Below are 72089 nucleotides of genomic sequence, written 5' to 3'. Positions count from 1 at the left end.
TGTTGCATGTACATGACCATACCCCTTCCTATGTACTCCTGACCCTTCGAATATATACCACTATAACCCAACTCTATACTCCAGACCCAGTGTGTGTATGACTATATCGTATCACGTGTACTACTGATACGTATTATGTTTGTGTCTAGACCCCATGCTGTGTACTCCTGACCTCTTGTAAGCGCATGACTATAGCCCATACTGTGTACTACTGACATGTATGATGTATGTGTCTAGACCCCACGCTGTGTACTACTGACCTCTTGTAAGCACATGACTATAGCCCATACTGTGTACTACTGACATGTATGATGTATGTGTCTAGACCCCATACTGTGTACTCCTGACCTCTTGCAAGCACATATCTATAGCCCATACTGTGGACTACTGACATGTATTTTTTTGTGTCTAGACCACACGCTGTGTACTCCTGACCTCTTGTAAGTACATGACTATAGCCCATACTGTGTACTGCTGACATATTTTATGTATGTGTCGAGACCCCATGCTGTGTACACATGACCTCATGTAAGTAAGAACATGACTATAACCCATCCTGTGTACTATTGACATGTATTATGTATGTGTCTAGACCCCATGCTGTCTACTCCTGACCTCATGTAAGTAAGTGCATGACTATATCCCCTGCTATGTTCTCCTGACCTGACTGGTGAGTGACATCTCATTTCTTTCCATGCAGGGCCCATACTCCCCTTCTGTATAAGTGTGACTTGACCCCAGCCCCACCTTCCATATACAGCGCTCAATCGCCCCGCTGGGATCCATGTGCACTTTTAAGAATAACCCAAATACACGAAAATAAATCCCCTTTGCAGGCCAGACGGCTCCCTGCTTCCAGCTGCCTGGGAACCTTTGCTGCAGACCTGGAGCTGGGGGGCGGGGGGGGGCAGCCATGAGCAGGCGTGGAATCCCTTTAAAAGTGCCAGACGTGCAGCCAGAGTCATCACTCACCCCAGGGTTTGTGTAAACACTCCTCCTCGTCGCACTTGAGCACTTCATCACGTTTCTCTCTCCTCTGTCTCCTCCGGGGCCCTGCGGGATTCCCAAACCCTGCGGCCTCTGTTTGCCTGGGGCAGGAGGGGCCTGGAGTGGGGGGACCTCTCTCCATCCGGAGGCACCGGAGAGCCTCAAATGATTGCTTCTATTTCAGTTCTCCGGGTCCCAGGGCTCCTCTCTCAAGGGTCAGGGGGTCACTTAGGAACTTCTGAAAGCAGCGGGGCGCCATAGATGGAGTTGACGATGAACATCTGGGATATGGCGAGTGTTTGCAACTCGAGGGCCCGAACACCTCGGGACGTTGCCAGGAGCGATTCGTTTTCTCTGCGCGTGAAGCATGTGCAGAGTTGTTCTGTGCACATCGAAGATGCACGCACGGCTGCCAGGAGCGAGTCATTTTCTCTGCACGTGAAGCATGTGCAGAGTTGTTCTGTGCACATCGAAGATGCACGCACGGCTGCCAGGAGCGAGTCGTTTTCTCTGCACGTGAAGTATGTGCAGAGTTGTTCTGTGCACATCGAAGATGCACGCGCGGCTGCCAGGAGCGAGTCTTTTTCTCTGCACGTGAAGCATGTGCAGAGTTGTTCTGTGCACATCGAAGATGCATGCACACGTTTCTCTGCAAGTTTACCTTTTACGAAGTTTTTTCTACTCACTGCATACAGGCGTAGAACTTCTCATTTTGAGATGGTCTGGATTCCTGGCTGGCAGTTTCAGACTTTGCCCCTTTCCAGTGTTTTCCACATACAATTTTCGCCGTTCCCCAAGTGCAATTTGCGCCCAACTCTTGGTCTAAAATTGGTGCAAACACAATTCATGATATTCACAATGAGCCTGCAACTGTTCTATGGAAAGTGCACATGAAGAAGAATTATTTTGTAAGAGTCAAACAAAGATATGTGCAATATACACCATGAGCCAGATAAAGATATGCACAGCATGAATCGCGAGCCAAATAAAGGTATGTGCAGCATGAATCGCGAGCCAGATAAAGATATGTGCAGCATGAATCACGAGCCAGATAAAGATATGCACAGCATGAATCGCGAGCCAGATAAAGGTATGTGCAGCATGAATCGCGAGCCAGATAAAGGTATGTGCAGCATGAATCGCGAGCCAGATAAAGATATGTGCAGCATGAATCGTGAGCCAGATAATGTGCAGCATGAATCGCGAGCTAGATAATGTGCAGCATGAATCGCGAGCCAGATAAAGATATGCGCAGCATGAATCACGATCCAGACAAAGATATGCGCAGCATGAATCGCGAGCCAGATGAAGGTATGCGCAGCATGAATCGCGAGCCAGATAAAGATATGCGCAGCATGAATCACGAACCAGACAAAGATATGCGCAGCATGAATCGCGAGCCAGATAAAGGTATGCACAGCATGAATCGCGAGCCAGGCAAAGATATGTGCAGCATGAATCGCGAGCCAGATAAAGATATGCGCAGCATGAATCGCGAATCAAACAAAGATATGTGCAATATACACTATGAGCCAGATAAAGATATGCACAGCATGAAACGCGAGCCAAATAAAGGTATGTGCAGCATGAATCGCGAGCCAGATAAAGATATGTGCAGCATGAATCGCGAGCCAGATAAAGATATGCACAGCATGAATCGCGAGCCAGATAAAGGTATGTGCAGCATGAATCGCGAGCCAGATAAAGGTATGTGCAGCATGAATCGCGAGCCAGATAAAGATATGTGCAGCATGAATCACGAGCCAGATAATGTGCAGCATGAATCGCGAGCCAGATAAAGATATGTGCAGCATGAATCACGATCCAGACAAAGATATGCGCAGCATGAATCGCGAGCCAGATAAAGGTATGCGCAGCATGAATCGCGAGCCAGAAAAAGATATGCGCAGCATGAATCGCGAGCCAGATCAAGATATGCGCAGCATGAATCACGAACCAGACAAAGATATGCGCAGCATGAATCGCGAGCCAGATAAAGGTATGCGCAGCATGAATCGCGAGCCAGGCAAAGATATGTGCAGCATGAATCGCGAGCAAGATAAAGATATGCGCAGCATGAATCGCGAGCCAGAAAAAGATATGCGCAGCATGAATCGCGAGCCAGATAAAGATATGCGCAGCATGAAACACGAGCCAGATAAAGATATGTGCAGCAAGAATCGCAAGCCAGATAAAGATATGTGCAGCATGAATCGCAAGCCAGATAAAGATATGTGCAGCATGAATCGCGAGCCAGATAATGATATGTGCAGCATGAATCGCGAGCCAGATAAAGATAGGTGCAGCATGAATCACGAGCCAGATAAAGATATGCGCAGCATGAATTGCGAGCCAGCTAAAGATATGCACAGCATGAATCGCGAGCCACATAAAGATATGTGCAGCATGAATCACGAGCCAGATAAAGATATGCGCAGCATGAATCGCCAACCAAATAAAGATATGCGCAGCATGAAACATGAGCCAGATAAAGATATGCGTAGCATGAATTGAGAGCCAGATAAAGATATGCGCAGCATGAATCGCGAGCCAGATAAAGATATGTGCAGCATGAATCATGAGCCAGATAAAGATATGTTTAGAATGCATTGCAAGCCAGATAAAGATATGTGCAACATGCATCACAAGCCAGATAAAGATATGCGTAGCATGAATCGCGAGCCAGATAAAGATATGCACAGCATGAATCACGAGCCAAATAAAGATATGCATAGCATGAATCGCGAGCCACTTAAAGATATGTGCAGCATTAATCACGAGCCAGATAAAGATATGCGCATCATGAATTGCGAGCCAGATAAAGATATGCACAGTATGAATCGCGAGCCACATAAAGATATGTGCAGCATGAATCACGAGCCAGATAAAGATATGCGCAGCATGAATCGCTAACCAAATAAAGATATGCGCAGCATGAAACATGAGCCAGATAAAGATATGCATAGCATGAATTGAGAGCAAGATAAAGATATACGCAGCATGAATCGCGAGCCAGATGAAGATATGTGCAGCATGAATCATGAGCCAGATAAAGATATGTGCAGAATGCATTGCAAGTCAGATAAAGATATGCGCAACATGCATCACAAGCTAGATAAAGATATGCGTAGCATGAATCGCGAGCCACATAAAGATATGTGCAGCATGAATCACGAGCCAGATAAAGATGTGCGTAGGATGAATCACAAGCCAGATAAAGATATGCGCAAATGAATCGCGAGCCAGATAAAGATATGCACAGCATGAATCACGAGCCAGATAAAGATATGCGCAGCATGAATCACAAGCCAAATAAAGATATGCATAGCATGAATTGCAAGCCACATAAAGCTCTGTGCAGCATGAATCACGAGCCAGATAAAGATGTGCGCAGGATGAATCACGAGCTGGATAAAGATATGCGTAGCATGAATCGGCATCCACATAAAGATATGTGCAGCATGAATCACGAGCCAGATAAAGATATGCACAGCATGAATCACGAGCCAGATAAATATATGCACAGCATGAAACGCGAGCCAGATGAAATATGCGCAGCACGAATCGCTAGCCAGATAAAGATATGCGGAGCATGAATCGCAAGCCAGATAAAGATATGCATGGCATGAATCGCGAACCAGATAAAGATGTGCGCAGGATGAATCATGAGCCAGAAAGAGATATGTGCAGCATGAATCGTGAGCCAGATAAAGATATGCGTCGCATGAATTGCGAGCCAGATAAAGACATGTGCGGCGTGAATCACGAGAGAGATATGCGTTACATGAATCGCGAGCCAGATAAAGATATGTGCAGCATGCATTGCGAGCCAGGCTGTGAGCCAGGTAAACATATGCACAGCACGCATGGTGAGCAAGGTAAAGATATGGGCAACGTGCATCGCACGCCGGATACATATACATGTAGCATGCATAGACAGCCAGATAAAGATGTGTACAGGATGAATCACGATCCAGATAAAGATGTGCGCAGGATGAATCACGAGCTGGATAAAGATATGCGTAGCATGTATCGCGAGCCGCATAAAGATATGTGCAGCATGAATCACGAGCCAGATAAGTGTAGCGTGAATCGTGAGCCTGATAAATGTATGCGCAGCATGAAACACGAGCCAGATAAAGATATGCGTAGCTTGAATTGAGATCCAGATAAAGATATGTGCAAAATGTATTGCGAGCCAGATAAAGATATGTGCAACATGCATCACAAGCCAGATAAAGATATGCGTAGCATGAATCGCGAGCCACATAAAGATATGTGCAGCATTAATCACGAGCCAGATAAGTGTAGCGTGAATCGAGAGCCTGATAAATATATGTGCAGCATGAATCACGAGCCAGATAAAGATGTGCGCAGGATGAATCACAAGCTGGATAAAGATATGCGCAGCATGAATCGCGAGCCACATAAAGATATGTGCAGCATTAATTACGAGCCAGATTAAGATATGCGCAGCATGAATCACGAGCCAGATAAAGATATGTACAGCATGAATCATGAGCCAGATAAAGATATGCGGAGCATGAATCGCAAACCAGATAAAGATGTGCGCAGGATGAATCATGAGCCATAAAAAGATATGTTCAGCATGAATCGTGAGCCATATAAAGATATGCACAATGTGCATCACGGGCCAGATAAAGATAGGTGCAGCATGAATCACGATCCAGATAAAGATGTGCGCAGGATGAATCACGAGCTGGATAAAAATATGCGTAGCATGTATCGCGAGCCACATAAAGATATGTGCAGCATGAATCACGAGCCAGATAAGTGTAGCGTGAATCGTGAGCCTGATAAATGTATGCGCAGCATGAAACACGAGCCAGATAAAGATATGCGTAGCTTGAATTGAGATCCAGATAAAGATATGTGCAACATGCATCACAAGCCAGATAAAGATATGCGTAGCATGAATCGCGAGCCACATAAAGATATGTGCAGCATTAATCACGAGCCAGATAAGTGTAGCGTGACTCGTGAGCCTGATAAATATATGTGCAGCATGAATCACGAGCCAGATAAAGATGTGCGCAGGATGAATCACAAGCTGGATAAAGATATGCGCAGCATGAATCGCGAGCCACATAAAGATATGTGCAGCATGAATCACGAGCCTGATAAAGATATGCGCAGTTTGAATCGTGAGCCAGAAAAAGATATGCGCAGCATGAAACACGAGCCAGATAAAGATATGCGTAGCATTAATTGAGAGCCAGATAAAGATATGCGCAGCATGAATCGCGAGCCAGATAAAGATATGTGCAGCATGAATCACGACCCAGATAAAGATATGTGCAGAATGCATTGCGAGCCAGATAAAGATATGCGCAACATGTATCACAAGCCAGATAAAGATATGCGTAGCATGAATCGCGAGCCATATAAAGATATGTGCAGCATGAATCACGAGCCAGATAAAGATGTGCGCAGGATGAATCACAAGCTGGGTAAAGATATACGCAGCATGAATTGCGAGCCACGTAAAGATATGTGCAGCATGAATCACGAGCCAGATAGAGATATGAGCAGCATGAATAGCAAGCCAGATAAAGATATGCGCAGCATGAATCACGAGCCAGATTAAGATATGCGCAGCATGAATCACGAGCCAGATAAAGATATGTACAGCATGAATCATGAGCCAGATAAAGATATGCGGAGCATGAATCGCAAACCAGATAAAGATGTGCGCAGGATGAATCATGAGCCATAAAAAGATATGTTCAGCATGAATCGTGAGCCATATAAAGATATGCGTAGCATGCATCGCGAGCCAGATAAAGACATGTGCGGCATGAATCACGAGAGAGATATGCGTTGCCTGAATCGCGAGCCAGATAAAGATATGTGCAGCACGCATGGTGAGCAAGGTAAAGATATGCGCTACGTGCATCGCAAGCCGGATAAATATACATGTAGCATGCATAGACAGCCAGATAAAGATATGTGCATGATGAATCACGAGCCAGATAAAGATATGCGTAGCATGAATCGTGAGCCAGATAAAGATGTGCACAGGATGAATCATGAGCCAGATAAAGATATGCGTAGCATGAATCGCAAGCCAGATAAAGATGTGCGCAGGACGAATCACAAGCCAGATAAAGATAATGCTAGCATGAATCACGAGCCAGATAAAGATGAACGCAGGATGAATCACAAGCCAGATAAAGATGTCCGTAGCATGAATCGCGAGCTAGATAAAGATATGCACAGCATGAATCACGAGCCAGATAAAGATATGCGCAGCATGAATCACAAGCCAAATAAAGATATGCATAGCATGAATCGCGAGCCGCTTAAAGTTATGTCCTGCATGAATCACAAGCCAGATAAAGATAAGCTTAGCATGAATTGCGAGCCACATAAAGCTCTGTGCAGCATGAATCACGAGCCAGATAAAGATATGTGCAGCATGAATCGCGAGCCAGGTAAAGATATGTACGCATGAATCGCGAGCCAGGTAAAGATATGTGCAGCATGAATCACGAGCCAGATAAAGATATGCACAACGTGCATCACAAACGAGATAAATATATGCGTAGCATGAATCGCGAGCCAGATAAAGATGAGCGCAGGATGAATCACAAGCCAGATAAAGATATGCGTAGCATGAATCACGAGCCAAATAAAGATATGTGCAGGATGAATTATGAGCCAGATAAAATTATGAGCAACATGCATCACAAGCCAGATAAAGATATGCGCAGCATGAATCACAAGCCAAATAAAGATATGCGTAGCATGAATCGTGAGACAGATAAAGATATGTGCAGCATGAATCATGAGCCAGGCTGTGAACCAGATAAAGATATGCACAGCACACTTGGTGAGCCAGATAAAAATATGCGCAACGTGCATCGCAAGCCAGATAAAGATATACGCAACGTGCATCGTGAGCCAGATAAAGATATGTGCAGCATGCATTGCGAGCCAGGCTGTGAGCCAGGTAAAGATATGCACAACATGCATCACGAGACAGGCGGTGTGCCAGGTAAAGATATGCGCAGCATGCATTGTGAGTTGGGTTAAGATATGCGCAGCGTGCCTTGCGAGCCAGATAAATATGTACGTAGCATGCATAGAGAGCTAGATAAAGATATGTTCACAATGCATCGTCAGCCAGATAAATATATGTGCAGTATGCATCGCAAACCAGATAAAGATATGTTCAACATGCATTGCGAGCCGGTTCAGATACTAGTAGCATGCATAGAGAGCCAGATAAAGATATGTTCAACATGCATCGCAGGCCATTAAAGATATGTGCAACATACACTGCAAGCCAGATAAAGATATGTGCAACATGCATCGCGAGCCAGATAAAGATATGTTCAACATGCATCTTGAGCCGGATAAAGATATGTGAAACATGCATCGCAGGTCAGATAAAGATATGTTCAACATGTATCGTGATCCAGATAAATTTATGTGCAACATGCATCGCGAGCCAGATAAAGATATGCGAAACATGCATCGCAGGTCAGATATTGATATGTGCAACATGCATCGCGGCCAGTGAAGAACCAGGATATAATCCCAGCGGCGCAGGGGCACGCCCTAAGTCTTCGGGTTCTTTCCTGTCCTGGAGTACAGAGACACGGGACTCTTCTTGGTGACGTCAAAGATCGTATTTATTAGCTGCAGCCAGTAGCAGAGATCCTAGAAGTACAACACGGTGTATGTTCTCAGGAGACTGCTCAACTCTATTGAGCAGAGCATAGTCTTATATACAAAAAATCACATTCCTGGCTAGCATCCATTACTTCAAACTTGACCAATCAGAGAATGACATTGCAAAGGTATCCCACAACGATGAACCCACTTTCAGTTTGTCCAGCCCACTATAAATGACAAGGCAAAATCCAGCATTCTTGTTCGAACAGGTCGGTCGGACCTCAACCCCAATCGATAACTAGGCCATAAAGGAAAGAGCAGAGGTAGATGAGAAGCAAGATAGAAGGGTGTGTGCATGTACCATAACATCAGCAATGCCCTGTTCTTTGATCTCTATCTGACCAGCTGCCTAACGAGGCACTGGCTCAACAAGTTCAGCCTCGGGCAACAGAGCCAGTTCACTCAGGTCACACAGGAGTCAACACGAACTCAAGCTAAGGTGCATGCGTCCCCAGAGACTTGTTTGGCCACAGTCATCCTGGAGTTATCAGCCTATGTGAGGGCAACCACAAAATGTCTGCTATGCACAGAATGAAACCCAGGGGTTCAGACTAGATCATCAAATGTACCATGAATCCATTGGAGAAACTTGACGAAAACACTCATGCATACCGCACTTGTCATTTGCGGTTCGCTGATACCAAAATCGTCATGATACGACAACCTAGATTGAACGGGTTCAGGATTCACGGAACCACAAACCCTCCTTTTGCCCTTACTTAGGCAATAACCTAAATTCACGTCAATCTGAATCCAGGTCTATGCTCATCAGATCATCAAGATGTTGCTGTAGCATCATCCTAGAACTTGGTAACTCTCTCTGGACAGGTCTCCTTGAACATGAAGTAGGGCAGAGGCCACATATAACAGGGGCACACTGCACACAAAGACAGAACAGGAAAAGGATAGCTAATATCATTCCGATGACCATCAGAATCTTCCATCCCCAGGTGGATAACAATCCCCAGAACCATCCCATTAACGACCAATCTCCTTCGTCCACATGTATAGACTCGGAGATCTTATGCAGCTTGGAAATGGCTTGGAAAACTGTCGGAGCGTTGTCTGGAATGAAAACGCAGCAGCTCGATTGGATCAATTTACATACCCCACCTCTATCTGCAAGTATGACATCTAACGCAACCATGTTCTGAAGAGTCATAAGGCGATCCGACTGGAGCTCAGCAGTCAAGTTACTAAGGGCACCGGCAGTTTCGACGATGGTGGATTCAACCACTCTCGTCAATTGCCGTACGTTCCTGCTGTTGACCATAGGTCCCCAAAACGGCAGAGAACCCGTCAAGAAATCTCCCAATTCTTGTCCTGCGGTATCTTCCTTACTGAAGACACCTCTAGCAACTCTCATCTTGTGATAATCTGCCGCAGCTGTAAACGTAGGAGGCAACAGGAACGAGACAAAACATGTGCCCGAGAAATCTGGGGGCAACCATGTATACGCTCTGTCATGGCAAACGAAGTCGGTACCCTTAGCTGCTAGAAACGATGGGGAATTTTGGGATGCAAAAACATACGTCTCAGTGCAAACACTTTTCCCCAACTGAGCTCTCGGATTCTTGCCATTACCTTGCAGGCAGTAATGACCCTGATGTGGTACTATCCAGATCGGAGGGGATCTCTTCGCTCGCTGGTTCCCATTCAGACTAACTCCATATCCAGTAACGTTCCATCCAATATACGCTAGCGTCTCATCTCTCGGGATAGTCTCATAGGAATCTATTCCTCTAATCATGTCGACTATACCCTTGACCAGAGCACTATTCTTCTGGTTATCCTTCACAGAACGTAGGGGGTTAATTCCACGGGCATAAATGAACATTGTTCTGTATGCCCACACAGAACCATTATAGCTAAATGGCAGGATCAGGTAAGGAATACCTCTATCGGTAGTATGGGGCATAAGGCCACACACCCAACAATTAGTTGTGTTCACTACTAGCTGGTGTTGGTGCAGAAGCTGAACAAAGGAATTATTGGCGAATTCCATTCTCCTAGTGGACTCATGTTCAGGCAGAGGGTGGAAAGAATGAAAAGAAACAGTAGGAGGAGGCATAGGTTGTGTGGTGGGCATGAACGTCACTTGAAAGGAGAATGTCACACATCCAATTAAAAACATCATTAAGCTAAACAGCATAAACAGACATAATATTAAAATACGTTTTCCACTCATTAATATACACATTTTGCTCTTGAAACTCATTCTTTTAGCAGGTCTCTCCGTCCCGATAAACTCCATCCTCTAATCGTGCTGCTTGCGGCGGCTGAGTGTTCCCTGCTAAGGAATGCGCCTGTCAGTCCAGGGAACGCCCTAGACCAACCAGAACCGTCGACCTAACGTCTTCGGCTTGCACTCCAAAGACTTGACACCGCGACCCTACAGCTGAACCCGGATGGTGGTTCAAAAACAATAATCAAAAATAGTTTCTCGGAGGAGAGTTAACCTGAAAAAATAGCAAAGAAAGAACTTAATCGTCCATTTGTCCCGTGGCTCTCGATCGCAAATTATAACGCTTTTGCCAGGCAATGTCTGTTCTCGAAAAAGTAGTTCAGGTTCAACAGTGTTCAAACGGTTCAATGGAGGCACAGATTCTTGAAGAAGATCGTCACTTTCTTGCTCAGTGTTTGTTCCAATCAAACGGGCATCGCTGAAAGGCAGAAAACGAGGCACGGTCTCAGTCTCAGAATCAGGAAGTCCGTTTTGGACCCGCCGATCGTATGGCAGAGGCAAAGGGGCCCTCTTACAGTGTATGCCGTGAATCCAGTTCTTTTTACCGTGCACTCGTACTGCAGAACGGGTTGACAATAGCACCAGGTAAGGTCCCAGCCAGCGGGGATGCTCGTTCTTTGTTCGCTGGAAATTTTTCACGAACACCCACGAGCCAGGTTCAATAGCGTGCCCTGGATCTTCAGAAGCCTGTGGCAAAGTATCATGAACCTGTTGATGCAGAATACGTAGTTTAGCCATCAATTCGTACAAGTAGTCAAGCAATACAGGGTGTTCTATCTCACTAAATTTTGTCGGATGCGGCACTCCCCAAATATTTGCCGGGCGACCAAACACAATCTCATAAGGACTCAGACCCATTTGCGAATGCACAGTCATTCTTGTGGATAGAAGGGCTAATGGCAAAGCATCGGGCCATTGTAGACCAGAGCTTGCTTGAATTTTGGCCAATTTCAGTTTTAACGTGCCATTGTAGCACTCAACTAGACCAGCTGACTGGGGATGATTTGGAGCGTGGAACTTCTGCCGGATTCCTAACCCATCACACACTCTCTTCATTACTTGACCCACAAATGCACTCCCATTGTCACTCCAAACCATTCTCGGCAAACCATACCTAGGGAAAAATTCCTTAATAGGAGCTTTAGCTGTGGACAAGGCAGTATTGTCCTTCAAGGGGTAGGCTTCCACCCATCTAGAAAAAGAGCAAACAACCACTAAAACATATTTCAGGTTGTTGCACCTCTCCATGTGGATGAAATCTAGCTGCAAAGCCTCAAACGGATACGTTGGAGGAGAAAAATGACCAGCTGGAGTTGAAGTTCCCTTGCCAGGATTGTACATCGATCAAACCATACAGTTCTTGACCAAATTCTCTGCACACTTAGGAATTCCAGCATTTTGCCATACTGGAGCCAACAACTTACAAATCCCTTTCACACTGATATGCGCCATTCCATGTGCCATCGTAACCACTGGAAGTACATACGCATCAGGCAACAACCATCGCTGATGCTCTGACAACTCAACCCAACAACCATTCGAGTCCAATTTACCCTTGCTTTCTCTCCATTCATTCAACTATTTCTCTGTAGCGTCAGCTTGGATGGATTTCACATTCTCAATCGTATCTTCACACATACTTTTATCTGGAACCCATCTCGCCGGACCCGCAACATACATTCGACTCATCACATCTCTCGCAGTCTCCTTCGCGACCTCGTCTGCAAACGCATTACCGCGACCAACATCATCCGTGACTTTCTTATGCGCACTGCATTTCACGATCGCAACTCGCAACGGCAGAGAAAGAGATTCAAGAAGTTCATTCACCAATTGACCATGTTGGATCTTGGTCCCATGCGAAGTCAGAAACCCACGTTCTCTCCACAATCGTCCAAAACTATGAGCAACACTAAATGCATACTGACTGTCAGTATTCACAGTCACTCTCTTCCCTTTCGACAACGCACACGCTCTTGTCAATGCAATCAACTCTGCTGCTTGCGCTGAGTTATGTGGGATACGTGCAGCTTCAACAATCGTATGCAAAGTCGTAACAGCATATGCCGCGGATGTATGTCGTTACAACGCACACTTTTACAACGCATGCACTTACAACGCATTTTTTACAACGCAACATCCATTACAACGCATTCCATTACATAGCATGACTCTACAACGCATTTTTAAAAACTACCTTTACAACGCATTCCATTACATCGCATACTACCTTTACAACGCATACCATTACAACGCATAATATTAAATTGCATTTAAGGTAAGTATTAGATAGTATAGGGGTAAAAATTACTTTTCTAACTCCAGGGGGTGCAACAGTAAGGTAAGTGTTGGATAGTATAGGGGTAAAAATTACTATTCTAACTCCAGGGGGTGCAACAGTAGGGAAAGTGTTGGATAGTATAGGGGTAAAAATTACTATTCTAACTCCAGGGGGTGCAACAGTAGGGTAAGTGTTGGATAGTATAGGGGTAAAAATTACTATTCTAACTCCAGGGGGTGCAACAGTAGGGTAAGTGTTGGATAGTATAGGGGTAAAAATTGCTATTCTAACTCCAGGGGGTGCAACAGTAGGGTAAGTGTTGGATAGTATAGGGGTAAAAATTACTATTCTAACTCCAGGGGGTGCAACAGTAGGGTAAGTGTTGGATAGTATAGGGGTAAAAATTACTATTCTAACTCCAGGGGGTGCAACAGTAGGGAAAGTGTTGGATAGTATAGGGGTAAAAATTACTATTCTAACTCCAGGGGGTGCAACAGTAGGGTAAGTGTTGGATAGTATAGGGGTAAAAATTACTATTCTAACTCCAGGGGGTGCAACAGTAGGGTAAGTGTTGGATAGTATAGGGGTAAAAATTACTATTCTAACTCCAGGGGGTGCAACAGTAGGGTAAGTGTTGGATAGTATAGGGGTAAAAATTACTATTCTAACTCCAGGGGGTGCAACAGTAGGGTAAGTGTTGGATAGTATAGGGGTAAAAATTACTATTCAAACTCCAGGGGGTGCAACAGTAGGGTAAGTGTTGGATAGTGTAGTGTAATATTATGCGTTGTAATGGTATGCGTTGTAAAGGTAGTATGCGATGTAATGGAATGCGTTGTAAAGGTAGTTTTTAAAAATGCGTTGTAGTGTCATGCTATGTAATGGTATGCGTTGTAATGGATGTTGCGCTGTAAAAAATGCGTTGTAAGTGTAGTGCGTTGTAAAAGTTGCGTTGTAAATGTTGTTCCCCATATGCCGCAGTTGTATCACCATTCGGAAGCTTGAAACACGAACCATCAACCCATAAAGTACCATCACATTCTGCAAGAGGAGTGTCCCTAAGGTCTATCCTCCCTTTCGTTTCTTCCTCAGTCCTAAGGAAACAATCATGCTTTTCGGCATCATCTGGCTCAGTTGGAATGGGCAACAACGTGGCTGGATTCAACGTGTTGCATCTCTTTATGTGCACATGACTTGCTAACAAGGTCAATTTGTAACCTGACAACCATGCACTAGTTAAGTGCTGTGTCTTGGTACGGTTCAACAAGGTATCCACTGCATGTGGAACCATCACAATCAGTGTATTGTCCATCACTAAACCAGCAGACTGTCGGATTGAAACAGCCGCTGCCGCTGTAGCTCTCAAACAACTCGGCAACGCTCTAGTTACCGGATCCAGAATCGACGAAAAGTAAGCACATGGGCGTTGCTTATCGCCAAACTGTTGAGTCAAAACTGACAATGCACAACCCTCTCTCTCTTGGACATACAACGTGAAAGGCTTACTGTAGTCGGGAGTACCCAACACAGGAGCCGAACACAGCGCATCACGCAATTCTGAAAAACTCTTCCGACATTCGTCAGACCAAGGAATAGGATTCGGAGTATCCTTAACCGTAAGAGCTATCAAAGGCTTCGCAAACAACGAAAAATTAGGAATCCACTGTCTACAGTACGACGTAATACCCAAAACGCACGCACTTCTCTCTGTGTCGTGGGCACGCTCATGTTCGCAATTGCTTGAATTCTTTCTGGGGTCAATCTTCTTCCCTCCTTCGATAAGAGGTGACCTAAGTAGGTAACTTCTTGTCGACAATATTGCAACTTCGAAAGAGAAACCTTATGATGAAAATCAGACAAGTGACGTAACAACGACAGAGTAGCCTCTCTACAAATCTCTTCATTGTCAGCAGCAACTAACAGATCGTCAACATACTGAATAAGAGCAGCACCATCAGGTAAAACCAACAAATCAAGTTGTGTCTTCAAAGCTTGACTATAGATCGATGGACTCTCACAATAGCCTTGAGAAGCGCGTTTAAACCGGAAATTTCGGCCTCCTAAAGAGAAGCCAAAGATATCTCTACTCTCCATGGCAATCGGGATGCTGAAGAAGGCATTCTTCAAATCAATCACCGAAAACCATGTGGCTGTAGCCGGAATCAAAGTCAGTAAAGCGGTGATGTCAGGCACAACAGGAAATTGCGGAACAACGATTTTATTCACCTCGCGAAGATCGATCACAAACCTATATACAGGAGGCTGTGAAGAATCGGTTCTTTTCAGAACAGGCAAAACCGGACTATTGCACACATTACCTCTCGTTTCCTCAATGACACCTTTCTCAATCAGATCATAAATGATCGCCAAAAGTGCTCTTTCACCATCACTTGGGATACGATACTGTGGAATACGTGGCAATCTAGCATTCGCCTTTAATGTCACAACATATGGCGAAATCTCCAAGAGACCCACATCATTAGGACCAGTAGCCCAAAGAGAATCAGGGAGAGAGGATAATTCAGCTGGAAGTCGATCTTTGGACAAATACATCGGAGAGATCACTCTTTTCCCCAATGTAAGCTGTACTCCTGAAGGAGAACAATAAAGCGTCGCATGTAATCTCTTCAACAAGTCCAATCCCAACAAGTTCTCACCGCAACCTGTCGTCAAAATGAGGGGTGCTTTGAATTTGCGAGGTCCAACAGAAAGAGACAAAGGACTAGAAATCGGATTACTAACCGGGGCGCCAGAGAAACCTACTGAAACATTTGTTAAGCCAGACAAAGGTGCGCCAGGGAGTTTGGAGTGCATGATAGAACTCTTCGCAGCACCAGTATCTAACAGAAAAGGTTCTGACACACCTGATGCAATCACCTTAACATAGGGTCCACTCTGATCTACTGCAACTGCGACGACTCCGTCTCTTTGTCTGTGGCTGTCCTAGCAATCATGACCTTCCACAATCTCACCCTCAACATAATAATCGTCCGCATAATACTGAGCCGTCCTACCAGACGCACCACTCTGTTGATCAAAACAATTCATCGAATTCTGTGGGGGCAAGGAACGCGCAATCTGCGGCATACCACGTCCTCTACCACGAGGAGCTTGTCGCGCACCTCGACCTCTCGCACCAGAAACGCCACTCGGGCGTTGTATCAAGCTCGGACAACTATTCTTAAAGTGGCCTTCTATCTTGCAATATGCACACTGATTAGGGCCTACAGGGAAACGCGGTTGAGAAGACTCGAACATTTGAGAGTTTCTCGGATATTGCTGGGGTTGCCGATGATCATGTTGGGTATTGCGAGGCGGATATGCTTGCTGCAAAAGAACCTTAGTCTTCAGATCTTTAGTCTTTTTATCCACTTTCTCTATCTCATCCTTATTTCTATTCTCATAGTATTGGGCAGTTGCCAATAATTGTGCTGGCGAAGAAACAGCCCAAGCGCTCTCAGAATCCTTCAATCTATTGCACAACTCGGGAAGCAAATTATGCACAAACTTGTCAACGAACAACCGTTGACCACCTTCGGTACTCATGTCTTGACCACTATGGTCTACAAATGTCTCTTCAAATCTAGTAAAAAGGTCGGACGCAGTTTCGTCTTTCTTCTGCTTGCATGCAGACAACTTGTCCCAATTGACACGTATAGCAGGCATCAAAGTCTTCATATAATCGATAATTCTACCAGGGAGGTCAACAATCAAATCCTCGGGTTTAGCACCACCTACCTGTCTTTCATCCGCAATTCTAATATTATTCCATGTATCACCTAATTCCTGCGCATGATCCGTATGACGAATCTTACTCCATATAGGCTGTGGAACAACATTCCCAAACAACATATCAATATCGGCCAAATTCATAATACAGGAATTCGCAGTTTGAGATAGCTCCTTATAAAACCCCGTAGGATTTTTACGCGGATCAGGCAAAGTCTGCTTTAAGGCTAAGACTTCTGCACGCTTCCACGGAACATGTACCCAAACTCGCTGGAAATGTGGCAGAACAGGTGGAACAGCTTGCGCATCGCCGGGTCTCCAAACTGGAGGAACCTCACGCATCGGATACTGACGCGCCTTTCTCCTAACCGAAGAATCAGGCTCAAATAATGACCTAGAAGGAGACTCACTCCTAAATGACAACAATATCGCGACTGCTTTTTCAACATCGGAACCCACTATAGTTCCTTTCGCAAACTCGGACTGCACACGGGACAACTCGGTCGGAGTCTGTCCCATCTCACTATCTTCCCATTGTTCACGAAGGAAAGAACACATCATCCCAAATACATATCTTTGTTTCGGCGCTTCCCATTGACGGAAAACATCCATAACACCCTCAAGATCATAGTGCGAAGAATAGGTAACCCATTTACGCGCCAAGTGATCCAATACTGTCCGTTCATCAGAACCAGGCAATTGACTACGCAATTGCTTACGCTCTACAACAGGAGACATACCCACTGAACCCAACAGAGGAGAAAAGAGACTAGCAACTGCCTTGGTCATTCTCTGTCGAGCAGAAGGAGAAGGTGACAGGAGAACAGGAGACAACGCAGAATGAGAAGGAACCGGAGTCGGAACAGTAACAGTAGGGACAGACAACACAGGTATAGGAGTAGCAGAAAAAGAAGGTAACAAAGTCGGCGGCCCTTGAGAAGGCTGCGCCAAAACAGTAGTAGCCAGTGGACGAAGGGCTGGCTGTTGGGGAACCACTGGAGGCAAAGCAACCGGAGGTTGCGCGACTACAAGTTGCGGAGGTGCGGTAGCATTCTGGGCATAAGGGGGTGGCGAATTTAATAGATGTGACATTAAAGGATTTTTCACAAGATCTTTCTTTTCTTCTTGCTGTGGAGGCGGCAAAGCTGGATAACATTTGTCCACCGCTAATTTACGTTGCCTATGCATCTGTTCGCTTTCTTGTTCTTCCTCATTATCCCTAAACTGTATAGCTGCTTGCACCATAGACATACCTCGTTCACGCTTATTTCGTTTTGCTAGCTTAATTTCCTTCTGTTTGGCTTCTTTTCGCCAAAGGCGGAAAGAGACAAACATTGTCGGCCGGGCTTTCTTTTTGAAGAGTCTAACCTCTAAATTATCTAAAATGTCCGTGTCATAGCTACCATATTGGGGCCATCTTAGGACACCATCCTTTCTAGTATACCTAATCCATACCTCAGTATACGTGATGGGGTCCACGCCGTGTTTTAAATAGAGCTCATAGGTTGGAGTTCTAATCGGAGGCACCGGACACGAGTCCTCCAATCGGGAATCCTTATTACAACCACAACAAAATATCTTTCCAAGTCTGCTAAAACCAGGCATCTTCGCTCACTAGTCTAGCTTCAAACTTCAAGGGAATAGCAAAACGATAGCCTCGTGAATACAAGAGTCCCTCGGCTTTGGGGCCTGGAGGTACCAAATCAAAGCGATCCCGAAGGATACCAAGACAAACCAAGTCAAACGATCCCAAAGGATACCAAAACAAACCAAGTCAAACGATCCCGAAGGATACCAAAACAAACCAAGTACTGGGAGACGCTCCACGTATACTTAACTGAGATATCGATGACATCGCCAGAAGACCCGTCTATCGTCTCGCTTTACAAGTCATCAAAAGGGCTCCAAGACAGGGCGACAGTCAGGGCAGCAGTCCTTCGTAGGCGTCGGAAAGCGGGGAACTTCGCAGCAAAGACTTTCGGACCACAACGACATACAGGGGTCGATGAAGTGGTAGGCCTCCCTCCAGAATTTTCACACAAAGCTCCTCACGATCTTCAAGCTTGGACCGGTACCGCTGAAGTCGCCCCACATTGGGCGCCAACTGAAGAACCGGGATATAATCCCAGCGGCGCAGGGACACGCCCTAAGTCTTCGGGTTCTTTCCTGTCCTGGAGTACAGAGACACAGGACTCTTCTTGGTGACGTCAAAGATCGTATTTATTAGCTGCAGCCAGTAGCAGAGATCCTAGAAGTACCACACGGTGTATGTTCTCAGGAGACTGCTCAACTCTATTGAGCAGAGCATAGTCTTATATGCAAAAAATCACATTCCTGTCTAGCATCCATTACTTCAAACTTGACCAATCAGAGAATGACATTGCACAGGTATCCCTTAACGACAAACCCACTTTCAGTTTGTCCAGCCCACTAGAAATGACAAGGCAAAATCCAGCATTCTTGTTCGAACAGGTCGGTCGGACCTCAACCCCAATCGATAACTAGGCCATAAAGGAAAGAGCAGAGGTAGATAAAAAGCAAGATAGAAGGGTGTGTGCATGTACCATAAAATCAGCAATGCCCTGTTCTTTGATCTCTGTCTGACCAGCTGCCTAACGAGGCACTGGCTCAACAAGTTCAGCCTCGGGCAACAGGGCCAGTTCACTCAGGTCACACAGGAGTCAACACGAACTCAAGCTAAGGTGCATGCGTCCCCAGAGACTTGTTTGGCCACGGTCATCCTGGAGTTATCAGCCTATGTGAGGGCAACCACAAAATGTCTGCTATGCACAGAATGAAACCCAGGGGTGCAGACTAGATCGTCAAATGTACCATGAATCCATTGGAGAAACTTGACAAAAACACTCATGCATACCGCACTTGTCATTTGCGGTTCGCTGATACCAAAATCGTCATGATACGACAACCTAGATTGAACGGGTTCAGGATTCACGGAACCACACCAGATAAAGATATGTTTAACATGCATCGTGATCCAGATAAAATTATGTGCAACATGCATCGCGAGCCAGATAAAGATATGTTCAACATGCATCGCGAGCCAGATAAAGATATGTGCAACATACATCGCAAGCCAGATAAAGATATGTTCAAAATGCATCGCGAACTAGATAAAGGTACGTGCAACATGCATCGCGAGCCAGATAAATATATGTCCTACATGCATCGTCAGCCAGATGAAGATATGTGCAGCATGCATCACAAGCCGGATAAAGATATGTTCAACATGCATCGTCAGCCAGATAAAGATATGTGTAGCATGCATCACGAGCCAGATAAAGATATGTGAAACATGTATTGCGAGCTGGGCAAAGATATGTTCACCATGCATCGCTAACCAGATAAAGATATGTTCAACATGCATTGTGAACCTGATAAAGATATGCATAGCATGCATACTGAGCCAGATAAAGATATGTGCAGCATGCATCACAAGCCAAGTAAAGATATGTGCATTGTCCATCGTGAGTCAGATAAAGATATCCGCATCATGCATCGCGAGCCAGATAAGGCTATATGCAGTGTGCAATGTGAGCCAGGCTGTGAGCCCACTAAAGATGTGAGCAGCATGCATCACGAGCCAGATAAAGATATGCATAACTTGCATTGTGAGCCAAATAAAGTTATGCGTAGCATGCATCGCAAGCCAGATAAAGTCATGCGCAACATGGATTGCGAGCCAGATAAAGTTATGCGCAGCATGCATTGTGAGTCAGATAAAGTCATGTTCAACATGCATCGCGAGTCAGATAAAGCTGTGCTCAGCATGCATTGCGAGCCACATAAAGATATGCGCAACATGCATCGCGAGCCAGATAAAGATATGTGCAACATGCATCTTGATCCAGATAATGATATGTGCAACCTGCATCGCGGGCCAGCTAAAGACATGTGCAACATGCATCGCGATCCTTGTAAAGATATATGCAACATGCATCGCAGGCCAGATAAAGATATGTTTAACATGCATCATGATCCAGATAAAGATATGTTCAACATGCATTGCGGGTCAGATAAAGACATGTGCAACATGCATCATGTTCCAGATAAAGATATGTTCAACATGCAACGTGAGCTGGATAAAGATATGTTCAACATGCATCGTCAGATTGAAAAAGATATGTGAAACATGCATCGCAGGTCAGATATTGATATGTGTAACATGCATCGCGGGCCAGATAAAGATATGTGCAACATGCATCGCGATCCAGATAAAGATATGTGAAACATGCATTGCAGGTCAGATATTGATATGTGTAACATGCATCGCGATCCAGATAAAGATATGTGCAACATGCATCGCGATCCAGATAAAGATATGTGAAACATGCATCGCGATCCAGATAAAGATATGTGAAACATGCATCGCGATCTAGATAAAGATATGTTCAACATGCATCGCGATCCAGATAAAGAAATGTGCAGCATGCATCGGGATCCAGATAAAGATATGTGAAACATGCATCGCAGGTCAGATATTGATATGTGTAACATGCATCGCGATCCAGATAAAGATATGTGCAACATGCATCACGATCCAGATAAAGATATGTTCAACATGCATCGCGATCCAGATAAAGATATGTGCAACATGCATCGGGATCCAGATAAAGTTATGCGCAACATATATTATGAGTCAGATAACGATATTTGCAAGTTATATTGTGGCCATAGTCACCATTTTCAAGCTACTGCGGGAAAGTGAAAACATAGTCACGTTCGAAACTTTTTCCATGGAAAGCTGTAGAAAGAAATGCACACCCTATTTTTGTTACAGGGCTTTTTATGGTGTTTATACAAGCTGTTTCCTAGAATTCACAGTATTGGCAGGGAAAACTATCGAGGGTCGGTGAGATACAGTTATTTGGCCACAATCACACAGTTTGGTAATCTGTGAATGCCGTGATTAGAACTCTGGTCTCCTGCTTTCGCAAAGAGACCTTTCATCACTAGATCTCAATCGCAGCCCTCGACAGCGGGGAAAGGGTACAGTTGTCATGTTATGGGGGACACATGCGCTCTGAGCTAGAGGTTAATGTGTGCAACGTTGTATTCACTCTGCAGCACCTAGCTCCTCTTTATTCCACCAGGGAGGGTACCCCTTGATTAATGTCATATACTCTGGGGCTTATTTACAAGGCCTTTGCACCACCGGCGCTTCACTGTTTGTGACGCACCGCTGGCGCAACCTCCTGCGTAAATTTACAAGGACACGTAAAGCCACCCTGCGTGGCTTTTCCTGTCCTTGTAAATAAGGCCCCTTTTCACGCAGCACTTTGCGTGAAAGGGGCGTGACATGAGTGTTGCTGTGGGTGTTCCCACACCACACCCATGTATTCTGCCGCATTTCCAGATTTATGTGAATTCGTAAACCTGGAAATGCGTCAGAATGCTACGCCATCCCAGGGGTGGCCTAGTGAGGCGCAACGAGGAGAAATGTTTACATTTCCTCTTGCTACGGGTGCTGCATTCTGCAGCACACAGAGGAAGAGGAAAAAACCTCTTTTTTTTCTTAATTGTTTTTGTGCAGGAGGGCACCCCTTCCTGCACCGAAACCGTGTCCCCGCAACGCAGGCACCCTTGCACCATGGCGCAAGGATGCTTGCATGGTACATGGCAGCCGATTGTGCGCCAGCGCAGGGGAATGGACAGGGATGCATCATATTGTTGTTAATATGACGCATCCCTGTGCTTTGAAAGTTTCACAGCGAGGAGCAGCCAAAGGGCTCGCGGTGCTGCGCTGCGGCACTTTCTTGTAAATAAGGCCCTCAGTGCTGTGTCCTGTTCTCACGCCAAATATGAACTCTTCTTTTCAACACTATGCCCTACATCTAGAGTGTTGTATCCAGTTGTAGGCACCACTTTTGGGGTAGTGTGTTCACTTTTATCTTCAATCGGCCACATCTGCGGTATTGTGCCCAGTTCTAGAGGCCACACTTGGAGTATAGTATTCAGTTCTGAAGGTCTGTCAGTCAGAAACGCTTTATTCGGCACAAAAGTATGTGAACCATAAAAGCAACAAGTTAATGCAGTGACATGTATACAATGTAGTTAAAAACATGCATCTCCTAAAACCAAAATTCACACAGTGCCGACACAGTAAAAATAGAACATAAAATAGATATAAAAATACAATAAGATACCAACGTCATATATAATTGCACCAAGTTCAGACAATAGACATTACGGTCAAAATTAAGTTCTTCCGACAGTAATTTAAATATAACCATTAAAAAACTCAGGGTATAGACAGGAAAGCAGGGCATGGGATAAAATGTAGTGCCTTAACCCCAGTGCTTAATTTGCAAAATATTAAGCGCCAGGGCCCTGACCAGGAGGCCACTGCAGCTTGCACCCCCCCCATCGCCCTTGTTATCGCTGCCAAAACAACTAGTAACCATTTTCCTCGCATGTAAATGTGACAGTTCAGATTATTCCAGGTCCCCAAAGCTAAAGGAATGGCTGGGGAGGTAGGTGTTAGCAATCTTAATGTTTATTGTATTCTAAACTACCGTTGTTCTGGTCATCTCTAAATTAGATGAGCAGCGCCACCATGTGGTGGACTGTTCTAAGTATGGTGTTGACTATTAGGTGCCGGTGAGGAGCACCGGAAACTTTTTAAGTGCCGGTGCTTAGCACCGGAAAGCCCGGCTCAAATTAAGCACTGCTTAACCCTTGTAAAGTAATTGAATTCCCTAGAGCTCTAGATCATCTAGTCGAGCTCTAGAAGCATAGCAGAAGCATATCAGAGGTTTTGTGTTATGCCTTGTTCACAACTAGTCTAGCTGGTTCTGGTGGCATAGTGGACTAATCTCTCCACTTAAGGGGCCTGTGTTTGATCGCACGGTCACAGGTTCAAATCCTGGCGGGTGCACTCAGCCTTTTGTCCTCCTGAGGTCAATAAAATGATTACCATTGAGTTGAGTAACAATAAACATCTGTTATTCAGCACCAAGATACCCTTCTGAGTTTACATGTGCTTTACAAATACACTTATTATGACTGCAGACCACCTCCGGAGTGTTGTGTTCAGCTCTGAAGGCCATATCTGCAGAAAGATAAAGGCAGATCCTAGAAAGCTTAAAGAGGATTCCTGTGGTGATGTAAGCTAGGTGTTAGGAATTTTGTGAAGAGCAGTGCTTAATTTGAACTAGTGGTTTCCAGTGCTCAGCACGGCACTTAATTGGTTTCTGGTGCTCGGCACCGGCACTTAATTGCCATAACCACACTTATGACACTCTTCCACATGGTGGCGCTGCTCATCTAATTTAGAGGTGAGCAGAGCAACAGATGTTTATGAATACAATATACATCAAAAATACTATCTGCCTCCCAGCCATTCCTTTAGGTTAGGGGACCTGAAATAATCTGACCTGTTGCACTTGCAGGAGAGAGATGGTTAGGAGTTGTTTTGGTGCCGTCATTGGCAGCGATGACAGGGTCAATGGTTGGTGCAGGCTGCAGTGGCCCCCTGGTCAGGGGCCCCGGCACTCATTAGTTTGCAGGTTAAGCACTGTTGAAGAGGAATGCTGGAGAGCAATGGGAGAAACTAGAAGTGCGGGGGATGAGAAGCGATTCATCAGATATAGTTCAATCCAACGAGCACAGAAAAAACATAGACAATGTGAGAGTCTTCTAGAAAAAGTGTGGTTCTAGAAGAGAGAGTCACACAAAAAAACCTGCTGGGGCTCAGGAGCAATTTAAGGGAGTTCTTATTCTCTCAAAGACTCTGTGAGTGACGCAAAGCTGGACCATGAGGAGACCTGTAGGGGCGGCAAGGGGAGGCCACGCTGAGATTTATTTCTGGACGTGCAGACAAGGTCTCTTTAAATGAGCTGATAGAAGTTATCATTTCAGACAATTGATGGCTTGCTCTGTTTGGTAATCTACATAGGGCTAAAGGATCCTCAGAGAAAGGCACCAAAGTCTTATAAGGCAGCCTCGATATTTCTTTCACCTTTGATGAGGTACAGATGACCATCAGAGGTCGTCCGGGGTTCAGAGCCGAGGTCTGAATGGGGTCCCAAAGGATATTTATAAGCCTATGAGTTCCACTTCTAAACACGTTCACACTGGATGCAGGTCACTCGCTTCCCGGAAACATGAGGTCTCCCATTGTTCTTCTCATTTAAAAAAAATTGGAAAGCAAGACCCCCCCCCCCCCCCATGATATCATCCCATTACCCTTCTGGATTTAACAGTAAAGCTTTTGGCAGACTTTTGTGGGACAGGTTGCAGGCCTTAGCCTCCAAGTCACGGGTTGTGACTGATGTCCAACATTGAGGCTGATTATGATGCCGGACAGACCGCCACCACTCGCCGACAGCCCCTCGGTCACATGTAATGCCCCCATGCACCTCCATGCACTGTGTGCCTTGCACCACATGGTACATGGCACACGGCCCATGGCTGTGCAGAAGTGCTCCTTATCACGACAGCTTGTGCTGCAGCCCGTTTCCTGGGCCACAACACAAGCCACTGAAAAAAGGAGCACTTTGCAACCGCCAGCTCAGCAGTCACATCGTAATGTGGCTGTCGGACCACCGCCTGCTTGTCAGGTGGTATCCTGACCGCTGCAATAGCGGGTGGCGGACTGACCGCCTACTATCATAATGAGGGCCTTAGTTTTAGTAAGAGTGCTGGCACACAGAAGCAGTGCCTGGACTTATTTTTGGTGACATTACACAGTTTTTGTAGTAAGGCCCCCTTTCTTTCGCCTTTATTGACCAGCCTTCTGCATCTGAATGATGGACAGGTACAAACTGTGGGTCACTCGAGCCCCTTTGAGGGTGGAAGAGGACTCAGTGCCTCTAAGAGAATTGACCTGGGGCGTGTGGAGGAAGAAGACACAACACGCCTCCCTTCAGTTTAGATAGTGGTGAGAGGTAAAGGGGGGTCTTTTCATCCTTTGTCTTTACCCTTTATTTCAACCATATGGATACCAGTCTGTACGTGTGTCGACCCACCCGATCCTGGGGTAGGCAGCCCCTGCTACTTCATGCTGATGGCGCAGTCTGCCGTTCTCAGACTCCAATGGCTTACAAAGTCCACTCTTCAGACATGTGATCTGTGTGGAATCTCCAGGCCTGGTCACCACTTTCAGTAAGTCAAAGGTGATGTCAATTTGGTGAACTTGAGCCAGAAATAAACCAAGTAGTATCAATAATTACCCTGTAGAGAGGTGGCTTTGCTGCAGATCAGAGCTTATAAATTCTCCCTACTTCCACGGACAGAGTAATTCCACAGTCATACGCACATACACTCATCATACGTTGGGGCCCATCACACTAACATCCATTCTATTACTCTATCCACACTGAATATACGAGAGAACTCCAAAATCAATCTGCATCTAATCTGAGGTCAATGCAACCTAATTGATTTGTCTCGAGTCATGATTTAAACAATAAAACACATTTGAGATCTCAATAAAAATGACAAAGAAATAACCACCCGACACTGTAATTCAAACAAAGGTTATTTTATCGAAATTAGTTCAAAAGAAAGTCATCCAAAATAGCAAAATCATTATTCTCATAGTTACCTATTCTAGCTAAATGTCGTATTTAGATCAGGACAGGTCTCTCAGTAAAGACTCCCGAGTCGCCGTCCTTTCGGTCAGCATCGATCCTCTTGAGCATAGGTTCAGGAAGAAGTGGCCTTAGACCCTCTCTAGTCTAACAATATTTATACCAAAACTTACACATTAAAAGTTACAAACAAACTCCAAGCGTCCGTTGAGCAGAGCGAGCAGGAAAGGATGTTGGCTCGCAACATTTAGAAAAATCTCCGCTCTTGAATATCTCAAAAATAAAAACACAGAAGAAGGAAGCACAAACTAAATCCGCAACATCCACGGATGCTCTTCTCTGGAATTATAGTGAAGCCACCGCCAGTTTATCAAAATGTTCATTTGTGACAATTGTTCTCCTCCAAGGATATCTGGCGACAAGCCCAGAGCTGCTGTCCTTTAGTTACTTTTAGCTCAGACAGAGGCCGAGGTCATATTTTCAACCATATTCAGCGAGGCCTCACTTCACATTTCATCTACTCAAATGCAGGCTGTAAATGTCGGCCATTTCTCAATAGGCCAAAATGGGCAATCTTAATTAAAAGAAACACAAAACAACGTTACTACATCGTATTGATTATTCAGTGTTAATTCCCACTAATACCCTTATGTGTATGTGTTTATCTAGCCATTTGCGACATAAAGAAGCATTAAAGCATATTATTTTAAAGCGCAAACACATAACAAATAGCACTTTAGCCACACATATTTAATTAATTTGCTCACCATCTTAGTTCACTTATTAATTAAGCCATAAAATTGCATTCCCACGTGTAATTCTTTCATTAGTAAGGTTGATTAATTAAAACACTCACTCGACAAAAATTAATACTTAATAATTAGTTCTTAGTAATTTTAATTATAACATAAAAATATAAACTGAAGTTTGAGTTTAAATAGAAAACCCTGCTCCAGCAATCCCCCCTTTGGTGATATATCATCACCACAAAAATCCCCCCCTTAGACCCCTTTTCTTAGGAGAAATTCAAAATGTCTTTTTGCATTTAAATTAAACACCAGTTTCTCTTTCATCATCTCTTTTCGTTTCAAAATACATGCTTTCTCTAAATTCTTCTAATTCTTTTTCTTGTGGGTCTCTTTTTGACCTCTTTTGTCTCTTTTCAACTTTTTCTTCTATTATTTTCTTTTTATTCCTCCTATATCTACAGCATAAACACCCTAATCTAAGAATCAATAAAGCAACAATCACACATGTCAATGGAAATAAAATCTTACCAAAAATGGTACTACCTATCTTAGCAATAAAATTCCTAACAGCAATTATCTTATTAGCCATTTTAGTCCAGATACTTTCAGCTTCCAGTGGTACTAATTCTTCATGCAAATCAGTAATATTTTTTATATAAACCTTTAGATCTTTGCTTTCATCTGGAATGTAAGTGCAACAATGTTGAACTTTCAGCATTCCACAAACTCCACCCTCTTTGGCCAATAGAATATCAAGGGCAAGTCGATTTTGCATAGACATGGCGCGTAAGGCAACCATCTCTGTATTTACCAATAGAAACCCTCCAGCGGTGCTTGTCGATAAGCGATCCACCACTGTTGACAGCTTTTAATGAAATTCCCACTGCTGGAATCAAAGTTCCAAAAATATCTCCTACAATTTCTGACCAAGTTTCTCTCTTAAAGCGTGTTAGTAGATTAATCTGTTCTGCATCTTCTATTCTATCCATATGGAAAATCTTTGGAAAGACCAGGCCAACATAACATGTGCCATACCAATGGTCAGGCAACCTGTAATAAGCCTTATTCCCACAAATATAATACACTCCCGGGAAGACTGGATCTTCTCCTCCCTTGAATCCCCATCCTGTTGCAATAAAATATGTATCATGACACTCACTAGTCCCAACAAAATGATTATCATATTGGGATTTCCTTCTGGTAATGCATAGTTTACCCTTCTGTGGTGCATCTAAAGCCAAAGTTGGACTGGCCCCATTTTTCAACTCCTTTCCCATCTCAATGTCCCACATTGTCTCACTCATTTTATATCCTCCTGCCTTCTCATGCATGCTCATTCTCCTTTTCTCTACCATGTCTAGGAAAGCTTTTTCTTCTTCCTTCAAACTACAAGTTAAATTGTTTCTAAAAATGTAATCTAATGTTATTCTTCTGTTTCAATAAAAATCTCACCAAAAATGTTAGCTTCTTTAGCAGGATTCAGTTTCTTATTCATAGGCAATTGCCCAAAAATGTTATCCTTATTAGACATATCATAATCTATTTTCCCTAAAAGATAAAAAATACTACTCAACACACTACATGAAATCCCATAAGTAGCTGGAAGATGATGATAAGTAACTCCCTCTGAAACAGACGCAGGCAATTGCATACAGACGTAGCAATCCCTTACCTCCATTGTCTTTACGTATTCATACAACAATTTTGAAAAAACATTGCTAGAAAAATCATTAATTGTTCTATCCTTATGTATGTATATATTACTAATTCTAGTTGGTACTACTTTCTGTGAACTCTTCTCTATGTTAGACATATTCTCAGTATGTATTCCCAAAGTGTCTATTGTAACTCTAAAAGTAACTAATAAAGCAAGTACACTCCATAGTAGCATTAATAGTCCTGTACAGCAGCAGCACATTTTGCACCATCTTTTTAGGAAGGTACATCTACTTTGATTATTTTCTGTGTTAGCCATTTTATTACTTTGACTTTGTCTTTTGACTTAGCCTCTACTACTCCACTACTGAATCTCTAGAACACTAGATTATTTCAATCTGTTAATTTTAAATTTCTTCTTCTTCACTCTTCTCCAAGTGACTCCTTTAGTTCACTCAATTTGGATTTTCATCATTTTTCACTTCTTCTTCAGCAACATCAAATTGTATCAAATCCTGAATATCCTGAACATCTGTCTCTTCTCCAATGTCAGTCAAGATAACTTTCAGGATTCCAACAGTTTTCTCCTCCTCAACCACTCTCCGTAAGGTCCCCTCTGGATTTCCTTGACTTTCTGCCTCTCCTTCTTCTTCTTCAGACAGTGCCACATACGTCCATTCCGGTGACCTATACTTCTGGTTGGGTTTTCTGATTCTCTTGATCTCCTCTGGTTCTTTTGATTCCTTTTGTTCCTCACCTTTTGCTTGATTCTGACTCGACACCTCGTTCACCTGTTCAGCTTTCGATGAATTCACTCGTGTCAGTCGATATCTCAGCCTCTTTATCTTGTTAGGCCAAAGATCTCCCTTTACACTCCTTTTCTGTTTCACTTCTCTATTGTTTCTTTCTCCAATCCAAGTTCTCTTTCTCAGAACTCGACCCTCTGGTTTCTCATTCTCACTCTCATCCAATTCTGTCTCATTTGCCTCTTGTTCTTCAGCAATTTTCTCTTTTTCCACAGTCTTCTTCCCCACTGATTTCCCTACTACTGTCCCTCCGACACACAATCTTCTTGCTGTCTACTTGTCCCTTCGCCTAGCTTATCAGGAATGTTCCCTACACCTCCTCGGGGGTCTTCCGCAATCTGTCCCTCTCTATCTTCTTCTGACCCTACTTCTTCAGAAGTAATCTCAGATGAATTCTCAATCTCTTCATTTGACTCAAGTATAGTCTCTGTGGAACTGCTCTTTTCTTTTCTCTCTCTCTTTATTTTCTCCACTGCTTGTTGGAACTTCAGGCACTCTTACAGAATCCGAACTCTCCTCTGAGGTTCTCATTGTTCCTCTCGAAGCCTCTCTTGGTAAGAAAAAAGAATCACCTGACTCTCTTTCTGACTCTCCTTCCCCCCTTTCAGGATTCTTTTTTCTTCTCACTGTTTCAGTGTCTGCATCATCACTGGAATCTGACTCTTCAAAGTACTCCTTCCCAGTCCCATCCTTTGGATTTGGAACTCTCAAAGTATGACTTGCATGAACCCAGTTCTTCACTCCAGCACACTTCACAGCAGTCGTCGTAGTCAGAATGACTTGTCTTGGCCTTCCCCACCTTGGAACCAAGCAATTTCTTCTCCTGTGTACTTTTATTCTCACCCAGTCCCCTGGACTCAGATCATGGGCTTGCTTCTTTTCAAGTGTAGTGGCGTCTTCTCCAACCTGGTGAAACACAGAATGAACTGCGTCAGCCAGGCCTTTACAGTAATCCAAAATCATGTCATCAGTTATTGTCATCAACTTGTTGACAGGCACGAATGCATGCCTCATCGCACGTCCCATTAATATTTCATGTGGACATGTGCCATTTCATTCCAGTAGCTAAACACATCTTACCAATTCTGTTTTTTATGGTGCCGTTCATTTGCTCAACAACGCCAGAAGCCTCTGGCCTGTATGCACAATGTAGCTTCTGCTGTATGCTCAATGCTTCACAAATTAAACTCATGAGTTCATTGTAGAAGTGTCCCCCTCTGTCTGACTCAATGGTCACTGGGAATCAACTCTCTCAACAGCAACTTGGCCACTGTTATTCCATCATTTCTCCTAGTCGGATAGGCCTCCACCCATCTTGAGAACAAACAGACTACCACTAGAACATACCTCAATCTATTGACTTGTGGCATTTCAATGAAATCTATTTGCATTCTGGTAAAAGGACCTCCTTCTCTGCCTATTGTTCCTAAACTCACCACTGTTTTCTTTCCAGTATTGAACTGCTGACAAATCAAACATCTTTGACAGATGCTCTCTGCAATCAGCCTGAACTTTGCATTGTACCAGGTTTGTTTAAAGGCTCTTATCATAGCATCCCTCCCCAGGTGTCCCTGGCCATGATACATTCTTGCCATTGTTCACAACATGGAATTTGGCATGACTGGTCTTCCATCCCTATAGATCCACACATGATCTTTTTCTCGTGGTGCACAACCTGCTTTAATCCAATCTCTCATTTCCTTATCTCCTGCTTCATCCTGCAACTGTTTCACCTCATCCCATGTTTCCACTACCTTAGTAAACATCACAGAACAAAAAGACATTTCCTTCTCTCTTCCCCTGTTAATCGAATGATTGTTCTTTGCACAATACTGTGCTATGTCATTTGCGAACCGATTACCAAGAGTAACAAAATCATCTCCCTGTCCATGAGCAGCGCATTTTACAACTGCTAGTTCTTTAGGCAGCTGTATCGCCTCAAGCAACTTCCCAATCACTTCAGCATTCTTTATAGGAGTTCCACTTGAAGTCAAGAAACCTCTCTGTAGCCAAAGCTGGCCAAAGTCATGAACCACTCCAAATCCGTACTGACTATCAGTCATTACAGTCACTCTCAAATTCTTCCCAATCTTGCAAGCTTTTGTCACCGCCACCAATTCAGCTACTTGAGCAGATTTAACTCCTTTCAAAGATGAAGCTTCCATAACTTCTGAAACTTTACACACCGCATATGCTGCACTCAGCACACCTTCCTCTGTTCTCAGACATGATCCATCCACAAACAACACATGATCACTCTCAGGCAGTGGCAGATCTCTTATGTCTGGTCTCGGTTTTGTACAGTAATCAAGCCCATCCAGGCAATCATGATCAACATCATCTCTCACACTCACATTTTCAGCATCTGGCAAAAGTGTTGGTGGATTCACATTCACACATCTCTCAAGAGTCACATTTGATGCTCCCAGAATGATTTTCTCATATTTAGTCAGCCGACTATGTGACATATATTGAGTTCTGCTTCTTGTCAAAGAATTGCCACATCATGAGGTACGAACACCCTTACAGGATATCCCATTATTATACCCTCACTCTGTTCCAAGCTTCTGCATGTAGCAGCTACTGCTTTCAGGCAACCGGGTAAACCCACAGCTACTGGGTCAAGTGTTGATGAGAAGTACGCAATTGACCTTCTCAGTCGTCCATGTTTCTGGATTACCACTGAAAGTGCACATCCATTCCTCTCACTACAGTACAGTTCAAACTCCTTCTCATAGTCTGGCATTCCCAGAGCAGGAGCTTCACATAATCTGCTTTTCAATTCCTCAAATGCTGCCATTTGTTCTGCATTCAGTTCCAATGGGTCTTTCACTTCACTTTTGGTCAATTTAATCAGTGGCTTTGCTATCAGGGAAAAATTACTTATCCACTGACGACAATAACCCACCATTCCCAGAAACATTCTCACTTCTCTCTGGGTCATTGGGGCTCTCATTCCTCTGATAATTTTGATCCTGTCATTGGTCACTTTTCTCAGACCTTTTTCAATATTGTGTCCAAGATAATGTACTTCTTTCTTGCAAAACTGCAATTTGGCTGGAGATACCTTTAATCCTCCATCTGCCAGATGATTCAGTAAAGCTATGGTATCTACTTCACAAGCTTCACGTGTCTTTGATGCCACAAGTAGGTCATTGATATATTGTACTAGTACTGAGCTTTCAGGCATGATCAGACTTTCCAATGATTTCTTTAACAACTGATTGAATATTGAAGGACTCTCTGTATACCCCTGTGGGATACGGCACCATGCCAAAATACGCTGTCCAAACCGAAATGCAAAAATCGGCTGGCTGTCATGATGCAATGGAATGAAAAGAAAGCATGGCACAAATCAATTACCGTATACCACTCAGCATCATGTGGAATCTGATACAAAATCACTGATGGATTTGGCACAATGGGACAGCATGATACCACAATTTTGTTAACTTTCTCAAATCTTGCACAATCCTGAACTTCCCATTAGGTTTCTTCAGCCCCATTATTGGTGAATTACATGGGCTACTCAGTAACTCTCTCAAAACACCCTGCTGAATCATCTTGTCAATTATAGGCGTTATTCCTTCAATTATCTCTGGTGTCAATCTGTACTGTGGGATATTAGGGTAAGTGATTCCCTCTTTCACGGTAATCTTTACTGGATCTACATTATTCATCAATCCCACGTCTTCTCCAGTAAAATCCCAAACTGCTGCTTTTACCGTATTTCTCATCTCTTGAGGCAAATCCTCTGGATTAAATACAGCATATGTTCCAACAATCTCAGTTTCTCTATTATCTAGAGTTATCCTGTATAAGACATCCTCATCCGGTGTCTCAAAAGCTATTCCATCCGGAGGACAAAAAATTGTGCAATTCATTTTACACAATAAGTCCCTACCTAACAAGTTCACTGGACTAGTGTCGCACACCACAAACCTGTTCATGTCTGAAAATTTCCCTATCCTTACCCTTACTGGTTCAGTAAGACGAGTCTTAATCTGTGTATTAGCTACACCAACCACTTGGATTGCTTCATCCGAGAGAGGAAGATTTCTTATATCTGCTGACCTGACAGTGGATCTCGTCGCTCCTATGTCTACCAAAAAAGTAACACTTTCCCCATTTATTTTCCCATCTACAAATGGTCCTGCCTGGTCTATTTCTAGAGTTGCTCCAAGTATGCACTCTTCCTCCTCTCTTCGGCACCGTCAGTAGTCCCCTTCAGACTCACTCCCCTCATTCTTTAACCAGTACTGTTGTACCGGGTTGATACATCTCGGTTTGTTTACCTGTTCATCATTGTAGAATCCTGAGTCCTGGTTATATTTCTGGGACCCTCTATTCTGTGGCAAGGGCGGTTTTGGCTCTTGATTCTGCTGCTTGACAACCTTCTGCTGTTGCTGCTGATGATTACACCCTTCGTTCTGCACCTGTTGATTCAAGGATTTATTCTCAGTACTCACTAATGGTGGATTCGTACACTCGGATCTCCAATGCCCCAATTGTCCACAGTTGTGGCACGGGAATTTCTTCTTCGCCTCTTCTAGGTTCCCCTTTCCTTTCCCTGTACCATATCTGGGCCTATTTCCTGAATTATTTGAACTATTTGCTTGTTCAACCAGCTGTGCTTCTTGCCTTTCTGCAACCTTCACCTGTGCCCACATTGCTTTCTCCTTCAGCTTTCTTTGTTTCGCCTCAATTTCATCACTGAAGTATTTCGCATGTCTCAAGATCTCATCCATCAACTGTATGCTCTCGAATCATTTCACTGATTTCAGGTCTCAAGCCATATACAAATCTGTATACAAAATGACTCAAATCCTTATCACCCAGATGTTCATCTCCACTAAACTGTTTAAAAGCCAGTATCAGCCTTTCATAAAAAGCATGAACTGATTCTTTTGCTTCCTGATGTGTTCGATCTATCTTAACCCAGTCTGTCTCCTTAGGGGGTACCTTATTCTTCAGGAGCACAATAACCTGCTCGTACTTCTTCATAACCTCTGGGTCTGGAGCTCCTGTTTTCGGATCTCTTGGATACTCCTTTGCAGGCCAATCTACAACTATTTTGCACTCTGCCCAAAAGTCTGCTGGAACAATTATATCAAACAGACTATTCAGGTCAATCCACAGCACTTTTGACAATTTCACAAACCTGTCTACCTGCCTATACCACTCGACAGGCTTTTCTCTCAGTCGAGGGAAATCATTCATAAATGACAAAATATCCTGTCTAGTCCATGGGACATGTACATATCCTCCTCCAGGAATCTCTCTCATAGGATAGGCATCCACTGTTTTTTCCTTTTCTCTCATGGGAAATGCTGAGTAAGTCCTGTCCACTGAATCTTCCCTTTTCTTGTACCATCTATCCTTCCACTTTTCCACATCACCCCATTTTCGCAATAAGGAAATCATTTCCTTAATCTGCCCTGTTCTGCCAACATCATTTAGATTCTCGATATCTTTATCAGAAAAATCCACTCTGTAAGGCTTCTGTAAAGCTTTCACCTTGTCCATGTCAACTCCCATTTCACTCGCTATTCCTTTTAACCTGTCATGTGTACTCTTAGCCCTCCAGGTGATACTCTTGCACATGAATAACAACTCTCCATCATGATGATTTTTCAACATTTCTGTAGGAATTGTTCCTGCTATGAGTTCCTCCAATTCTATGCGCAACCTTGCTACATCAATTGCCTGTGAATCTTTGTCTTTTTTTTGGAGAACCTTCAACCAATCACTCAAATCCTCAGCCGTTATTTCTGTAGACTTTTTCACTGTACTCATTTGTTCTGCCATCCTCTGTGGTTTCAAAATTGATCCTCCCATCATAACATTTCTTCCTACACAACCAGTATTCAATCCTGAATTAGGCTGTACATCTGACTCTTCACCACATGTGTCATGTCTCAACTGTCTCAAATGATTTTCTCCCGTCCTTATTCCTGACTCTCCCGGAGAACCAACCAAACCATTTCCTACATATGGAACTGTCAAACCATTTTCACCCATTCTTTGCTTATCAAAAATAGGCATAACCGGACCTATTGTTACAGGCACTGTAACAGCTTCTAGATTCTTTGTCAATTCCCTAATCTTCTCTGTCAACTCAGATGTGGTTCTTGCTAATTCTCTTGTTTTTTCATTCCCAATTGCACTCTCTCTCTCTCGCTCTCTCTCTCTTTCCCTTTCCGTGAAAGAGCTATCATTTTTCAGATCAGGAGTCACAACTTCTGTTTTAATGATTCTCAAAGTATCTCTTATTGGGGTAGCAACTGGTGTTCACACTTCTGGTTCTGGTCTATATGGAGGTGGTCTCTTGTAAATCATGTCATCCAAGACTTCATCCTCATAATCATTAGCCCCATACCTCCTCAATTCTGCATCCTGTACCTTTTGCGTACCTTTCCTCCCTTCTGCTTCCTCAACAGTTCTCATCGGATATAGTCCCTCTGACATACTAGCATCTCGCCATCTGCTCATTCGATCCTGATGAGTTTCACGATCATATTTCCTCCCAAAAATATACCTATAATTACCTCCACTCCTCTGCTTTTCTCGCTCATTCACCTCATCTTCCCATTCCACCAATGCCTCGAACTGTGTCGGCCTTGGTCTAGGCTCTAGACACATCATTTTTCCCCGTACATTTCTCAACACAGCCAAATTAAATGAACCATGTTCCGGGAACGCTAAAACACCATCTTCTTTAGTGTACTTAGCCCAATTGTCTAACCAGATACAGGTATGATACCCATATTTCGCAACCATGAAGGATGCAGGGGTTCTTGTTGGAGGTAGCAACTCACCCTCTCTAGTTATTATGTCCTTATCCTTGTCGAACCACTTTTTAATTTTACCGAACAAGGATTTCTTCTTCTTTTCCTCCGTTTGGTAATACATTTTCGCGTTTACCACAACCCTCTAGTCCTTTCCGCAACTGTACGATCTTTGTCCAATAACAGCGTGACTCACACTAACACACCAATCCCGGAGCGTTTACGTCACCCTGTACTCCTTCCAATCCCTGCGCGGCTCACACCAACGCACCAATCACAGCGCTTTCGCTGTTCTAACCCACTGTCCAATCACAGCGCGGTCTTTCTGACGTCAGCAGTCGGTCGCTTCTACTCTTGTCTTCTGTCACTCGTCTACCCCTCCTTTACAAAACCTTCTTGGTAGACTCTGTTTCAGATTCTACAAATCTATTAGTTACAACATATAAACATCTCCATTGTCTGCTCCGCTAACCACAGAATAGTAAAGACCTTTCTCAAAAGAATCCCGCTTTTCTCTAGAACAGCGCTTACCTCTGCTCTACCACGGAATTATTACTTTCGTTGACACAGTAGCACATCCCTCTACTCTGCCCTTCTAACATGCATCCATTAACTGTTTTCTCCCGGAATGTTCCTAGGAGTCTCACAATCAACTAAATGCCCAAACATTCACGCACTTTGACACTAGAAAATATAGCACATTTACACAGAATCCTGCCTTTCCCGAGAACAGCGAACAGTCTGTCCCACTACAGAATTATAACACACGTTAACCAAGCAGCGCTTACCTCTGCCCAGTCCTTCAAACAAGCTCAGAGAATACCTATTACTTCTCCAGCGGTAAGCTTTAACGGCAAACCTTACGGATCCCTGGGACTTAAGACCAGAGTTTCACAGATAACCTTCGCTACCATACACACTCCTTTTATACAGAAAATATGTTTTTAATACTAACACACGACGATGTCACTGAATCGAACCCAGACAATGCGATGCGCAACTTCAATTGTCACACGCTTTTCCCTGCATTCGTTCAGGGCCAACAATCCCGTCTTTCCCGAGAGCAGCACTCACTTCCCTCTGCCCTACTATGGAACCGTCACCGACTCCCTACGTCCCAGAAGCCGTACACACTACATAGAACTCAATACAATGACTTCAACATTTATTGTTAGTACATGTATCAACATCTATCAATAAATCAATAAATCCAAAAGCCTATGTACAAGCAATCTATCAGATCAAGACAATAATCAAAACCATCAATACTGCTACCAGGAAACTGCTGCAGATCAGAGCTTATAAATTCTCCCTACTTCCACGGACAGAGTAATTTCACAGTCATACGCACATACACTCATCATACGCTGGGGCCCATCACACTAACATCCATTCTATTACTCTATCCACACTGAATATACGAGAGAACTCCAAAATCAATCTGCATCTAATCTGAGGTCAATGCAACCTAATTGATTTGTCTCGAGTCATGATTTAAACAATAAAACACATTTGAGATCTCAATAAAAATGACAAAGAAATATCCACCCGACACTGTAATTCAAACAAAGGTTATTTTATCTAAATTAGTTCAAAAGAAAGTCATCCAAAATAGCAAAATCATTATTCTCATAGTTACCTATTCTAGCTAAATGTCGTATTTAGATCAGGACAGGTCTCTCAGTAAAGACTCCCGAGTCGCCGTCCTTTCGGTCAGCATCGATCCTCTTGAGCATAGGTCCAGGAAGAAGTGGCCTTAGACCCTCACTAGTCTAACAATATTTATACCAAAACTTACACATTAAAAGTTACAAACAAACTCCAAGCGTCCGTTGAGCAGAGCGAGCAGGAAAGGATGTTGGCTCGCAACATTTAGAAAAATCTCCGCTCTTGAATATCTCAAAAATAAAAACACAGAAGAAGGAAGCACAAACTAAATCCGCAACATCCACGGATGCTCTTCTCCGGAATTATAGTGAAGCCACCGCCAGTTTATCAAAATGTTCATTTGTGACAATTGTTCTCCTCCAAGGATATCTGGCGACAAGCCCAGAGCTGCTGTCCTTTCGTAACTTTTAGCTCAGACAGAGGCCGATGTCATATTTTCAACCATATTCAGCGAGGCCTCTCTTCACATTTCAACTACTCAAATGCAGGCTGTAAATGTCGGCCATTTCTCAATAGGCCAAAATGGGCAATCTTAATTAAAAGAAACACAAAACAACGTTACTACATAGTATTGATTGTTCAGTGTTAATTCCCACTAATACCCTTATGTGTATGTGTTTATCTAGCCATTTGCGACATAAAGAAGCATTAAAGCATATTATTTTAAAGCGCAAACACATAACAAATAGCACTTTAGCCACACATATTTAATTAATTTGCTCACCATCTTAGTTCACTTATTAATTAAGCCATGCAATTGCATTTCCACGTGTATTTCTTTCATTAGTAAGGTTGATTAATTAAAACACTCACTCGACAAAATTTAATACTTAATAATTAGTTCTTAGTAATTTTAATTATAACATAAAAATATAAACTGAAGTTTGAGTTTAAATAGAAAACCCTGCTCCAGCAGCTTCAGACCCTACTTGAGGGTACTTTTTGCTGACAAGCTGAACTGGGCTCCCTTACGGGCCGCTCTGATCCTCTCTTTGTTAAACTCCACCAGGAGTAATCCATGGCGCTGGTATTAGGGGCTACATTGGCTTTCAGTCTTTACAGATGGCGGAGAACACGTTTCTGTTAGTTTGGTGGACTTGCTAACCCTGAGATGTCCATACATCTGCACTAGGGCGGGGGGGGGGTAAGAGGGGGGAGGTTCAGATTTCCCAACAATCCTTCTGGTTAAAATACATTATGTGAGAAGCAGAGCATGGGGGGGTGGCTTCAGGAGCAGTAAGAAGTGAGATGAGTGCTGATTGTTAGGGGTACTTAATACTCAATATTTTGTCAAATAAACCATTTTTAATACCTTTAAAGCAGAGACATGTGTGTGTGTTTTGTTTGTTTGTGTTTGTAAAACTCCCCGGTGAAATCAGACAAACGCCTCACAATACCCGACTAAAATCACCTGCACCCAACATTTTTACAATAGAATACATTTATTAGGGGGTGTAACACCTCAAACACCCCCTGATGCTACGCCCCTGTACATCTGTTTACCAGACCAGCGGCTGTACAGGCCTGGGATACTTTGGCGTGAAGATGTTGCACGCTTGGTTTAGTTGTAGGGTTGTGAAAGTGAAAGGGAAAGTACTGCACAGTGTGTATAATACATTGAGATTTAGTTGTGCTTGCACGATTGGCCTCGTGTTTAATTAGATGTTTTGTATGCATTTTGACTTACTTATGTAAGATTACATGAGCATCGTTGGGAAAATAAAAACATTTTTAAGTGAGATTAACGGATGAGGTTGCATGTTAGATGCCAAATCAGGAACAGATTTGGAAAACGCATTAACTTATTAAAATATCCTTCGATACCCCTTAGGTAGTTTTAGGTCACTTTATTTCACCACTGCACCCTCTCCACACACCGACACTCATCATCACGGTGATATACAAGGATCTCCAAAGAGCCCTCTCGCCGGGCCCATGGGGCATTGCAGCGCCAGCCCCACGAGGAGCCAAGCCCGACGATGAAGCATGACACTCACACGGGTGTGTGAGGGCACTACCTCCCAATAAGGGAGACTCCCTCACTCCTACCATAGTACAACCAGTCACCTCTTTCTCAGGAACAGTTACCCTCCTTGTGTATTAATATTCCTTCTTGGGAGCAAGGGTACTGGGCCTTTTAATAGCTCCCTGTCCCCTTCTCTTGTGTGATTGATATGTTAAAAATAACACACAACATGTCTGAAAGCCTAAAGTCCAACTAGCGTTCAGTGCAAAATAGCAGAGAGCGCAGCGAAAGAATCAAGGGCAATTGTCATTTCAACTGACGCGGGCCGCACTAGAAAAGAGCAGTCGGAGCATAAAAGCTCAAATACATAAAATTTAAGACCAGTACGAGTAGAGGGCAGAATCCTCTCCCGAAGGATGCGAGGAACGTCCTTGAAGGAGAGATCTCATTCATAAATACAATACTAGCCTCATTATTCTCCTGCAAGTCCGCTTTCACTTGCCCGGTTCATGAGCCAGGGTGCAGTTCTTGGAAATGTGCAAATGTTCAACCTTCACTACGTGGCTTCTGGGCCTGCTTGAACCATGAAAATTAGCAAATTCAGAGCTACTGGAAGTTCCAAACCACTGGAACATGACATTCATTCTCCATCATATGTGTGAACATTGATACTGTAATGCATAGGTGGATATGTGTATGGTACAAACAGGATTTAGATTGTCACAGCTACATAGTAAATGTATATATATATATATATATATATATATATATATTCAACACAAACAAATCTGAGATATCCACATTATCGTATTCTAGCCATCAATAATGAAGTGAGTCTTCTTTTTTCATTCCTTTTTAGAAGTTTATTCTCTTTTTTTTAATTACACAGAAATGCCACAGAAATTCCAACACGTGTTTCGCGCACACTGCGCTTCTTCAGGGCTCTATTCAGTAGCTATTCCCAGTTCTTGAGATATATCCTAAAGAATATCTTCCGTGGAGTTGTTGAATCTCCTTGGTAGATATAGGTTCCTTGACAGTTATTGCACATATATTGCTTAATGCAAAACGAATCTTCAAAGTATATGTTTGTTCATAGTGAATCCTTAGTCTAGCTATTGTTGTACCGAATTCAGTCCGTTATTTACTGTTTATATTGTATTGAGTTCTTTACATCAGCACAACGGATTGTTAAATGAATGCCACTATGGCGTACATTAATATGAAATTACAACTACATGACCTCAAGAAGTAGAAAAAACAGGTATGTTTCATTAGCGCTATGATTGTTAAACAACACGCAGGCATTGTTAAAACCCCACGAGTAGGGCATAATTATGTTTATCACTATGATTTTGATTATGCATCATTTTGGTTATAATTATGGCATTCAAACCACTTATTTCAGGTTCAAGCCACTAGAAAGGCTGATATACATAAGGGTTCTGTGACATTAAGAAATGGCCACCGTTGTTTCTTTACCAAGTGTAGTTCGTTATTTATGTTATCTTTTATGTAAGACCTCGTCACCCTAACATGCACTGTGTGAACAAGACAGCGAGTCTGTCGAAACGCGTAACTATTGCTGAATAAATCTATTGGGTTTAATTTTGAGAGTGCGTCTTCCTTGAGGATCGATAAGTGTGGAATATATATATATATATATATATATATATTATCTACTGGCGGTCGCCAGTAGATAGTTATAGTTAGGACCCTGTTTCCATAGGAAATCCGCAACATTCTATTTGGAATAACTTTGGCGCCGGTCGACGAATCCTCGCGAAATTTTCAAAACTAATGGGGCGCTACGCTCCGCTCCTACCCTGGACGTCTCGGGGGGATTCGTCAAGCGGGGGCTGAGAAAAAAGGGGGGTCCCAAAACGCGTTTTCCCCATGCATTTTTCCATAGGACCTTTAGACACAGCTACAGCTCGAACGGCTGAACAGAGTTACTTGAAATTTGGCAGAGAGGTAGTCTACAGGTCAAGGAAGTGCCTTTTGTAGGTCTGGTGTAAATCTGTTCAGTAGTTCCTGAGAAAATAGCATTTAAATCAATATATATATCTGTGGCAGCTTACCGTGCGCTTACCGTGCGCTTACGGTAAGCTTACCGTACGCGTGCGGTGCCGTGCGCGAGCGCGATTCTGATTGGCTGTTAGATCTTAGTAAACATTCGAATCGGTCGAAACCAGGAAATGGCGGCCGCCATTTTCTGTCTGCACTCTGAGGGGGGGAGGAAAAACAAAGTTGGATATCATGAAAAGGGGCAGGCTAGACAGCTCCTAACCACCTAGCCTTGGTTAGGGTGTCCCAAAAGAAACCCCAAGGATAAAAATTTAATGTTTTTTTTTTTTAAAAACGCCGATTACGCTTACCGTACGCGTACGGTTAAAAATAAATAAATAAAAAAATATCCACAATTTCCCCCCCCCCGTGTGCAAAAGGTGCCCGCAGTGCACCTTTTGTGCATGGCATTTCTAGATATTGAACATGTAATAGATAACCTTTCACAACGAAGCACATAATATGTCCTCCGTGTGCGGACGGTGCGCGAAGCGCATCGTGCGTACATGGCCCATCCAGCGTAACGTGGGCACGCGGTGCGCGTAGCGCACCGCGTGCCCACCGTGCGTGCACGGAACGAACTGCGTGAAGTGGGCGCGCACGCCACGAACGGCGTAAAGTAACTTAGCATTTAAAAAACCGTACAAATTCACTGAAAAAACCATAGGTTTCACACACGTTATAGTTAGGAATTAGCATTTAAAAAACCTTGCAAATTCACTGAAAAAACCATAGGTTTCACACACGTTATAGTTAGCGGACATTTCACTCATAAAAAACCAATGAAATTCCCCCGTTATAGTTAGTGCAGGCAACTATAACTCACGCGACCGCAATGCTATGCTGATGCTAATACTGTATTTAGACACTTATTTGCCCATGTCTTCTTCCATTAAATTTTAGCTATACATATATTACAAATATTTTTTTTTCATAAAGACACATATGTCATCAGCAGAGGATTGCGGTCGCGTGAGTTATAGTTGCCTGCACTAACTATAACGGGGGAATTTCATTGGTTTTTTATGAGTGAAATGTCCGCTAACTATAACGTGTGTGAAACCTATGGTTTTTTCAGTGAATATATATATATATATATATAACTACATACAGCTACAAATTAATATTTCGATAAATAGGTCCTGATTCACAAACTGCATATTGTAGTATGTAAGATAGAATATAACGCAATTCACAAACCTTCAACGAGAGACCTCGCTTATCTTTTCTGCACGGAGAACTCCTCGACATTGCCAGAGATCATACGTTTTAGTAGTAAATGTGGGAGGGACAAGGGGCACTGGTGGTGGGAAAATAGGGACAAATTACAACTAAATAGGAGGGGATGGAAATTTAAGAAGGAGTTTGTGGGGGACATGATAATATAAAACTCACGCCCACAAAAGGGTACGACCACAGCAATTCTCAAAATACAGTTCTAAAAATTACTACGGCTCTGAAAGTGTGAAAACAGGCTCAAATGTACTCCAGCCCAGGCTTGGGGTAAGTCAAGCAACACACACGCACCGCACTCCCATAGAGAACAAAACAGGCAGGGAATTAAATTATTATTATAGTCCCCATTCAGCCCAAGGCCAATGAATATCTGCAAGATGCGGTAGTCTCAGGGGCCCATTTTTACAATCTGCATATGGGCCCCACTGTTCTGCATTACACCACTGCACCAGGCGGGTGGAAATCAAGAAGAAACAGTATCCAATCAGTGACAACAGAAGGGTGGAGCAGTCTCAAACAATGGAATCGGATAGGATTCTACCTAAGCATAGCTGATAAGCTTCCCAGGTCCGTGTGTGATGTGCTGGTCCAGTCCAGGTTTTTTTCTTTGAATTCTGGAACTTGTAGTCCTGTTTTGTAATGACATAAACAAGACTAGAAGTCCCAGAAGGCCAAGAAAAAACCTGGACTGGAACAGCCTATCCCACACGGACCTGGGAAACTTGACTCTGCTACTGATATTAGCTGAAAAAGACGGTAACAGACTCAGACCCCCCTGAAATATTTATAAAGATAGCTGTGGATGGTAACGCTGGTCTAGTTCCGCTCCCCCTCCCCCATGCCCCCCCACCGCTCTGACTAGTTGTAGAACAGGAAAGAGGCCAGCCTCATGCGATATGGACTTCCCAGACCACGCAACCACTTCTATTACATCATTCTCCACACGCATGGGTCAGGCAATGTCCTCTGAGTTCTGGACCATAGTTACTGTACATAGAATATACATAGAAGATAAGATGGGATGCACAGGCGAAAATTACAGGCCCATATGATTGAGTAACATCCAGTGAACTCCCTTAAACTGCCTGTTTATGGTTTGATAATTGTTCAACCTGATATGCCAATGTTGTGAACACTGTCTCTGCTACCTCATATACCTACATGAAGAAAAAAACGGTATTCTTATGTTGGAAAAAACCAATAAACATATTTTCAAAAGCACTTTAGAGCTTGAACTGTTGCCTACACCCCAGTCATGCCTCCTTTCTTTGGGATGCTCCCACACATTTTCACTTTGCCTGGAAATCTCTGGGAAATTTGCTTAATCCCTGTTCTGCAGAGAACTAAGAAATCTATTTTTCTGCAGAGAAATCTTTGTTGCGGATCTGCACTGTCTCTTTCATGACGTAGATATGCCGTAGCATCGACTCTGGGAGGCAGGAGTAGCAAGGCCTCTCTCTCTGTCCTGCAGCGAGGAACTTCCGCTTCCGGCTTCGGTGACAAACATCTCCCCTCGACCCTGAAACGCACAAAAACAGGATCTGTGAAGGTGCTGCTGTGAGTCTAATCTGAAAATCACAATGCTGTCTAAATATAGGACACGCAAAGCGCAACATATGACGGATAACCGATTAATTATTGCAGCCTGCGAGGGCAGGCATAACTTTTACCAAAGTGAAATACGTATACCAGGTTTATTTATAGAAAACGCGAATTATTAGACTCTGTAGAAACAAAAGGCTTCCTTTCAGTGAAGAAAAACATGTTTTTCTTTTTGCGACAATACAACCTTCTTCTTAAGGAACCAACAAAAAAGTCGAAGTGTCGCCTTTTCTTATCCAAAATATTGTTTCTCTCGGTGTCAATCAAGCAAGGGGTTAAGTTTGTTGTAGTAAGGGATATTTAGCAAAGCAACCTCGGGAGTGCAAAAGCACTCGGGAAAATCTGATTTTCATACCACACAGGCCGCTTCTTTAACTGGAAACAGTTGGGGTGCATGCATTTTTGTAAGTGAACACAAAGTTACATTTATATTTTTTTCAAATATATACATTAATAGATTTGTAATATCCAATACACCGAAGTGTATAGAGCAGTGATAATTCGAATTGCCTCGAATCCACCTTGGGTGCATATGGTTGGCATGGCAACGGTGCAAGTTATGGTTTGCTCATCTAAGCATAACTGAACAGTTTCAGGGAGTCTTAGGTTTTGTATAGTAACCTTAACTTCACTTTAACTGTGTTTTTTAAGCTTCCATATGATGGTGGACACAGGAGGCTGCACACAGCATGCGATGGCCACCCTTCAGCTCGTGGTGCTGTGGCTGGGTTCATGAGGGTGCATAGGGGCTGTATCTGACACACAAGGGCACTGTGTGTGGACTTTGACTGGAGAGAAACTGGCTTTCACTGCACACTCCAGGCACATTACTGCAGCCCTCCTGGCATGAACCACTGGAACCCATCAAAACAGAAAGCCAGGCCTACTGCCTTTGCCAAGGATTCTTCTGATGATTGTACCTCGGCATCCATCTTCTTTCCTCCCTATATGTCCTGACCTCATTGTTTAGCAAAGATGAGGTCATCTGATGACAGAACACATTGGGCCAGGTGTACGTGGCACTGCTCGGAAAATACTGGTTGCAATTTGCGACCTGGATTTTCGTGACTAGTGCGGTATTTTTCAAACCAAACTATCTACTAATAGGCCGGTTCGCAAAATATCGATACATAGCGGGTCGTAATTTTACCTACCTCATGAATATTAATGAGGTAGTTCACAAATGGCGATCCACTAGGAATCTCAGCCGTCACAGGGATGGTGGCCAGCTGAGGCCAGCAGATTCCCATGCCTGTGATTGCTTTTAAATAAAGATTGTTTTATTTAAATGCAGCACATTTTCCTTAAAGAAAAACGGGGTGCATTAAAAAAAAAATTACTAAAATTTTTTAAGATTAGACAGTGGTATGACCACTGAGTACTTTAAAAAAATAATTCTTTTTGAACATTCACACCATTTGAGCTTCTTCCAGCTTGAGAATGCCTTACTACTACCTTTCAGTAGTCTGAATCAATGTTTTCTGATCTGATTCGGTATTCGGAAGGGGCGGCCTTAACACACCCCTTCCAAATACCGTATTTTTCTTTGATTGCAAACCCACATTTCTATTCAGTGATATAGTACTTAATCCCCATTTGGGTTTCTTACATAATAAAAAGCCTTTTTGCAGACGGAAACGGACCTATTCTGCGAATCTTGGGCGTTTGCGAAGGCAAAAGGGCGTCATACATCTAGCCTACGTCCCTTATGTATCAAAACATTGCTCCATAGACAAAGAGTGGGTAAAACCCTTTGATATATCAGGCCTCATGACACCCTCAAAATTGTATTTCTACTTCAATTTATTTGAGAGAGCCTCTTATCGCATGTGAACACACTTTTAAACACTTGAGTTCAAGATGTGCGCAGTACAAGCACCGCTTACGTTTATTTTAATAGACTATAATGTTTCTTGAACTATAATAATAATCTAGTCCACTTTTAGGGTTCACATGACTACTGACATGCCTCTTAGTTCACTAAAGGCATTGTCGTTGGAGGAAGGGGGCGAGCCATGAATATTTCTAAAAAATCACTTTTAGCAAATGTTTGTCTATGCCACTGATACTTATTATTCGGCCCGGGGGCCACATGCGGTCCGCCAGGCCCTCCTTGTGAGCATTCCATTGCTATTTGAAGCCTAAACCAGTAAAAGCAGGCATTTTCATGTCAGAGTGCTTCCCTGTTTTACTATGGAAGGGTAAAGATACAATTCAGTACACACGAGGGGTACTACAGAAAGGTATATAAGAGGAAATTAACACTTTTATAAGGCACATTAGCTTCTCATATTAGCATCTAAAAACCGAAATCATTGTCTTATTTAAGGATTGTTTTCCTAGGTGACCTTTTCTCAGCTTTTTTTTCTGGTTTGTAAAACACATGAAGAAGTAGGGGCCTTGAGTGGTTTGTTCTGCCTATCTTTTTGCTCTTCTGCACGCTAATCCTTTGCTCATTTGCACATCAAAATCGCTGCTAGTATTTTAAACTTATTTTTAATTCATTTCTACTCACAGTTGGAAGACTTTAGTATTGCGTCATATGATTGTATGAATTTGATATTTTAACTTGATTCGAGGGGCTGCCCCTTCCTGGTTCTCCCGGTCGACACCTAGAGATGCCATTTTGGTCAGTGCGCTCTCTAGTTCTTGGAGGGACATCCCCATAAATATGCGCGCTGCGCGGACGCCAGTGCCTTGAGGGGTTTCTTCTGCCTATCTTTTTGCTCGTGTGCACGCTAATCCTTTGCTCATTTGCACATCAAAATCGCTGCTGGTATTTTAAACTTATTTTTAATTCCTTTCTACTCACAAGACTTTAGTATTGCGCTATATGATTGTATGAATTTGATGTTTTAACTTGAATGGGCTGCCACTTCCTGGTTCTCCCGGTCGCCACATAGAGACGCCATTTTGGTCAGTGCGCTCTCTAGTTGTCGGAGGGACATTCCCATAAATATGTGCCCTGCGCGGACGCACCACTGGTGTGCCGAAAGGCGCGCCTAAGGCAAGCCCGTCTGTGCCTGTCAGCGTCCCGGATGCGGCTAGCGCCAGCCACGCTGCCCGTTTCAGTCTCCACCTTGAGATCCCACTGACCTACAGTCGCAATGAACTGCTTCTGCTCCGTCCACGCCCCTGTTCTCTTTCTAGCAGGTGGGAGGTTTCTGCTCACCCCTCCACTTCATGCCCGAGGTGTTAGTACGGTCTGGGCTCAGGTGTAGATGGTCCCTCCTGGCCCGGTTCCACTCGGAGTTTCAGTAAGAAGGGCCCTGGATTCATGCAGCCATGATTAATACGCGCTCACTTAGGAGACACTATCAGGACATCTTTGATCTTCTCTCCGATAAGCCGGTTGATCTTTTGTTCGTTACCGAAACCTGGCTGAACGAGTCTTCTAATCCTATAGTTGCTATGGCCATACCGGGAGGATATAAGATCTCTCGTGTGGACCGTAAAACAGGTAGAGGGGGAGGTGTTGAGGTCATTTATAGGGATAACTGGGCCTTCCATCGCGGTGAGGAACTGCTGCTGGGAGAGTGCGAAGCTCTAGATTTTAGCATTGGCATCTCCCCTCACTTTTTTCGCAGATGGGCACTTTGTTTTATAGGCCCCCGGGGTCGGCAGGGGCCTTCCTTAAAGTACTGGAGGAAGCTATTGTGCCCGTGCACTGCGATTTTCCCACTTTCTCCTTCTTGGGAATCTCAACATTCAGCTTGACCTGGTTGGTGCTGAGGACACTCGGGATTTCCTGGATGTATTGAATCTTGCCCAGCTCACTCAATGGGTTAAGCTACCTACTCATCGTGGTGATCATAGTCTTGACCCCATTTGCTCCAACTTTCCCATCTCGGTTGAAGATCCTTTGCCGGTGCCTTGGTCCGACCATTGTCTGTCCTATTTCTCCTGGTTAGTGGACGACAATATCTTACCAAGTCGGGCGGTTCAAGACCCTGCCTTCGCCAAAATCGACCCTCTACCTTTTAGCCGCGCTGTGGCTGAGTCGAGACCAGCTCGCTCTAATGACCTAGAAAGAGCGCTTGCCAGCTTCTCCAGTTGGACCGTGTAAGCGGTGGCTCTCCTTTCTCCTTCGCCCCTTCATAGGGGTTCGAGGGACTCCTCCTCCAAACCATGGTTTACACCGGAACTTAAAGAACTGAGGCAGCAATGTAAAAATTGGAGCGCTGTTGGTGGAAGGACTTCTGTCCCTCGACGAAGCTGACGCTTAGGAAATCTCAGAAAATGTATTACGCCGCGATAGCCCATGCCAAATGTCTTTACAATTCGGCTTGTATTGATCTAGTCCGAAATAACTCCAAGGAGATTTTCTCCATTGTTCAGAGCTTTCTGGCCCCAAAAGCTGAATTGTCTATACTGCTTTCCTCGAACGCTTGGTGTGAGAAGCTGTTGAGTTTCTTTATGGATAAGATCAGTTCTATACAGGCATCGTTCACCATATGTATTCTGGTCTCGGCAAGGATCCCACCTTTGGTGGATCCGCCTGTTCCACCTCCCTCTCTGGTGGCCTTTGCATCTATCAATCTGGATGACTCACTCAGGGTCCCCAAGGCCCTGAAATCAGGCTCCCCTTCCGACCCTTGTGCAGCCCGACTTTTGGCTGCAGTCGCAGAAACAATTAACCCAGAAGTTAACAGGCTCATCAATCTGTCCCTTCAGGAAGCCCTGGTTCCGGCTGTGTCGAATCAGGCTAAGATTTCACCCCTTTTAAAAAAGCTGTCATTATACCCACTGAACCCGGCGAGCTATCGTCCCATCTCCCTCTTACCTAGCATGGCGAAAAAGTTGTTAATAAACCACTTACAGACTTCATCGAAGGCTCGGGCTTACTTCACCCAGCCCAATCTGGATTTAGAGCCTCCTATAGTACCGAGTCAGCCCTAGTAGAAGTCTCGGAAGCCATTCGGGAGTGTCTGGATGCTGGCGAAGGGCAGCTTTGGTCTTTCTGGACCTTTCAGCAGCATTCGATACCGTTCCCCACTCTCTGCTTTTTGCTCGACTTGCGGACATAGGAATAACAGGCACCACCTGGTGCTGGCTGAAATCATTTTTGGAGGGTCACTTGCAACAGATATGGCTCCCCCTGTTCGCCTCATCACCACAGGGGGTGGCCACTGGGGTGCCTCAGGGTTCCTCATTGAGTCCCATCCTTCTTAACATTTATGTGACTCCTTTGGTTCCGCTGGCAGAGGATCTCGGTGCCAAAATTATTGTCTATTCTGACGACACTCAGCTCCTGTTTACTTGAAAAAAGCTGAGTGTTCCACTTCATCTGCAAAAAATTGTCTGTCAGCTGTCTTTCATTGGCTTTCCTCTGCACAACTCAAAAGTAACGAGGACAAATCAGAAATCCTCCTTTAGGGTAGCTTCACGCCTCAGTTTAGGGGAAGACTATGACCGGATGACTATCCTTTACTGGCCTCAACAGGGTAACCCGCAAAGAATTGTGGTGTCTGGTTTGATGAGAACTTGTCTTTCTCCACTCAGATTCAGAAGCCTGCTGGGAACTGTTTTGGGATTCTCAAATCCCTCAGGAAAGTTTTACCACTCCTCCCTAGGGCCGCCAAGGAAACAGTCATTCGGGCCTTTATACTCTTACGTATCGATTATGCCAACGCCCTGTATGTTGGCCTACCAGGCGACTTGCTTAACAGACTTCAGGTAGTCCAGAATGCGGCAGCCAGGCTTCTTCTCAACATCCCCATAAGAAGCAGTGTAAGGCAGCATCTCCGCTCTCTCCATTGGCTGCCTGTGGCCGAACAAGTAAAGTACAAAGCCCTGGTCTTGGTGCATCGTGCCTTGCATGACTCCGGTCCAATCTATTTAAGGAAGCGTTTTACGTTCTACACGCCAGCTAGACAGCTTCGTTTAGCCTCTCAGCTTCTAGCACACATTCCTCGCTTTCGTTTGCAGAGGTTGGGTGACAGTTCTCTTGCTTTTAGGGCTGCATCAGCCCCGAATTTGCTCTGAGTAATCTTCGTAGCATCCAGGCCCCAATTTTTTTTAAAAAAGATTGAAGACACTCCTTTTCATCTAATCATTCGCTCTTCACTCTTCAAGGTTCACGCCGGGACACTCCTTGGAGTATCCGTGCGCGTTATAAGCTTGAATAACATAACATATCATAAATAACAAACTATACAGAAATATATGTCTTACTAGATTTCACATCAAAGATTAACGTTGTTGTTTTCAATCTTACTTTGCATCTATGATTGCTTCGCCAAACCCTCTCTCCCCACCAATGCGGCCCCCTGTCATACCCTAAAGCTTTACCTGTGGCCCCTTGGTATTTGTGAGTACCCCTGGTTTAAGCAGTAATATAATCTGATGTATCTTTACATGTTTGCTGCATGATGTACATGCCAAACGTTTTCATAGCTCGGCTCGTGTACGGACAATTAGAGCCAAGCCAGACCCATGATGTGGCTCTGGCTCATGTCACCCACATCATTTCCCTGTGTATCTTCCTCTGTTTGCAATTCTAGCTTAGTACATGGGCAGGCACGGCCCGTGAAGATAAGAGCTTTGGGGTGGACATACAACGAGGGAAGCTTAAATAAAAAAAAAGAAAACTAGGTTTTCTTTTTTTTTTATTGTAAGTTTCCCTCATCGTCGTATGTCGAATCCCGCCGCCCCACCGCTCTTACCTGCAAGGGGTGTGCCTGTACATGGGACCGATAAGATGATTTGTAAAAAGCGAGCACTAGAAACATGGAGCTCTGCCCCTATGCACCGATTGACAACTCTACCAGCAAGGGTTCTTGTAGCGCAGACGAAGAAGAGTGCAGGCAGTGAAAATACATTTAAATTAAGTAATCCCAGGGAAAGGTCTCCTGGCAGTTGTGTTGTACGTGACCACAGTCATGAGTTTCCAGGGAGAACTACCAGGCCCTGGGGAGTAGCTTCAGTGGGGGAGATTTGGAGTGTGACATCCCCTTAACGTGTTTCTTTTTTTGGATCAGTATCTTACATATATGTATATAGTGACCGGTTTGCCCAAAAAGTAGTAAGTCTGCACCCATAGAAGTACTCCTTCTTTACTCCTTCTTGCAACTCACCAGCATTGGCAGAAGTAGGCTTGAAAAGCTGCACCAGTCTCAAGTTTCCAGGCAAACTACAGGTAATCATAGGCCCAAAAAAAGGTGATGGCCAGAATACTCGAAAATAGTTTAACCCGTGGCGATTGCTCGGGAGCATTCCAACCCATTGTGCAACTCCAAACAGAGACTCAACCAATGCAAGTCAATAGAGACCCTGCTCCTCATGGAATGAGTTCCATCCCCAAACTTGGTCATCTCACCCCTCCACCCTGCCACCCACTGCTTTTTCAGTTGGTAAATATGAGATTCACAGCCCTCGAGTCCCACTGACTGAGCTACGCCCTGATTTCAGCCCAGAAGCAGGGCATTGGCAGAAACTGGAAGTATGCATATTTTCACCGAACACAATGTTCTTTTATCTGGACAGTCATCTAAGGCCGATAGCGCATATCTTGTTCTGTTGAGACAATGAAGGCTGCTCTGGATTTCAGGCAGGAGGTGGTTTTTCCAGGAAGTGATGGGGCGGGCCCTCTGAGATACCAAGCACGCGCAGTCAATGAGGTCTAACCGTCCCTTCGAGCAACCCATTGTCTGCCCTACCACATCAATCAAGGTGTAAACGCGGACGTCTCAGACAGCAAGGAAATCACATATCACTGCCAAGCAAAATATAGTAAATATTAATCTTGCTCCCGTCAAGGACATAACTGGGAACCTTGAGGACTACATTTGTGCCCGTAAAGAGAGTTCCTCAAATTGTGGTAAAAGGTAACAGGAGAGCCAAGACGACGCAAGGGTGCAGGTAGAGTAGCAAGGTGAGGCGGGATGGATGGGATTAGCTTTAACCAAGAATGGTCGGGCAAGGACAGTGGAAAGGGATGCTGGAAGGGGGTCAGAGGCTCCGGGTGCACTCTAGATGGAGTGATGGCGAGAGGCCACAGAGTAAAGAGTATTCCTTGAAGAAATTAGTTTTCAGCTCTTAAATGTACTGATTAATGCCCTTCACTACTTTAATAGGAAGACAACTTGCTCAAATGTCAGTGGTAAACACATATTGCAGCCAAAACAATCAAAAAACAATATATATAACCATTCTGTTCTTGGCAGAGCAGCTCAACTAAGAAAATTAAAAGCATTCCAGTCATTGCAGGCCCTATCCAGAAATTCACATCAGTGTCAAAGTCAAGTGGATAAAACACAAGATGACTGCCGAGGAGAAAGCCATGTCATCCGCAAATTCCTTAGGGAGATTATTCTGGAAATATTGCAATACGGTAACACCTCAGGATGACTAAAAGCAATCGGAACACAAGAAGGAAGACACCATGTTCGATGGTAGTGTAATCAGGTGGCTTCATCCTACTGCAAATCACTTAAATGTCTTCAAACAAAAACTCTGGAATTGTCTTATTGACTTTCAATCGGTTTTCCCGTAGCGGCACATGAAACTGATATTGGCTTGTTGGTTTTCAGCCAGTCCTGAAACTAGTACAACCAGATTCCATGTAAGGTCCCATAAAGAAATTAGCATCAAATTCTTGGTGGACAAGGACTGGCGTGAAAATTGAGGATTCAGGTGAAACCACAACCTCTTACCGGACCTTGTAAAAGAAGTGGACGCACTTGGGCTATTCAACTTTATCTTATCAACGCACCTGAGGTACCAACTCTCTTTCCTTTTCTCAGTTTAATTTCCTCGTGAGGCAAAAATCTCAAGATGATAAATTTACTATTGGAAAGAAAAAATGGATGGGATACAGGTAAGTAGAAAGAGTAAAGGCACATATTTAAGAAAAGGATAAAGTTATTGGTAAGGGTAAGATTTAAAAAGAAAAGAGAAAGAGGTTAAGGGAAGGGTCATGTGTCCTACATAAAGCAAAAATCAAAAAAGTCTACAGGTTAGAATGTAGGATAATGTGTGAATGGACCAGCAATGGTAAGGGATAAAGTTAAATTAAGCAATTAGTTATGGTCCATCTCCCCCTTATGTTAGTTACAGAAAGGTAATTCTGAGATTTCTTCGAAATTCCAGACTTAAAAGCCCCATTCTATAACACAAAATACAGAAAAGAGAATCCATGTACCCAGACAATATATATATCGTGAATATAGTAGTGGCGTTAAGTATAGTAAGCCTACATTTACCTACAGACCCTTCACAATATTTGGTATTTGCTATTTAGACTCTGATATTGTTGCACTTTAATATTTTGCCCATAATACTAAGGCAGTATACCAAGGAGCCATGCCAGTCGCTAACAAGGGCAGACCCACTGCCCCATGCTGCCTGCTGTGGTGGGCGGGAGCAAAATGTGAATGACAATTTACTGACCAATGAATGCAGAGGTTTGTATGTATGTGTATATTATTCATGAGTGTTTTTGATTACCTTCAGCTGGCAGTATGATGCGAGACCTAACAAAGTGTTAAAAACTGGCATAAAACATGCTAGAAAGAAACATGGTGACTTCTGCACATCACTCCTAACATGTGCCAAAGCATGTGACAGAAAAGGGGTTAAGCGTTGGCACACTCGGGCAGATCTACAGGCCATAAATAATACTTGAATACCTTATGGAAAGCACAAAGTAGTCTTAACCATTATAAGCATTCAGGGCAGATGTAAAATCCCACATTTACATAGTTCAGTAAAAATTCCATGAGAAAAACACTACTCAATGTCTCACAAATGATGTGTGCCTGGCCACGTGAGTGGCCACGTGAGTGACTCTATTGCGGACAAACTCCTGCCTCAGCACCGGATACCCTCCCGGGTGAGTTGTGCGCTCTGCAAATGCACATAATATAATGTATGTTACATTACCTTTGCAGAAGTAAATACCCTGCTAACAGTCATGTGAGCTCTAAAATGCGATTTTACCTCACTGAACGAATTTAAACCTTTGCAACTTGGTTTTGGTTAAATCCCATTTTTCTCAAAACGAATACATATGCAGAAACACGTAGAATAATATGCACACACTCAACATTATAGATAATTAAATAGCAGATTACATGCTGCTCATGTATATATTGTATATATGCAGAGTGTAATATGCTAATTATGAAAATGGTCAATTGTGACGGAGGGCCATGATGACCTCAAAAATTGTAATACATAGCATATTATTCTCTGAACTTCTGCCTTTATGGTGTGTGCTACGGGGTTTTTTCATCTGTACTGCACTTAATAAAAGACATTTAACTACGACCAAGATGCATGAGGGTTAACTTTGCACAGTATGGTGCTATCCCATTGGAAAGATCTTGTGGCTATAAGGAGAGCTGTTGCCCTGTTGGAAGTAATTTATCTCATGTCAAAACTGTTACACTGTGTTAACAAAACCAAATGTGAACTTTGCACCGTACTAATAAATGTGCGAAACTGTACATTTCTTTTCCCTGCTATGGTATATATATATATATATATATATATATATATATATATATATATATATATATATATATATATATATATAATTTTTATTTTTCCAGTGGAAAAAATAAAGATAAAGTGAAGTTACAGTTAGGATTGGTTATAATACTCTATTATATACTTTTAAAAATCCTATGAAATTCATTAAAAATACGCAGTTAAAGTACATTTTTGGTTAAAAATTCAAATCAAATAAGCACTGAAGTTTGTGAGTTATGAATTAGCCCCACAATCCATAACTTGCACAGCAGTCATGTAATCCATAACCAATCCAATGCTTATAACCTCACAATATTTATACCAATAAGTAATGGTAGCTTAAAATATAACGGGTCTGATGTACAACGATTACTAATAAGGAAATAAGAAATTGGATCTAATAACGATTTGCAAGTTACGATTTATTAGTAATCAATTAAAATATATTTGGTAGAAGTGTGTAAAATTTGCACACCGACTGCTACTTGAATGCACTGGTATGTACTAATAGGTTGGTTCTCAAAATTCCGATGTGTAGCAGGGTAGCAATTTAATCTACCTCATTAATATGCATGAAGTCGTTCGCAAATTGTGACCCACTACGATTGGTTAGAGTGACAGGCATGGTGGCCTGCTGGGGTCAGCAGACCCCTATGTCTGTGATTGCTTTTAAATAAAGCAATCTTTTTTTTTTAAAAGGCAGCCTGTTTTCCTAAAGAGAAAACAGGATGCGTTTAAACAAAACTATACTTTTACAAACATTTTTAGGAACAGGGAGTAGTCCTGTGGACCAATGCCCACTGCCTGCACCTAAGAAATGTCAACATTCAGAAAGAGGGAGGGGGCCCTTGGGGACCCCATGCCATTTGCAACTTGTTACCACCAATTTGGATTTTGATCACAAAACATCAATACATACTTTGAGGTATTTGGAAGGGACAAACTTTAACAACCCATTCCAAATTCTGATTCTGTATTGCGTCTGAAACCCACCAATTTATGAATCGGTAACATATTACTGAATCACAATTTAGGTTTTGTACATTTAAAAACACAGTTTTGTGGTCACAAAGGCTCAAATTTGACCTTTGCAACCATAAAATCGCTTTGCACATCAGGCCCAACATCACTAAATAACAAGACACATTCAAATCAATAAATATTACTATATAGCTGTCTCATGAATAGTCTTAATGGTCATGTGATATGTAATCTGATCTGAAAGATCATTTATATAAAATGTGTATCGCATTTTTTACTTTGAAGGGCGCCAAAGTTATTAAGAGAACGAAAAAACGGCTTTTCAATAGTAACTCTGACCTAACCATAAATACGCACTGGCTATTGCCACTTATATATCATATCAAGGTAGAAGCAGTAGAAAAGGTGTATTTTTAAACTCAGACTGGAGTTGGAGACAAGAGACCTGCACGTAGATTGACCCCTGGCAGGAATTCCAGATTTAAAAAGACCTATGTGGAGTCTGAGAGACAATCAGGAAATGAGGAATTCACAATAACAAGCCGGCTATATATCTACCTGTCAGCCTAGCTTCCTCTGGGGAGGGCCACGGGGTCAGTGCCCCGACCAGCTTTCCATCAAACCTGTTTTTTGTGAGGTAGAGGAGGTGTCTGAAGGAATAAATTTGGGCAGCCACCGAGTCCAGGCTTGCAGGGATAGCTGCTTGAGTTTCCAGGAGTTTTCTTGCGTGTATTGTGTCAGCTGCCCTCCAGTGATCACTGACCGCAAAATGGCCTTCTTCTGGCGCCGCCGAAACATGTTGACGCGAGTCTGGTACACCGGGAGCAAAAGTGTTTTACAGAATAAATATTGCTTTTTAAATCGAACTTTGCATGAAAAAAATCAGCCAAATGATTTTCAAACAGAACATTAAGAGCAGATGCGAAGGGATTGGGGATTAAAACTGTGATTTCTGGAGGCTCCATTCAGGAAACTACCTGTAGTGCAGGCCAATTCTGCAAAATGTTATCTGTGAAGGGAGTAACATAAGGTACAATTTCACCTTTGATGACACCGGGGATTTAGCTTTTGTCTCACACTTAGCACCTCACCTTGTATTCAGATTCCGGTCAGTGAGGGGTCAGATCTCAAAATTGACTCCCGCTGTCTGTGTTCCAGCTGCCTGTACATGGTTTACTCTCTTCCACGCAGTAGCGTAGCATGGATGCCATGTGCTCTGGTACAAGCAAGGAAATACCCCCTTTGACTGCTGTTGTGGTAGTGAAATGCAACATTGTCAGGGTTCAATGGGTCCATCAGGGCCCCGGGCCATGGTGCCACTGTACCTGCTGCACTAGTGGCAGCTGCACCCCTGCTTCCAAAGTAATATCAGTGCTTACCCAACACACGTGGTCAAGAGAGTTCATCAAGGCGGCCTACACGCTTATGTTGGCTGATTGACTGATGGTTTCATCGCTAGGGCTACCATCCATGGATCTTCTCCGAAAGGTTCCCTGAGGCTTCCATAGTGCAGGCTGCAGGAGTTTACACAAACCCCAAGTAAAATTAGCAGAAACCTACCTGCTGTTGAGTGTGTAGGGTTTGTGCAAGGGGAGGAACCTATAGAAAGAAACAGGGCGTGGCCGCTGCCATTATGAACTCGGAGCCCAGGTGGAAACAAGAAGTCAGAAGCAGGCCATTGAGAGCAGATGCTGCCTCTGGCTTCCACTGATTAATGCTCATGGCCAAAACTTGCATATGAGGACCAATGGATGGGCGAGGGAGGGGCATGGATAGGGGTAGGGAGGGCTGCTGCTTGGGAGTGGAGAGAACTCAGCAGATGTGTTTCTTCTCAGCGAGGTTCACGCTCAACAAACACCACTACATACATGTATACTTGGAAGCATAGCCTGGAAACACAGATGAGGCCTGACAGCAGCACACGGCCAGAACATTGTGTGATTCTGGGCACATCACCCTCTTGTAAAACTGTGTAAAGTGCATTTCCAAAAACCAAGCGGTCTGTCAAGAACCAGCTGCATGCTACCCCTCACTTCAAGATCAGTTGTTTCCAGTAAACTGGTGGCAGGTGGACCCTCCACCACCCCTCCTCACGCACACAGCACTGACCTCTGTGCAGCACCTCGGGCCCCGGATACAACAAAAGTGTTCTCTGTGAAGCCTACACTGCCCTTTCCATTTACAACTGCGATGTCAATTCCCTAACAAAATATAATCAAATATTTTGAGGCTGTACCAGTTAGCCAGACCTCTCCAGTGTGCCATGCCCCCACCTATAGGTCTTGACAACTGGTGGACTGTTTTCAAGTGGATTGTTGAGCCTGGTTGTGCAAATCTGAATTTTGACAGTGTTTGTGTCGGGATGTGCAGTCAAAAGGAAAACCTACGTGGAAACGGATGGTGAAAAGAGGTAGCTCACAGTGGAAAGGTTTGCACAAGCCCGGATGTTTACGCAGATACAGTACACGCCCTTACATAGCACCCGTACAATCTATGGATGTTGCACGCCCAAAGATGGCCCCCTCCCTTTCACTTCTCTCACCTCTGTCTCGCTCGAGGTGCAGTGTCCAGCCGTCTCAAGAACTGTAAGGCAAGGAGCATATGACGTGTAGACGCTGGCCGCCATTTTCCTTTAAAGTGTGCATGAATGAATTAAGTACAGTGCGCTTGTGCGCTTAAAATGTTCAGATTAGTGAGTGTTCGACTTTGCCTAGCGCCATTGTGAACCTAATAGCTTCTAGACGCTGGGCACTCTACCAATAAAAACACTTTTGGTGCAGGTGTTAAAAATGCCCCCTTAATGTGTTTCAGCCCAGCTTAGAAGTGGTATTGCCCCATTAAATCTAGCACAGCCCTGCTGAGAACAGACGTTTTGTCCCATTAGAAGTTAGCAGCCTCCCAGAAAGTTCGGGCTGTCCTGATAAAACTATGGCAGACCTTTTGCGAGACGCTCGTAGGGTTCATCTGAATGTTGTGCAGTTCTGAAAAAAGGCACAGACGCTGCTTGCTTCGATGTGCTAGGAAGGCATAGAAGAATGCGCTTTTAAAATAAACGATTTTGGAAGAATCGAGATTACTTTTTCGTATGTTGTTGGATCCGTGATACTCAACAGGTATGCCAAATATTTTTTGCTCGCTGGAAAGGAAAATGTACCACTTTTATCAAATTTGTGATTTTGTAAAAATTCGATTTTTCACTTTTTGCAAATATTCCTTTCTTTTTGCGACTTTACTTCTGCTGTTTGCTTGTTAGACTTTCAAAAAATGACCGAAATTCTCCTTGAAAGGTTCACCCACCATTTAATGAAAACATCAAAGAAAATACTCGAAAGAAAAATAGAAATTAAAATGAGAAAACTCTCTCGGCCGTTTACGAAGTCAGCTTTTGGTACATGTATGAAAAAGAACTAAAATGTGAATAAAAACGATCACTTAGCCCTGGCTCAGTGAGATTTTTGTATCTATTTTTTTTATAATTCGTTCTTTTCATTCGCCAGTTAGAGTTTTGCCTATTCTTACCCAACGTCATCTTATCGGTCTCTGACAGATAAAGGGCAGAGTAAGCCCTGCCAAGGGTCAACCACATCATCTGAAAGTCTCACAGATGTCAGCAGCGAGCGCGTGTCTTAGTCATTTGCCAGCATTAAATGTCGAATAATTGCTTTAAGTCCTTTTTGTATACATCATAGTTTACTCCTCCAGCCTCCTCTGGGTTGTAGGGCCCCCGACCTCTTACAGAACATTCCAAGCAGAGAAATCACTTTTCAAAACAAAAACACAAGATGGCGCCAAATTATGCCAAAAGGAACTGTTGCTGACATCCGTCCCTGTGCTGCACGACTCCCTGCCTCAACTGGGCAGGAAGGAAGCAAACCACGAGAAACCGAAGATAAGAAACACAAATCTGACCATGAGGGCAAGTTCGAGAATTCACCCGGACATGTTTTAGCCCATGTATGAATGCAAATGTTTACAACTTTGAAGAATAGGCAGGTCTGAGCCTCCCCTCACCTGAGAAGCTCACCATGGCCCGAATTTGCTAACAGTTCAACGAACGCAGAGCAGGAAGTAAAGTTGCTGTGGTGCGTTGCGTGAACTGAGAGAGCAGAATGGCACCATAGCTACTAAAGGGTGTCCCAGCTCTGCTCTCTCCCTGTGCACTCTTTTGGCTGCCATGCACCAACGCCATAGTGCCAAGATGTCTGCCTGTGGTCATCGCAGTGTTTGGGCAGGAAGGGCTCCCTTTCCTTTCAACAACTATGCTTTACGACATTTTCCTTTTGAGAATTGAAAACATTTCTCCTCGTTACGCCTACCTCAGTGAGGTACAGAATTTTGGTGGAAATCGCTGTCTAGAATTTTGCGTGAAAAGCCATGGGTACGTGCAATGAAACACCCACTGTCCACCCATGGATTTCCCCCTTGACGCAGAGTAACACAATATGCAGCATTGCGTTGTTTTGGGTTACACTTTGCGTTGGATTGTAAATCCCACCGGTAGACTTTGCATGTGGTCTGCGTTAAAAAAGTAATGCAAACTGGATGCAAAGTCTTTGTAAATCCGGCCCTTGGATTTTAGTTGTAGATTGTGTCATGAACGTGCACAACAGATAAAATGTGCGGCGATTGAGCTACCAAAATATTCATCGACTGTAGTGCAAATTCCGTTTCAACAGCCGGGTATCAGTGCTTGTCCTCCATGTGGTTAGGATTACAAATAACGTCCTGATAGCCTGACCCAGGCTGCAGCGGTCCAGAGGTAAGCTAGCCACATTTATTAGTCATGCGCTATCTAGACATGTTAGAGCCTCCATCATTAACTTGCTGTAAGGGTCTAGTGCCTAGAATTAAGAGAACAAGAGCTCTTTGTGCTAGCACAGCAAAGGCTTAGACCGACCCCTGACTTTCATCAGAGAAGAAACACCTCGCCTTAATTTTGCAAATGACGTCAGACATGGCTGCTTGTTATTTTGGTGGTAATCTAAGGTGACTTTTTATCATTCTTTTCCTTTTCTTTAGTGCTGGGATATCCCTATAAATCTGAGAAATAAATAATGAATCCAAAAGACCTGATCAACAGGTAATAATTATTCAATCGGTCCACTGTTTTCTCGCTCACTGTGCCACTCTAGACAGAGACCGTCCGTACGCAAATCAGCCTTAGCCCTGCTCCAACAGGTTATCAACAAGAAAATATAACATGATACCCAAGGGTGGAGCTTAATAATGAGAGCTCTGATTAGGGAGATAAGTGGTATAGGGGTGGTAGCCTCAAGATGTTATCACCTCGCTATTGGTTATTGCGAAAATAGAAGGGTGATGCTTCATCATCGGGTAACTCCATAGTCGATTATCTTGTTGGTGCATAGCGGATTCCCTTGAGAGCTCTTAGTGGGCCTTGAAGTTAGAGTATCTCTAGATATACACCAATATAGAGTTGAGATTTTTACTCCGTGGATATGTTACAGAACAAGCTCATGTTCAAGCTCTGTAGCCGTCCCTTTTGGTGTGGGCCAGAGGGATACAAGAAGTCCTATTGAAGAGAACGCCATCCTCGACCCGTCCCAATCCGGATTCCGAAGCAACCACAGCACAGAGACCGCCCTACTCGCTGCCACAGATGACATCCACACCCTCCTGGACCAAGGCCACTCCACAGCCCTCATCCTACTCGACCTATCAGCGGCCTTCGACACCGTCTCCCACCGCACACTAGTCGCCAGACTACACGACACAGGCATACAAGGAACCGCCCTGGACTGGATCCGATCATTCCTCACCAGAAGAAGCCAAAGGATCAGACTCCCACCCTTCCTCTCCTATCCCACGAAAATCAACTGCTAAGTCCCATAGGGTTCATCACTAAGCCCCACAGTCTTCAACATCTACATGGCCCCCCTCGCAGCCATCGTCCGATAACACGGCCTCAACATCGTATCCTACGTTGACGACAACCAACGTCTCCCTCACCAAAGACCCCACCACTGCCAAACTCAGGTTCCAGAAAGGAATGCGAGACATCGCAGTCTGGATGACCAACAGCTGCCTGAAGCTCAACGCCGAGAAGACAGAAGTCCTCCTCTTCGGTACCACCCCTTCTGCATGGGTCAGCACCTGGTGGCCGACTGCCCTCGGAAGCCCACCTACCCCCTCAGACCACGCTAAGAACCTCGGTATCGTACTCGACTCATCACTCACCATGAACCGACAAGTCAACGCCGTCACCTCCAGCTGCTTCAGCACCGTCTGCATCCTCCGCAAGACCTTCAAGTGGATCCCTCTGAGTCAAGGAAGACAGTCACCCACGCACTCATTTCCTGCAGACTGGATGATGGAAACGCACTCTACGCCGGCATCAACAAGTTCCTACTCCACAAACTCCAGACAATACAAACACCGCAGCCAGACTTGTCCTCGGCATCCCCTGACACGAACACATCAGCCAACATCTACGAAATCTCCACTGGCTCCCCGTGGAGAAGAGAGTCACTTTCTAATATCCTCACTCACGCCTACAAATGCCTACACAACAACGGACCAAAATACCTCGATGACAGAATCAACTTCTACGTACCCAAAAGAAACCTCCGATCTTCCAACCTCGCACTTGCCGAAACCCCGCACATCCACAGAGCCAGAGCAGGCGGAATTTCCTTCTCTCACATTGCAGCCAAGGCCTAGAACGAGCTACCGGCAGACATCAGATGTGCCCCTTCCCTGAACACCTTCAGGAAGACCCTCAAGACCTGGCTCTTCGGCTAAACAGATCTGCAGACCCCCTCCCCCCCCCCATAGCGCCTTGAGACCCTCATGGGTGAGTAGCGCGCTTACAATTCCCTGATTGATTGATTGATGGGTTTCACCTCATTGAAGCTCAGCTGTAAACCCCTGGCGTAATCAGAATGTAGTAACAAGTATCAGTGTTGGCCAAAGGAAGTGGTGACCACCAATGGCCGCAGTCAGTATTGAGTATCAACCGTCCCCGGCAGTGGGAAGCTTCAATGGTCTTGAGTCCGGAGACCCATACAGATCCTTTGTAGGTATTTAAAAGTGATTTCTAGCAATTCCCTGCTCCTATTTGTCAAAGGGACCCACATCTTGTTCCGGCCCCCACCGACCACAAACGCAACCTGGGAGTCATCCTCGACTCGAAACTCACCATGACCAAACAAGTCAACGCAGTCACCTCCACCTGCTTCAATACCCTCCGCATGTTCCGCAAGATCTACAGATGAATCCCGACAAACACGAGGAAAACAGTCACCCAGGCCCTAGTCAGCAGCAGCAGACTCGATTACGGAAACGCCCTCTACGCCGGAGCCTCGTCCAAGCTCATCAACAGACTACAAAGAATCCAGAACGCCTCTGCACGCCTGATCCTCGACGCCTCGCGCCGCAACCACATCACCCCCCACCTGAGGAACCTTCACTTGCTCCCCGTCGACAGAAGGATCTCCTTCAAGCTCCTGATCCACGCACACAAGGCACTCCACAAAACCGCCCCAGCCTACCTCAACAGCCGACTCTCCTTCTACGTATCCAACAGGACACTCCGCTCCGCCGACCACGCCCTGGCCACGGTCCCGCGCATCCATAGAACCACTTCCGGAGGCAGATCCTTCTCCCACTGCACCGCCAAGACATGGAACACCCTACCCCTCTACTTACAACAAACCGAAGACCTAAAGGCCTTCAGGAAACAACTCAAGACCTGGCTTTTTGGCCAGTAGCAACAGCACCCCCCCCCCCGCAGCGCCTTGAAACCCTTACGGGTAAGTAGCATGCTTTACAAATTTAATGATTGATTGAGTGATTGATTGATTGATTAAATTAACTGCAGGACAGTGTACCCCATTTTCTGCATGAGGTAGTGTTGGCTTTCTGTATGGTGTTGCCTGTACACTATACATGGCTATAAGCTTTGTTTCCCTTCCCAACAACAGAGCCCGAGAAACGGCACTGTGGAGTAAACCCTGAGGTAACTTTCTTCTCTGCATGGCACTCTGGTGCTGGGTAAGACTCATGGATCTAACACGCCATTCTAATTCTGTAACTCCTGTTTCATGCTACAGGTATCTGGAGTGAGTTGGTGCCTTATACTAGGGTGTAGGTGTATATAGTTCTACCACAATAGACTCATACTCATTCTCACTGCTCTATAATGCAGCTCCTGCCCATGGCTTCACCCAGACCATCTTCATCACACTGTGGTTAGATGAATCTGGGTTTTTTAACCTCTTCCTGCCCTGCTCTGCCCAAGCGTGCTCCTCTTGGAGTACAAATTGCTTCACAGTGCCACTTACAACTGCATCCAGAGGCAAGTTATATCATGTTCTCCAGCAGAACTTAGAATTTCATGGAGCTTTCTCGTGCCCTCCAGACTTCCTTTCTGCAGGGTTGCAGTGACCATTTCATGGACTGACTGAGACTTGCTCCCACTTGGGCATAGTGCGTTACATATCATTTCCAGAACCCAAACGTAACTTTTCTTGGTGGCCAAAACCTCCACCACCTCCCTACTTCGGCTACAATTTTCTCATATTGGCGGTTGACTCCTGATTCCATTAAAAAGCTCCAGGAACATACTTAAAATGGTTTGAATAATTTGTAAGCACCATAGACTTGGGTAGTCACCTGTGATAAATGTTGATAGGCCACCAGAAGCATAACATCTATTCAGTGGTCAACTGTTTTTTGTCTCAGTTGTTCCCTATTTGACACCTGTACTTTTAGTGTTTTATTCCATTGCAGGTTCACAGTTTTCTGAACCTAAAGGTATTTTAAGAGTTTGACGCTCTGCTTGCTGTTTCTTTCGTGGGTCAACACTTCATAGAGTTAAAGGTTTGAGTTCAGCCTTACTAACAATAAAAAAACTAAGGCATGACTTAAAAAGCCTTTGTAGGCGTAGTTGAAGCATATATAATTCCTATTGTCTAGACTAATTCACCATATGGTGTCCTCGCACCTCTCATAGCTGATGGTGGGACTCTTCACCCACGTCTTTCCCGGGCTCTGGCGTTAACTCTTCTGCTCTGTCTTCCTGAAATCCAATGGCAGGGTCACCCCCTAAAATGTGATGGTACAGTCTTCTTCCTGGAGCAGTCTCTGAAGATTATTGTCAGCTCTCCTCCTGACAGGTAGACTGGAGGGGAGGCCACTTACTTAGGCCTCCTGTAAACTCTTATGCTAGGGAGTCTTCCTTGATGTTTCTCCTTTCTTGGTTAGCCTGGAGCTCTGGTGACTTGGCCTCCTTCTGTGGCACGAGTTGAGGTCTAAATTCATGGGCTTCTTCCGTGGCACGACCTGGGCTATGTACGTAGGCCCTCCTTTTGATGTTCGTCCTGTTGGCAGTGCTCTGGTGGCATGGTCTTTTGTGACCCTGTCTGAGTTCTGAAGTCGGGCCTCCTTCAATGGCTCCTCCTGCGGTCTGACGGTATGGCCTCCTTTTGAGGTGCCCCCTGAGTTCTTAAAGCAGGGGGTCCTTCAATGGGCTCTCCTGCAGTATGATGAGAAGGGCCTCCTTTCATTGCCCACCCTAAGTTCCGAAGGCAGGGCCTCCCTTCATGGGCCACCCTAGGATTTGGTGATAAGGCCACCTTAATAACCTTGAATTTGTAAAGCGCACAGCTACCTCCGAAGTGGTTTCCCGGCACTGGGGCCCCTCGGGAAGATTAAGCGAGCTACTGCCCAGAGTCACATGGTGCTGGGCTGACCTGCCACCGGCACCGGGGATCGAACCGTGAACCCAGTGGTCCGGAGTCAGGCACCCTGGCCGCTGCGCCACACCTCTTCCACACCTCTTCCTTCTGTGGCACAGCTTAAGTTTTGAAGGCTGGGCCTCCTTTAAAGGTTCCTTCTGAGGTCTGATGGCAAGGCCCCCTTCTGTCTCCATCTGCAGTCTGATGGTAGGGCCTCCTTTTGAGGCTAACCCTGAGTTCTGAAGGCAGGGCCTCTTTCAATAGCTCCTCCTGAGGTCTGATGGTAGGGCCGCCTTTTGGGATGTGCACTGAGTTCTGAAGGCAGACTCTCTATCCGTAGCTTTCACTAAGGTCTGATGGCAGGCGTAACTGCCTGCCATCAGAAAAAGTTTATAAAGATAGGACAGGCCAATCTTTTTATGTGCGGAGTTCTCTGCCTCGACTGCGTAGTCTCTGCAGACATAAACTTACTATTAAATCAAAGTTTGTGAATAGCAAAAAAATTGTAACCTTACACAAATATGTAAGTTTGCTATTGTGAATTAGCACCCAGGTCTCCCTCTTCTGTAGAGAGCTGCAGGTACTTATGGGCAGAAGGGCCTAGCTTGACAGAATGACTGGAGTGAGTGTATTCAAGGCATCAGGGGTCCTTGAAAACTGGAATACATGAAATACTTGGCTGGATTCACCCTCCTTTGATGGGCCCAAAACTTGTTTCCACTTTTAGGTCGATCCTGCCAGAGAGCACAAGCTGTCTGGTTGCAAAAGACCTATTGTTAGCTTAACAAGATCTCAGGAGGTTTAAAGCCCACCCATTCCTTACCATTGGTTGGCTTTATTGTGAATCTGCTTTGCATGCCTTTTATTTGATGCTTGCCTTGTCCGTCTTGTGTGTGACACTTCCATAGAGCATTGCCTCATTACTTTCCACTGCTCACTCTTAGAGGGGTCCTTTTTATTAGGTCTTGCCTAGGCAGCGCGCATGTGCTACACTATGAGGGCCTTTAGCCATCGGTCATCTCTTTTCAAGCACTGCACTCGTGCTTGTGGCGGCATCCACCTTGCGGGAACGAGCATCAGCGCACCACAAGCACGAGTGCAGTGCTTGAAAAGTGACGACTGCGTGCGCAAGCACGCACCACTCCCGGGCTTGTTTCACATGGGGCGACAGAACTCACAACATCGTTGGCGGGTATTGTGTGCACGAGCGCCGTGCTTTCTCTTTTCCCAGTGACAAAATCAACCTGCCTATTGCGCGCTTGTTTAATAACACTTCTCAGCACGCTGCTCATTTCATGAGCACCGGGCTTTCTCTTTTCCCAGTGACAAAATCAGCCTGCCTATTGCTCGCTTGTTTAATAACACTTCTCAGCACGCTGCTCATTTCACGAGCGCCGTGCTTTCTCTTTTCCCAGTGACAAAATCAGCCTGCCTATTGCAGCTCCTCCCACCCACACTGCCGGGTTCAGGAGACTACGCCTTTGTAATCTGCTGGGCTGAGCCTCTCCCGGGATCACCTCTCCAGCTGCTGCCGCCTCAGACCTGCCCACCTCCGCTTCTCCCCTGCAGCAGCTGATGCACCGTCGTCCACACCGCTCTGTAGCATGGTGGACAGAGAGAGCCACCTGAGGATAATAGGTGCCCTTCATGCTTGTTTTTTTTTGCTGTTGTAACAAACCCGACCCGAAGTTATCGGAGCGCTTTACATAAGCAGTGCATTACAGACGTTCGCATTCATTTTTAGGCTCGGGGTGAGTGATTAATTTGCTTAGCTTTCAGTGAGCACTGGTTGCATTACAGACGGACGCATTTATTTTTAGGTTTGGGAAGAGTGAGTGATTTGCCTAGCTTTCCGTTGAGCACTGGTTGCAGTACAGATATGTGCATTCATTTTTAGGCACAGGGAGAGTGAGCCATTTGCCTAGCTTTCCGGGAGCACTAGTTGCATTACAGATGGACGCATTAATTTTTTTAGGCAAGGGGAGAGTGAGCGATTTGCCTAGCTTTCCGGGAGCATTTGTAGCAGTACAGACGGACGCATTCATTTTTAGGCACAGGGAGAGTGAGCCATTCGCGTAGTACTAATGGGTCCTGAAGAAAGCCACAATCAAAATGTTAGATCATTGTTGGCTGAAACATGTTGACCAAGTATGTTATTGACCATATCTGCTTATAGCGTGTTCTAAATTTATTTGGGAACACGTCTCTTGATTTTATCTTTTGACACCTAAAGATACTTAATAAACACATTTTTCTTTAGGTAGTCAATTTTAACACACTACTATCTACACTGCACCTTGTTATACACTAGTTTCATCACACTTTAGGCAGCTTCACCAATTGTTAAAGATCAGTATACCTTGGTTGTTATTTTCAAAAACATCAGTGAGCTCCTTCTTTTTCCTCACTAGCAAAGGAGTTGTAGCTCCTTAACTACACCAGGTGTGGTTAAGAGGAGGCCCCAGATGATGAAGCATGCCACCTCAGTGGGTGATGGGACTTCGTCCTCTTTATGAGGACTTTTTCCTTTGAAACATTCTGTTTCAGTAGACCCACGGATTCCTTGTTGTTATATGACTAGTGAATAGGGGATTTGGTGCGTGCAGGTCTGTAAACTTCCCCTTGACCCTCTTACCCACCGGTACTTGTGCGATTTCTCTCCCCCTCTCCATCTTCATGTTGTTTTCTATCATTCATGTGCTTCTTTTCCCCCCTGTGCTGCTCTTTCTCATTGATGTGGTTCTCTCCCAACCATGTGCATCGTGTTTCTCTGGTGGTTCTTTCCCTCTTGTCCTTCTCCCATTCCCTATTGTCCGTGTGTTGCTTTTCCCCTTCCTCCCCCACCTGCTCCTCCATTAACCTCCACCCCAAAGCCTGCAGTGTTTTCTTTTCTTTAATTGGCTTTTTCACTCTAAAAATATATTTATTTTTCATTAACAGAAGCAAATGGCATCCACCATTTTGGTTTGGTAAGTAAAAAATTAAATCAAAAGACACCTGCATCACACCACTGGTGCAGGCAGGCATGCCATAGTTGATGACACAACTGCCAAGCAGCCTTCTCTTTTAACTTTCTATTTTCACGATGCTGCATGGTGTCCTGACACTGTAAAGCTCCGCCAAAAGCAATTGGCAAAGTCAATAAATCCCAGAGTGCGAGACCTATTGGGTTTGCCAGTGCTTGTTATCAAACCTGCTTCTTTGTTTAATAGGTACATATTTTGAGATTTGAAGGGTGTGCACTCCCTCTGAACACAAAAATAGAAATAATCATTCACCCGCAACTCTTAAAAAGGCATTGAAATTGTTGGATGAATTAAAATGACACAAGGGTGTGGTGGAGAGGGGCCCCAGGGTTTTAAGTGGAATGAAAAAACTGGGTGGTCTCTCAAAGGGGTGTTGCCAATGTAATTAAGGCCGTGGCTTAAAAACGAAGATTAAAATCTGTGCTTAGCATAGTGTGCCGCCCAACTAGTATTTTTCTCTTTCTGTCAATGCATCCAGAAATATAATACAACAGGTAACATTACACCAACAGCAAAGAAGGACTATTGGTTTTGTCAATGCTTCTTAGTTGCATAAGATAAATAAGGAACACCTATGGCTTTGCTGTATATAATATTGAAAACGCTCCATTTCTGAAATCATGAGACTGTGAAATAACTATAAGGAGTCTCTTTGTTGTGACTTCAAAGGCAGTGAAGGGTGGCACTGCTGCCGAGTCAAAAGAACATTTTGACCCTGAGGGTGAAGGCAAAAATGGAGAGCCCGATAGGGGCCTGTCTCAGCACCTGCTTTTTTAGAACTGCTGGGGCTGAGCACCAGCAGGACCCAGCCCACCTAAAGCCCTGGGGGCCCCTAACCCTTCAGGGGGGGCACTCCTTCAGACAGTCTCCATTTACCCAAAGGCCTATGAATATTTGTGAGATATTACAGACTCGGGCCCCTTATCACAGTCTGCGGGGGGTGAGGGGGCATAATTTTGGTATGCCACTGGCTACAAGAGTGCAGCTTCAAGCAAAGGTGGGAGAGAGGCAGTGCTTAGTTTGAGCTGGTGGTTTCCGGTGCTTGGCACTGGCACTTAATAGCCAACATCTGTGCTTGTGACAGTCTGCCACAAGGTGGAGCTGTTGGGCTACTTTAGAGATGATCAGAACAACAGTTAATTATTAATTCACTATACATTAAAAATGACTGTTACCTGCCGCCCAAGGCATTCTTATAGCTTTGAGGGCCTGGGATGGTCTCTTGTAGGAGTGTGATGGTTAGTAGTTGTATTGTTACTATCAGTGGCAGCGCTGGCACTGGCGATATGTGGCGCAAGCTGCAGTGGTCTCCTTACCAGATCCCTGGCCCTTCTTCTTTGTTACAAACTAAGCACTGGAGAGCGGGGTCATTACATTTGCACTTGAGGCACCCCTTCTAGACAGACTTTAACATAATGTTCACTGCCCAATGGAAAGTCATGTACAATGTGCCATTTTGCTGATTGTAGGCATCTTACAAGTGTGTGTGACTTCCAAAAGATGTTCCGCCCTCGCACCGTGTGCTCTTGGTTTCATGCGGTGCTAGGTTTCTCACAGACAGCCCGGTCACACTACTTTAGTAGAGCTGGCTTGTGTGAAGGAGGGGAGGGGGAAGCATTGTTTCCGAGCCGTTTCACACATTTTCGAACTAGTATTACTGTAGAGGATGTGGCCTCACGCCGAGAGCTGCCGAGCTGCACGCTTTAGAGCTGGGAGAAGCAGGTTCGAATCTTGGCTTCGGCTCAGTATCCTGTGATTCTGGGCAATCACCTCCTCCTGCCTGCCAAAAGTGAATGTGTGAATGGTGCTCATGTAAAGCGCTCCAATACCTTCGGGTCGAGTTCGCGCTTTATGAATCTGCAAAACAGAAAACATGTCGTGCGTTTGGTGCTAGGCCGTTTAGGCTTGATGTCACATTAGTTTTTCCTTGAAAGATGTTATTTGCTTGTGAAAGTTGAACGGCGCTGCCGTTTTCACTGCTTTGCATCACACAGGCTCCAGGTAATCTGGGTCAATGTCCCGTAGAGTGAGACACTGCTGCGTGTGAAAGGAGCAGTGAATAAATATATATACCATAACGCGCGCGCCCGCGCGCACACCCAGCCCCATCGTTCACTCCAAAAGGACTCGACTGCACGTCAAGCGGCGCATTAGAGTAGGAGACGTGTAGGGACGCACGCCCGTCTCTGGACCCTTCCGGGCCATCCTCACTTTCATCATCGGGACTTCAAGGGAAGCCTGCTGCTCGGCAAGGCGCGCGCCTAGGCGCTCTTTGGCTCCCAGGGGGGCGGTGATTGGCAGCAGGCCTAATAAGGGTTGGTGGTGAGAGATGTTCAGCTCTCCTCTGGAAGGAGATGTCTGAGGGTCGGGCCCGCCTGGATCCTTGGCCCCAGGCCCCACATCAGCCACAAATGGTTCATCTCCGTCTCTGATGTGCGCCCCTAGGCTGCAAGGGGCTGCCTCTCGGAGGGGAGGTGGGGGCTGCATCTAACGAGGGCCGTGAGGGAAGGAACAGTGCTGAGTGCGAGGGAGGGGAAAGTAGGGGTGGGAGGGGGGCGGGGGGGGGGGGGGGGCAGCGGCGGAATAACAGGCCCTCTCCGGGCCCAGTGCGGGAAGGAGCTGTAAAGGGGGTTGGATGGGGGACCTGGCGGTGGAATAACAGGGCTTGACATCATCGCATCTCCTGCCCCTGGTCTAGTATTTTAATGAATGTATTCATTTCTCTGTGGTTTTCAATGTAGCGCTTACTCCTTCTCAAAGCGCTACAGAGAAAGGAGAGTGTAAGGAAGGGGAAGCAGCGGGTATTTGGTAAAATGGCCTAGAGCTCAGCTTTTAGTGTACATTGCTGTATCGGAGTCCTTATAGAAAGGAACTGTTGT

The sequence above is a fragment of the Triturus cristatus genome, chromosome 9 (genome assembly GCF_964204655.1).
Source record: "Triturus cristatus chromosome 9, aTriCri1.1, whole genome shotgun sequence".
Taxonomy (NCBI): Eukaryota; Metazoa; Chordata; class Amphibia; order Caudata; family Salamandridae; genus Triturus; species Triturus cristatus.
Note: the sequence above shows the minus strand (reverse complement) of the source record.